Here is a 72,089-nt window from a genome sequence, read left to right as displayed (position 1 = left end):
CTACCTCATTATGTAGAGATAGAAAAAGAGATTGTTTATGTGAAGCAGTTTAAGCCCCGTCCCCTTCAGTGCTTTAACTGCTATGGTTTTGGCCATCCTTCCCGCAGATGTGCAAGGGACAAAGTGTGTTTGATATGTGCTCAGCCTGAACATGGGGATTGTTCCCGCCCAACAGTTTGTATAAATTGTAAAGAAGAGCATGATGCCAGAGATAAGAACTGTGTAATTTATAAGAAGGAACAGGAAATACTACTAAAAGCTCATGCAGAACATATAAGTGTAGGACATGCTAAAAGACTATTAAGTAATTCCAAAAGATACAGTGATGTTGTTAAAACAAATAGTAAAGTGGATCAGCCAACTGTAGAACCCAATAGAAATAGAAATGCCAATATGAATTCTTCTAGTAACACTGAACCCAAGCCTCAATGTAAAACTGTTACTATGAAACCTAATCGTCTTTCCTCTCAACTAGGAATTTCAAATACTTCTGAACCCTCCTCTGGGGAGGTTTCCCCACCCCTTGTTGAAGGGGTGTCCCCTGCCCCATCTGGAGGGGCACCTAAGGTTTCTATTGTAGAAACCTCACAGGCTTCTTCTAATGAAGCCTCCTCTCAGGCAATCTCTCTTCCAGACTTGGGGGACTCCCCAGTAGAGGGATTGCTGACTAGTGTGCCTCACTCGGTAGAGGTGCACAGAAGCAATGAGGATCAACCAAATGCTGAACCCAAGCCTCAACGTGAAAGAGTCACTACTAGACCTAATCGTTGTGCTCCACGACTAGGAAATTGTAGTACTCCTCAACCCTCCTCTGCGGAGGTTCTCCCATCCCCAGTTGAGGGAATGTCTCCTGCCCCATCTAGAGGGGCACCTAAAGTTCTCATTGCTGAAACCCCACAGGGTTACTCTAATAAAGCCTCCTCTCAATCAGTCAAACTTCCAAACTCGGGGGGCTCCCCAATAAAGGGATCACGGACTGATGTGCCTCACTCAATTGAGGCGCCCAGAAGCAAAGCTATGGAGTCTGAAGCTGTGCGCAGTAAAAGACTCCACAGTCCACCCTCATCTCCATCTTCTTCCCCAAATCGTGATAAGCAATCTAGGAAAGAAACTAATAACCCAGACTATACATCGTCTGTCGGACCATTGTCAGAGAGGATGCCACCCACGAAAACAAAGAAATTAGAAAAGAACCCATCTTGTAGACCCTCTCTCTCCCAGACTTCTCTTACCAGACCAGTAAGAAAACAGTATAATGTCCATAATTCAATGGAATATTCAAGGTTTTAATTCTCATCGAGAGCAGGTTGGGATTCTCTTTAAAGAACATGATGTGTCTGTTTTTTGTCTGCAAGAAACTATGCTTGGCAATTTATCCCCTAATGTTGGACTTAATTATAAATTTTACAGATCTATGATTGGGGGCCGTGCCCATGGAGGTACTGGTATCATTGTTAAGAAATCTGTAAACCACAGAAGTGTCCACCTACATTCGGTGTTGCAGGCTTGTGCAGTACAAATCTTTACCACTAAATGGATCACTTTATGTTCTTTGTATTTGGAACCTGAACTGGAAGATCGACTCGTAGACATATATAACCACCCCCGTCAGTTTGAGTTAAATGACCTACAATCTCTGGTTGACCAGCTCCCTGATTCTTTTATTCTAATGGGTGACTTTAACGCCAAGCATCCTCTATGGGGTGAATCAAGGTGTGACCCCTGGGGCAATATAATTGAAGAATTTATTGATATTAACGATGTCATTTTGATGAATGACTGTTCCAAAACTAGGTTTGATGTCTTTCACAACTCAAGTTCTGCTAGACCTAACTATTTGTTCATCAGCCTTATGATTAGACTACAGTTGGTCAATAGATGAAGATTTACATGGTAGCGACCACTGGCCTATCCATATCAAATATTTAAAGAACACTCCCTCATCTTGCTTACCTAAATGGAAGACAGGAGAGGCTAATTGGGAATTATTTAGGAGATCCACAGAGATTAATTATAAGACTAGTGATTTTGGTAGTAACTGTGATGCATATGACTACCTGATAGACATCATACTTTCTGGTGCTTTCTCTTCTATTCCTAGGACAGCTGGTAAACCTCAACGCCCAGTAGTCCCCTGGTGGAACGATGAATGTGCTTTAAGCAGAAAGATTACAAGAACTTGCTATAAGAGATATCAGAGATACCCTTGTTTAGTCAATAAGATAACGTACAGAAGAGCTCGAGCAAAGCAGAAGAAAATCTTCAAGAAAGCAAGGAGGGAATCCTTCATTAAATATATTAGTGAATTGAAATATGACTCTTCCCCTACCTTAGTATGGAATAGGATTCGAAAATTACAAGGAAAGTTTACTCCATCTCCTTTACCCATTCTGAAGATAAATGACTCTTTTATATCAGATACAAGAGAAGTAGCAGAGGCTTTTGGAAGACATTATGCTGAAATTTCAAGCCCACTACATTATTCAGATGATTTCAGAAGAATTAGAGCCAAGACCACGATTATTCCTCCTACCAATACGAACTCGGAGGCATATAATCTTCTCTTCACCTTGGATGAAATGGATCATGCTTTATCTTTATCCTCCCCAACCTCCCCTGGAGAGGATGACATTCTTTATTCCATGGTTGCTCACTTATCCATATTGTCGAAGAAATTCCTTTTAAATGTGCTGAACAAATTTTGGTCTTCTGGATCTCCTAAATCTCGGAAGACTTCAATCATCATAGGAATCTTAAAGGCAGGAAAAGACTCTCATGACCCACAAAGTTACAGACCTATTGCTCTCACTAGCTGCATTTGTAAGATTATGAAAGAATGGTTAATACGCGTTTAGTTTGGTTTTTGGAATCTAAAAATCTATCTAACAGACAGTTTGGATTTAGAAGAAATAACTGCACTCTAGACCCCTTACTTTTTATCACTCGTGAGATTCAGAATGCCTTCGCAATTGAGAACTCTATTATTGCTGTGTTTTTTGACTTGAAAAATGCCTACGATACTACCTGGCGGGGAGGCATTCTGAAGTAAGTTGCAGAGTGGGGTATCGGGGGTAATATGTTCAATTGTTTAAAGGACTTCTTGTCTGACCGTTATCTAAAAGTCGGAGTGGGCTCTTCTTTCTCTTGTGCATATCTTCAAGAGGAAGGGATTCCCCAAGGAAATGTTCTGAGTCCTACACTCTTCAGCATAGCCATTAACCCATTCAACTCCGATGACAAGATGTCTTGTCATTTGGTCAAATAAAACAAAAAATCATAAAACACCAAAATGTTTGATCAAACACCAGAAAAATATGACGTCAGTCCTCGCTTCGTGCGAGGACTGACGTCATATTTTTCTGGTGTTTGATCAAACATTTTGGTGTTTTATGATTTTTTGTTTTATTTGACCAAATGACAAGACATCTTGTCATCGGAGTTTAATGGGTTAATAGTTTGTTAGAACAAGTTCCCACAGGAGTTCATGGATTGGTTTATGCTGATGACTTCGCTATTGTGTGCAGCAAATTGATAACATTAGAAACGGGCCAAAATATTCAAAAGGTTATTAACTTAGCAACAGCATGGGCTAATTGCAGGGGCTTCAGATTCTCTGCTGAAAAAACCAAAACCATAAGGTTTTCCAGACTAAGACGCAAGGAAGAGATACCAACACTATTCTTAGAGGGTGTCATATTACCGTATGAAGATGAAGTAAAATACTTGGGTCTGGTTTTGGATAAAAGGTTGACATTCACAAATCACATAAACGAGGTTGTATACACTGTTAAACAGCGACTTAATATACTAAAGGTAGTGTCTCGTTTCAACTGGGGAGCAGATCGTGTAACTTTAATAAGGCTTTACCAAACATTGTGCCTTAGCAAAATGGATTACGGATGTCAAATTTATGGATCGGCATGTAAAAGTTCACTGAAGAAGCTTGATATAGTCCACAATATGGCTTTACGGATCTGTTCGGGAGCCTATAGAACATCTCCAGTGGATAGCTTGTATGTGGACGCAGGAATTCCTCCCCTGTATATTCGCAGGGAGGAATTAAGCCTTAGATATATATCTCGTGTCTTGACATCCAAACAGAATCCAAACTTCAAATTTGTAAAGCAGCCGGTAGACAGAGCTCCAAGGAAAAGTACTCTGCCGAAACCTTTAGAAGTGAGATGTGAAGTTGGGACAGAGAAGGTAGGACTTGTTCCTAATACAATTGCTGAGATCACGCCTCCCAAATTCCCTCCTTGGAACCGATGCCCCACTGAAATATGTCCTCTTAAAAAGAAGAAAAATAGAACTGCTGTAGAGCTAAAAAGTGAAATTTTAGAACATTTATCAGTACATGCTGATTCAATTTTTATTTATACAGATGGATCAAAATCCCAAGATGGTGTTGGTTGTGCTGTTGTATCTGATAGCACAATTTTAAAGAGAAAGTTGCCTCATTTTAGCTCTATTTTTACTGCTGAACTGCTGGCAGTCAGCAACGCCCTCAAATTTGTTTTTAATTCTGTTCCGTGTGGTAGGAACGTTGTTGTTTTTACGGATTCCATGAGCGTTCTATCCTCTGTAAATACATTGTTGCCTCGTCATTTTTTAGTCCAAGAAATACAGGAATGGTTGATTCTCATCAACAATAGAAAGAAGATAAAAGTAAACTTTTGCTGGGTGCCGTCCCATGTGGGTATCACTGGAAATGAACAGGCCGATGCTGCAGCCAAAACCGCCACTAGGCTCAGCCATATAACAGACCGAAAAGTCCCACATACGGACTTGAAACAAGTGATCCATTGTTATACAATGGAGAAGTGGCAAGAGCAATGGACAAGGCTGGACGGTAGTTATAGATTAAAAGAGATTCACCCCTTAGTGAACCCTTGGAAGTGTCCTCCTTTGGACAGAAGGTCAAGCATTGTCTTGACAAGACTGAGAATTGGCCATTCCTACATTACTCATAAATTTTTAATGGCAAGTGGAGCAGAAAGGCTGGCCCCCCAATGTCCCACTTGCCAAGTAGTTTTGACAATAAGACACATTTTAATTCAGTGCCCTGCATTCTCTAATAAGCGCAGGGTAAAGTTTTTAACAGATTTATCTTTTAAAGATATTTTAGGGGAGGAAGCTCGTGTGAAGAATGTTTTAAAGTTTTTAAAAGACATATAAATTTATTTTATGAAATTTAAAATTGTGTATATGAATGCTTGTGAGTGTATGTTGTTGATGTGTATTTGTGAATGTTTATTGTTTTAACTGTTTTACTTGAATTTTTATCCATAAAATAAATATGCGCTGAATGGCCTACCGTCTCCGGCGCTTGGCCTTCGAGCCAAAAATTCCATAAATCAATTAATCAATCTGAGTCTACGCTTTTTTTTTTTTTTTTTAGCGAAAACAGATTCATACGTTTTAGTCGATTTTCGTATGATTTATTTTTGATATTTGGAATCGGTTTTGTGGCTCGCCGTTGTACTTTTTCCAGTCTGTCAATGTCTTTAATGAGATTCGGTGACCATACGGAAACAGCATATTCCAAATGTGGACGAACTAACGATTTATATAGCTTGTTAATGAGTGATGGACTTTTGAAGTCAAAAGATCGCGCAATCAGTCCTAGAATCTTATTTGCTTTCTCAGAGGCTGAAATACACTGCTTAGATGATTTGAGATCGTTACTGATAACTACGCCGAGATCTTTTTCACTATTCACTTATGTTAACGAATTTCCAAATAACTTGTAATCGTACTTACTGTTATTTTTACCAATGTGCATTACCTTGTATTTACTTGTGTTAAATTTCATTAGCCACTTTTCAGACCATTGCTGTAATTTATCTAAATCTTCTTGAATATCTAATTGGTTAAAATGATCATTTGCCATTCCGCACAGTTTTGTATCATCAGCAAATTTGGAAACAGTAGATTTTAGTCCATGGTCTATATCATTTATATATACTATGAATAGAAGTGGTCCAAGAACGGAACCCTGAGGAACTCCACTTGTAAAAAATTTCCATCTAGAAGTTTTTCCATTTAAAACAACTCTCTGTTTTCGATCATTCAACCAATTACTAGTCCAATTTAATAGGCTGCCACTTTTGCAAAGTCTAGATATATTAAATCTATATTGTTTCTTTTGTCATAATTCGAGATAACTGTGTTGTAGACTTCGAGTAAGTTAGTCACGCAAGAACGTTTCCGTCTGAAACCATGCTGGCTATCATTTATCAAACGGTTACTTTCTAAATGATGTTCGATAGCATCTCTGATGATAGTGTTCATTATTTTTCCTACGATTGAAGTCAAACTTATAGGCCTTTAGTTATTTGGTTTCTTTTTGTCACCTTTTTTGAATATGGGAGTAACGTTAGCTAGCTTCCATTCTCTCGGGACATCTCCGGATATGATGGATTTCTTGAAAATAATTTCTAATGGAACAACAATCTCATTTTTCATTTCCTTTAAGATTCTTGGATGCCAATCGTCAGGCCCTGGTGTTTTATTAACTTTGAATTTCTCTATACACCTTTTAATTCTATCTTTTGTTATATTTACCGTAGTGAGTAAGTTTACCCCAGACTTTTCACAGGTTTCATTTTGGAGTTCACTTTGAGGTGTTTCGTTTACGAATACCGAGCTAAAATAGTTGTTTAAAATATTACACATTCCTTCATTTTAATATTCAAGTTGACCGTCAGCAGATAATAGTGGACCAATGTGATTCCTAACAACCTTTTTATCTCTAATGTAATTATAGAATTCTTTGGGATTCTCTTTGGATTTATCAGCTATATTCATTCCGCATTGTGGTTTTTTTTTATTGTCTTTTTTAAATCTCTCTGTATTGATACATAACTTTCATAGTCATTAGCACTTATATTTCTTCTAAGCCTGTCTCTTTTTAGCAATACTTTTTTCAGTTTCTTTGTCGAGCCGCTTTGGGCGAGCCTGACTAGGGGGACGTCTGTCCTTAAAAGGAATGTAAGTATGAATCATCTTAGTGAGCGTAGTTTGAAATATTTCCCACATCTGATCTACAGGTCTTTCGTTTAATTTTGCCTCCCAATCTGTAAGCTGAAGCTCCTGACGTAGTCCTATGAACTGAGCTTTACTGAAATCGGGTATTATAGAAACAGAAGTATCTATTCTAATTTTTTTTAGGAGTTTGAATTTAACTAAGTTGTGATAGCTATTTGCAACAGTTTCACCGACTTCTGCATCAGTTACCATGCTTTCGCGGCTAGTGATCAATAGATCGAGTAAGTTTCCATAGCTTGTGGGCTCTTTTACATGCTGAACTAAGTAATTGTCACCAAGAAAATCAATCAAGCGACTACCTATATGGCCATGTTCAAGGGTCATCCAATCAGTCAGTAAAATTGAAATCACCCATTATCAATAAATCCCGGTTGCAGAAACTAGACAGTTCTTGAAATAACATTCTGTCGTCCGCTAATGATAATGTCTTTGGCCTATATATTACACCTACATTCATTTTTTGTCTGGGTTAACTCAACCCACAAACTATCATATGTATCCTGTTTCACTTTCTCTAAAACACAAGCATGGACATTGTTTTTAACGTACAACAGAACACCCCCACCTTTCTTGTGGTTTCTATCCCGCAATATTAAATTCAGCTTCAAACTCTTTACCATTTAACCATGTCTCTGTTATTCCTATCATATCGAGATTTTCGCTTTTGACATACGCCTGTATTTCTTGAAATTTGTTCCTAATACTACGAGCATTAAAGTACATGGTTTTAAGAAACTCGTGATTATTTCTTTTTGACACGTTTTGAGTTTCAATATCATGTTTTACATTATGATTTTGATTTTTTATTAACACCTTGCTCTATATTATTATTTGGTCCTTCGTTGATATTCAATGCCTCATTAAGATTTCCCCATCACGGACATCTGGTCGCTCATAGTCATCCGACCTCTTTTGTACATTTTGTCCTCCTACGTCACCGCGATTCACACCGGCCTCCCGTCGTTCATTGACATTCTGTCCGGCATCCCTTCCTAAAATTATATTTTGTCCTCCAGTGACATTATATCCTACCGTGATATTTTTTCCTCCACTATAATTACATCCCATCGTGATCTTTTGTCTTCCACCGTCATTACATCCCATCATGATATTTTGGCCTTCATTGACATTCTGTTCGGCATCCCTTCTATGTATATAGATCCAGGTCATGTAGTGACTAGTGGCAAGATTAATGTACTCAGTATTGTAAGAACACTCAGTTTATTAAATGTGTACATATTCGAAGGGGCTCCAAAGCCTCGCCCTTAGGCCCAAGCTCCTCGCGTTTACCTCGCCGTCCATTATGGTCGACTCTCTCCATCTGGACTAAGTTAGGGCCAAATCGGTCACCTGCCGATTTTGACTAAAATCATGGGTACCTTTTGCAGATTTTGGGGGTTCATTTTGGTCACCTGTTCCAATTTACCCATCATCTCACTCACTGGTGGAGGGAGACCTGGGCTCCTGTTGGCTCCACTTGGACACCACCAAAATCAAGAGTACGGGTGCCAGAAGCCCAAAAGCGTTTACGCCGCCGTCCACTGTGGCCGACTTTTTTCATCTGGGCTAAGTTTGGTCCAAATCAGTCCACTTGGACACCTCTGAGGCCAGCAGTATGGGAGCCAGAGGCCCAAAAGCGAAAAACGGGAGAAAAGCCCCTCCCACCAAATTTGAAGGGGCTCCACCGCCACGCTTTTGGGACCAGGCTCCTCACGTCTACCTCACCGTCCACTGTGGCCGACTCTCTGTGGGCTAAGTTAGGGCCAAGTCGGTCACCTGTGGATTTTGACCAAAATGCATGGTTACCCCTTGCACATTTTGGGGGTTCCTTTGGGTCACCTGTTCCAATTTACCCAGCATCTCAACCACAGTTGGAGGGAAGCCAGGGCTCCTGTTGGGTACACTTTGACACCGCTTAGGCCAACAGTATGGGCACCAGAGTAAAAAAAAAAAAAAAAAAAAAAAAAAAAAAAAAAAAAAAAAAAATAAAAAAAAAAAAAAAAAAAAAAAGCGAAAAACGGGAAAAATCCCCCTCTCCCCCAAATTTGGAGGGTCACCACCGCTGTGAGGCAGCGGACGATTTCTTTCGCTCCAATATGAAGAGACAAGTCAACGCGACGCGAACAGGGTCAAAGATCATCTACAACGATCTTCACATCGAACCCCCACCCCTCTTTTTTGGCAACCCTCAAGAGTGCCACCTTTCTCCATGTTTTTCATTGGGCACTCCTTCGTGGGGAACGCCCCTTTTACCTTCTAAAACTTTAGTTGGGGAAGTCTGGCAATCCTCCGGAATTTCCCTCGGGGCTTGTCAGCAGTTGTTGTATCAGACTAGGCTCAGAAATTAAAGACAAAGCCAGACGACTTTCCTTCCAACCACTACGACAAAGTAGTGGCACTAAGTGGGATGGCGAAGCGAGACTAACTCTACAGCCGTGGGCATCGAAGCAGCAGTGCAACACTAATTCGGCATCAACCAGCTACACCACGCCAAAAAGCACCGACTCTCTAGCCCCATCACCAACAACCCACGCCACACCGAAGAAAACAGTCTACATCGTCGATCTTCGCTGAACTCCATCGCAACGACACTCATCAACCAGCTACACTGCCCACAACCACGGCACGAAGCCCTAGTTCTACGCCGATCCCTCTCAGCTGCTTCTCCATCACGTCAACATGCAGACGAAGGCCCCCTCCCCCCATATTTGAAGGGGCTCCACCGCCACTCCATCGCAACGACACTCATCAACCAGCTACACTGCCCACAACCACGGCACGAAGCCCTAGTTCTACGCCGATCCCTCTCAGCTACTTCTCCATCACGTCAACATACAGACGAAGGCCCCCTCCCCCCATATTTGAAGGGGCTCCACCGCCACCCAACATCTCACCCACAGGTGGAGGGGGGGGCAGGGTTCCTGTTGGGTACACTTTGACATCGCTAAGGCCAACAGTTAAAAGGAAATAAAGTCCCTTCCCCCCCAAATATGGAGGGGCACCACCGCCACGCCTTTGGGTCCAGGATCCTCGCGTTTACGTCGCCGTCCACTGTGGCCAACTTTCTTCTGGGCTAAGTTTGGTCCAAATCGGTCACCTATCAGTATTAGCCAAAATAACTTACATATATTTGTGTTTCATTTTGATAACCTGCTCCGATTTACCCACCATCTGACTTACAGGTGGAGGGAGGCCAGGGCTCTTGTGGGGTCCAACAGTACGGTCACCAGAGGCCCAAAAGGATAAAACAGGAGAAAAGACTTCAAATTTGGAGGGGCTCCCTTGAAGCTTTTTTGGGGGTAATTTTGTTCGCGTGATCCGATTTACCCTCCATCTCTCCCACAGGTGGAGGGGGGCCAGTAAAGAAGCCAGAGGCCCAAAAGCGAAAAATGGGAGAAAAGCCCCCCTACCTCACTCGAATTTGGTGGGACGCTACAGCCACATCTATGGGCCCTGTCTCCTCACGTCTACCTCACCGTCCAATATGGCCGACTATCTCCATCTGGGCTAAGTTAGGGCCAAATCGGTCACTTGCCGATTTTGTCCATAATCCATGGGTCCCCTTAGATATATTTTGGGGTCATATTTGTCCCCTGCTCCGATTTACCCACCATCTCACCCGAAGGTGGAGGGGGCTCAGGGCTCCTGTATGGTCTACTTGTACATCGCTCAGGCCAACAATATGGGCGCCAGAGGCCCAAAAGTGAAAAACGGGAGAAAAGCTCCTAATTTGGAGGGGCTCCACCGCTACACCTTTGGGCCCAGGCTCCTTTCGTCTACCACGGCGTCCACTGTGGCCGACTCTCTTCATCTGTGCTAAGCTTGGTCCAAATAGGTCACCTATAAATGTTGGCAGATTTTTGGGGGATGATTTTGGTCACCTGCTTCGATTTACCAACCCTCTGACCTACAGGTGGAAGGAAGCCAGGGCTCCCATGGACACCATTCAGGCCAACGGTACGGGAGCCAGAGGCTCAAAAGCGAAAAAAATGGAAAATAAGCCACCTTCTACCCCAAATTTGGAGGGGCTCCACTGGTACGCCTCACAGTCCAAGTTGCCAGAAGTAGCCACCTTCTGAATAAGGTACTTAACCGCCTTCACGGCCGACTCTGCGTGTCCGTTCGACTGAGGAATATGGGGCGTTGACATGTGGCGAACTCCCAACGCTCGAGGAAAGCGGCGAATTCGCTGCTGGCGAACTGCGGGCCGCCGTCCGTACGCAAGCGAACTGGGACACCGAGGTCGCGAAATAGCTGCCTGAAGTGACGAATGGTCGCTGAAGTGGTCGTGTTGGAGCCGCATGATACCACGACGGGCCAGCCAGACAATCGGTCAGCGAACACGAGGAAGGACTTCCCTGCGATGGAGAAGTCAGCTGACACTGACTCGAATGGCCTGGTAGGGTGGTCATCACAGCGGTAGGGCTCTTGTTGCTGGCTTGGTTGCAGAACTTGACACGGCTCGCAAGCACGGACCGTGTTCACGATGTCTGCGGCGATGCCGGGCCAGTACACCGCTTGACGGGCACGACGTTTCGTAGCCTCGGCTCCACGATGGCTATCATGCAAGCGGGCCAGGACTTGACGGCGAAGGGCGGCAGGGACGACTACTCTAGCTCCGTACAGAACGAGGTCCTCCTCGCAATACAGGTCCTCTCGCACCTTCCAGTACTGGCGCAGAGTGTTAGGCAGGGCGTAGCGGTCTCTTGGGAATCCCTGTCTGACGCACTGAAGAAGTTCGATGTATGCAGGGTCGTCCCTGGCTGTGCGCCTGAGTTCCTCCATCGCTGGGTCACAGTCCGTGGGTGTGGTGGCCAGGGACTCGACAGCTCGCAATGTGATGATGCTCCTGACAGAAAAGTTGGTCTCGGCGTCTAGAGCGTCATCGTCGAAAGTCGGCTGGTTCACTGGGAAACATGACAGGGCATCCGGGATGCACAACTCCTTCCCAGGGCGCCACGTTGCCGTGAAGGTGAAAGCTGCAATTTTCTCCTTCAGGCGCTGTAGACGGGGGTTATCGATGGCATCTAGCGTGTAGCTATTGAGGATCGGGACTAGTGGGCGATGATCCGTCACGAGGCTGAAATGCTGGAGACCAGTGAGGTAAAACTTGCATTTCTTCATTGCCCAGACTACTGCCGGTAACTCGAGCTCGATTGTGGCGTAGCGTGTCTCCGTATCCGTCAAGAAGCGTGAGCCACACTGGACGAGACGGTACTGTCCTCCCCCGTGGTCTTGGAGGAGGGCGTATCCTAGGCCATACAAGCGCGAAGCATCTGTTTGGAGTACGATCGAGAGGGCAGGATCGAAGGCCGCAAGCACCGGTGGGCTGGACAAGGCCCTCTTGACGCGTTCAAAAGCCTGGTCGTGGTCATGGGTCCACACGAACGATCTCTTGGGGCTCATCAGTGGGCGAAGCGGGGCAGCAGCTGAGGCTACGTCAGGCGAGAAGTCAGCTAACTGATTCACAAGACCCATGAAGGACCGCAGGTCTGTGATGTTAGCCGGCTTGACGAAGTCTATGATGGCACGAACCTTGCCTGGGTCTGCTGCTATGCCGTCATGAGAGAGCCGATAGCCGCAGAAGGAAACCGTGTCCGCTGCGAGTACGAACTTCTCGGCGTTCAAAGTGATGCCATGTTTCCTGCATCTAGCCAGGACGTCGTCGACACGGCGGAGGTGGGAAAGGTAGTCTTCGTCGTATAGAAGAAGGTCGTCCACTACCTTTACACAATGGATCACTCCCTGGAGCGCCAGGTCGCCTGTGGGTCGACGCTCCTGGTGGCTGCAAAAGGAGTCGGTGACGGGTGGGCGGGGCGGGAAACCTGGCTGTTAAGCTTGGAGAGGTTAGTGGTGATGCGTATACCTCCTGGCTTCTCGACGACAACCATGGGGTAGCACCAAGGAGACGGATCCTCGCCAGCTGGGGCGATAATACTTTGTGCCACCATGGATTCCAATTTGGCCCGCACCTGTTCCTGGTATGCTCGAGGGATCAATCGGGGTGTGTGGATCGCGAAGGGCTGCGCGTTCTCCCTAAGGTGAATGCGCATAGGTGGTCCGGACATAGGTTGCAGAGGTGCCTTGTGCAAATCGGCCTTCTTAACAAGAACGTCTGTATATTCCCGGAGGAAGTACTTCCTGGCCTCTGACGGCGAGGTGTCGGCACGCAACGGGAATGGCGGCGACGGTGCTGGAGGTGGGACAGCTGTGACAGCTGGTTGCACGTGGCACTGTGCAGTGGCCACAAGCGCAGCACTCGTCGACTCCCTAATCGCTCCGAGGGTGCTACCGTCGTATGAAATCTGCCGTGGGAAGTCCTTCGGGATAAGTCCTAGAGCCCTGCAATGCTTCCACGAGAGCAATGGAGTGGTCAGGGCACCTTGGACATCGATCCACCCCGAGCATGTCAAACTGCCATAGGTGAGCTCCGCCTGCAAAGAACCCAATGCTGCAGGCATCTTGGACCCGTCGGCGTTGTAGTACTCCAGAGAAGGGGGCGGCTGCAAGTCGTTCCTTGTGATGCCTAGTTGCTGAAGATGTTGAGGGCCCATCACCGTGGTATCGGCCCCTGTATCCGGAATCATGTCAATACAACCTGACCTTCCACCGTAAGTAACGACGACTGAGATGGTAGGCGAAGGCGAAGGCTTGTCACGGCTAGTGGACTGAATGCTGCGCACCACTTGCTGGCCGTGTAGAAGTGCTGGGGTCTGGTGGCGGTGAATGCGTCCTCACTACGTGGATGGTCGAACGACCGTCGTTCCTGGTCTTCGGGGGCTTGGACTTCGAATGACGCTGGGTCCTGGGTTTGGAAGACCTGCAGAGTTTGTCGAAGTGCCCGTACCGACTGCAAGCCTTGCACTGTGTAGACTTGGCTGGACAAGCACTCGTGTGTGACCAGTGCCTTTTATCACCGCATCCATGGCAAACTGCCTCCGAAGCAGGGCAGCCTTTATGGTCATGCTGCTGACGACCACAATTGCTGCAAGGAGATAGCAGTGGGGATGCAGTGGAACGTGCGCTTGCCTTGGCCTTATGGTCCGTCTTCTTGCCTTTCCTGTATTGAGAGACTGCACGGACTGTGGGAGGAGCACGTAGAGCGGAGGCTGTCGTCCTGGTAGCCTCGTATGATCGGCATAGGGTCACGACGTCAGTGAGTGTCGATGCAGCGTCGAGTGCGACGATCTTCTGTGCCACTTCCTCGTCCTGCACGCCAGTGAGAATTCCATGCTTCAGCCAAGCCTCTATGCAGGTTGTGTTGTTGGCTTTGCAGACGTCTACCTCTTCCGAGAGGTCTTTGAGCCGCACGAAGAAGTCTGCAAACGATTCGCCGGCAGCCTGTTTGCATGAAGTAAATGTCCGTCGTCGAAGCGCTTCGTTGCTTGATTCCTTGAAGTGCTTCTGAAGGGCGTCGAGCACGTCTGCCACAGACGAAGTGGAGTCTGGAGGTATTTGCAGTGTATGCTCCAATACTCGCTGAGTTTCCTGAGATAGGCACATGCGTAGCTGTATCAGCTGTTTAGGGAGGGATAGACTCGTTAAATCCACCATAGTCGCGTAATCATCCCACTTTCGCCTCCATTCCCTAAATGATCGGAATGTAACGTCCGAAAGGAGAGGGGGTGGCAGCTGTGCAGCTGCCTTCGGAGCAGGTGGGGTTGTGGGTGGACGTGAAGGGTCGTTCCCTGAAGGGGTTGGTTGGTTCCGCTGGTCCGGGTTATGGGGTACCAGCCTCGTAAGGAGGGCTTCGAAGCGAGTTGCATCTTTCTGTCTCTGAAGATCCCTTTCAGCTCGAGCTTCCGCTTCCCTAGCGGTGAACCATTCTAATAAGGTTCGCATGTCCATTGAAGATGTAGAGGGCGAGCGCTCTTCCTCGTCGGACGAAGCTGCAGAGGAGGGTTTCGGACTATCACCGTTGGGCATAATGAAATACGCCGTGCGCGAGCAAGCACTTACGAGTTACGAGTACGTCCGAGTATACTACGTGTAAGCAAACACGGGCGAGTGACGTTGCTGCGCGGATGTGCTGTGTGCGAGATAGGCTGCATGCAGCAGTGTCTCACGAGACTCCGAGGAAAGCGGGGAGTACCGCTGCGCGCTCACTGCGTGGGGATAAGCACGACACTACTTGCCACAAACGTAGAATAACACACGCACGTAACACTCCACTATGACACTAACACTGCACAACACTGTCATGTGATAAAGACGTATACACAGCACAACACCGGTATGACACAGCCGAATAGTTCACAACACATGTACCACGCATCCTAGGTGTCTGCACGTCACGGCACACTATGCTTGCGAGCCGGAAATGGCGAATTGCGAGGGAGGCCGGCCTCGGATGAAACACTCTATTGTCCACTGTAGATTCAGCGCCATAATCAGCGCCTACGTGACTGCGCCATGTGGGATGTCCACTTGGTTAAGGAGAGTCCATATGCAGTGATTCCTTGGTTTATTGAATATAAAGTAACTAAATGCTGGGGCGTGTAGAGAACGGGGACCTCCCTCTACCACGCACGTGTGGCCACTGAAGCATGCGCAGGTGCAGAGCAGAACAGACTCGCCATGGAGTATACACAGATACATGGAGTAATGCAAGTGAAAACACTGCGCACACATTTCTTACAGTAATGGAAATATACTATCCTACAGGGTACACTTTGACATCGCTAAGGCCAACAGTTAAACGAGAAAAAAAAAATCTCCCCCAGATATGGAGGGGCACCACGACCACGCCTTTGAGCCCAGGATCCCCGCGTTTACGTCACCGTCCAATGTGGGCGACTCTCTTCATCTGGGCTAAGTTTGGTCCAAATCGGTCACCTATCAATTTTGGCCAAAGTCCATGCAGATTTTTTGGGTTCATTTTGGTCACCTGCTCCGATTTACCCACCATCTGACCTACAGATGGAGGGGAGGCCAGGGCTCCTGTGGGGTCCACTTGGACACCGCTCAGGCCAACAGTACGGTCACCAGAGGCCCAAAAGCGAAAAACGGGAGAAAAACCTCCAAATTTGAAGGGGCTCCCTTGCAGATTTTTGCGGCTAATTTTGTTTACGTAATCCGATTTACTCTCCACCTCTACCACAGGTGGAGGGGGGGCCAGGGCTCCTGTGGGGTTCACTTGGATACCGCTCAGGCCAACAGTAAAGGAGTCAGAGGCCCAAAAGCGAAAAATGGGAGAGAAGCCCCCCCTACCCTACTCAAATTTGGCGGGACGCCACAGCCACATCCCTGGCTCCTCGTGTCTACCTCACCGTCCAATGTGGCCGACTATCTCAATCTGGGCTAAGTTAGGTCCAAATCGGTCACCTGGGAGTCATATTTGTCTCCTGCTCTGATTTACCCACCATCTCACCCACAAGTGGAGGGAGGCCAGGGCTCCTGTGGGGTTTACTTATACATCGCTGAGGCCAACATTATCGGCGCCAGAGGCCCAAAAGCGGAAAACGGGAGAAAAGCACCCCCCTCTCCCCCAAAATTGGCGGCACGGCCTCGCCCTTGGTTCCAGGATCCCCGCATTTACCTCGAAGTCCATTGTGACCGACTGTCTTCATATGAGCTATGTTTGGGCCAAATCGGTCACCTGTCGATTTTGGGCAAAATCCATGGTCATTTTGGTCACCTGCTCCGATTTACACACTATCTCACCCACAGTTGGAGGGAGGCCAGGGCTCCTGTGGGGTCTATTTGGACACCGCTCAGGCCAACAGTACGGGAACCAGAGGCCCAAAAGCGAAAAACGGGAGAAAAGCCCCCTTCTCCCCAAAATTTGGAGGGGCTCTACCAGGACGCCCGTGGACCAGGCTTCTCGCGTCTACCTTGCCGTCCAATGTGGCCAACTCTCCCTCTGTGGGCTAAGTTAAGCCAAGTCGGTCACCTGTCGATTTTGGGGGTTCATTTGGGTCACCAGTTCCAATTAACCTAGCATGTCACCCACAGGTGGAGGGTGGCCAGGGGACCTGTGGGGTACACTTTAAGATCGCTTAGGCCAACAGTATGGGGGCCTGAGGTCCAAAAGCGAAAAACGGGAGGGGTGCCACGTCTTTGGGCACAGGATCCCCATTCTTACGTCGAAGTATACTGTGGCCGACTCTCTTTATCTGGGCTAAGTTTGGTCCAAATCGGTCACCTCTCAATTTTGGCAAAAATCCCTCGCAGATTTTTGGGGTTGTTTTTGGTCACCTGCTTCAATTTACCCACCATTTGACCTACAGGTGGAGGGAGGCCAGGGGCCCTGTGAAGTCCACTTGGACACCACTCAGGCCAACAGGGGCTACCTTGTTGATTTTTGGGGAGTGATTTTGGTCACGTGATCGGATTTACCCTCCATCTGTCGCACAGGTGGAGGGGGGGTCAGGGCTCCTGTGTGGCACACTCGGGCACCGATCAGGACAACAGTAAAGGGGCCAGTGGCCCAAAAGCAAAAAATGGGAGAAAAGCCCCCCCTACCCAACTCGAATTTGGTTGGACGCCACAGCCACATCCATAGGCCCAGGCTCCTCGCGTCTACCTCACCGTTCAATATGGCCGACTATCTCCATCTGGGCTAAGTTAGGGCCAAATTGGTCACTTGCCGATTTTGTCCATAGTCCATAGGTCCCTTTAGATATTTTAGGGTCATATTTGTCTCCTGCTCCGATTTACCCATCATCTCACAGGTGGAAGTGGGCCAGGGCTCCTGTGGGGTCCACTTGGACATCGCTCAGGCCAACAGTACGGACGCCAGAGGCCCAAAAATGAAAAATGGAAGAAAAGCCCCTAATTTGGAGTGGTTCCACCGCCACACCTTTGGGCCCAGGCTCCTTTCGTCTACCACACCGTACAATGTAGTCGACTCTCTTCATCTGTGCTAAGTTTGGACCAAATAACCTATCAATTTTGGTAAAATTTTAGGGTTGATTTTGGTCACCTATTCCGATTTACCCACCATCTGAACTACAGGTGGAGGGAGCCCAGGGCTCCTGTGGGGTCCACTTGGAGACCGCTCAGGCCAACGGTACGGGAGCCAGAGGCTCAAAAGCTAAAAAAGGAGAAATGCACCCTCTCCCCCAAATTTGGAAGGGCGCGCGTTTGAGCCCAGGATCCCCGCTTTTTCGTCGACGTCTACTGTGGCCGACTAACTTCATCTGGGCTAAGTTTAGTCCAAATCGGTCACCTATCATTTTGGCCAAAATCCCTTGTGTAATTTTTGGGTTCATTTTGGGTCACTTGCTCCGATGTACCCACCATCTGATCTACAGGTGGAGGGAGGCCAGGACTCTTGTGGGGGCCACTTGGAAACCGCTCAGGCCAATAGTACGGTTGCCAAAGGTCCATAAGCGAAAACGAGAGAAATGCACCCCTCTCCCACCCGAATTTGAAGAGGTGCCATCACCAAGCCCTTGGGCCGAGGATCCTCACGCGTACCTCACCATCTAATATGGCCTACTCTTTCCATTTGGGCTTAGGGCCCAATTGGTCACCTGTCGATTTTGCGCAAAATGTGGACTTTTGGGGTTCATTTTGGTCACTTGCTCCGATTTACCCACCATCTCACCCACAGGTGGAGGGAGGGTAGGGCTTATATAGGGTCCACTTGAATACCGCTCAGGCCAACAGTATGGGAGTCCCAAAGGAGAAAAACGGGAGAAAAGCCCCCAATTTGGAGGGGCTCCACCGCCACGCCTTTGAGCTCAGGCTCCTTACGTCTACCTCGCCGTCCACTGTGGCCGACTCTCTCCTTTTGGGCTATGTTTGTGCCAAATCGGTCACCTGTTCTTTTTAGTCACCTATTCCAATTTACCAACCATCTCACCCACAGATTATGGGAGGCCAGAGCTCTTGTTGGATCCACTAGAACATCGCTCAGGCCAACAGTACGGGTGCCAGAGGCTCAAAAGAGGAAAATAAGAGAAAAGCACCCCTCTCCTCCAAAACTGGCGGGGCGCCACGGCCATGCTTTTGATCCCAGAATCCCCGCGTTTACCTCGCCGTCCATTGTGGCCGATTGTCTCCATGTGGGATATGTTTGGGCCAAATCGGTGGCCTGTCGATTTTGGCCAAATTGCTCCGATTTACCCACCAACCTCACCCACAGGTGGAGGGAGGCCAGGGATCCTGTAGGGTCCACTTGGACACCGCTCAGGCCTACAGTACGGGAGCCAGAGGCCCAAAAGCGAAAAACGGGAGAAAAGCCCTTGCATAGTTTTGGGATTCATTTTGGTCACCTGCGATTTACCCACCATCTCACCCACAGGTGGAGTGAGGGAAGGGCTCTTATAGGGTCCATATGGATACAGCTCAGGCCAAAAGTATGGGAGGCAGAGGCTCAAAAGCGAAAACAGGAGAAAAGCTGACTCCCTGTGGGCGAAGTCAGGACCAAATCGGTCACCTGTCGATTTTGGCAAAAATGCATATTTTTGGGGTTCATTTGGGTCACCTGTTCCAATTTACCCAGCATCACACCCACAGGTGGAGGGGGCCAGGGTTCCTGTTGGGACACTTTGAGATCGCTTAGGCTAACAGTATGGGCGCCAGAGGCCCAAAATCGAAAAACTGGAAAGACTCCCCTCTCCCCAAAATTTGGAGGGCACCGCCAAGCGTTTGGGCCCAAGAACCCTCGAATTTGGTCCAAATCGGTCACTCAATTTTGGGGTTCTTTTTGGTCACCTGCTCCGATTTACCCACCATCTGACCTACAGGTGGAGGGATGCCCGAGGTCCTGTGGGGTCCACTTGGACACCGCTCAGGCCAACAGCACGGGAGCCAGAGGCCCAGAAGCTAAAAACGGGAGAAAAGCCCCCTCTCGTCAGAATTTAAGGGGCTCAACGCCACGCTCGAAGGACCAGGCTCCTCGTGTCTACCTCACTGAGCACTGTGGCCGACTCTCTCCCTGTGGGCTAAGTTAGGGCCAAATCGGTCACTTTTCGGTTTTGACCTTGCAGATTTTTGGGTTTCTTTGTGGTCACCTGCTCCGATTTACCCACCATCTGACCTACAGGTGGAGGGAGGCCAAAGCTCCTGTGGGGTTCACTTGGACACCGCTCAGGCCAACAGTAAGGGAGCCAGAGGCCCAAAAGCGAAAAACGGGAGAAAAGACCCCTTCCCCCATATTTGAAGGGGCTCCACCGTCACGCTTTTCGGACCAGGCTCCTCGCGTCTACCTCACCGTCTATTGTGGCCGAGTCACTCCCTGTGGGCCAAGTGAGTGCCAAATCGACCTTTCGATTGTGGCCCTTTATAGTTGATTTGGGTTACGTGTTCAAATCTACCCAGCATCTCACCCACAGGTGGAGCCAGGACTCCTGTTGGGTACACTTAGACACCGCTAAGGCTAACAGTATGGGCGCCAGAGACCCAAAAGCGAAAAACGGAAAAAGCCCCCTCTCTTCAAAATTTGGAGGGGCGCCACCACCACGCCTTTGGACCTAGGATCCCCGCTCTTACGTCGACGTCTATTGTGGCCGACTCTTATTATCTGGACCAAGTTTGGTCCAAATCGGTCACCTTTCAATTTTGGCAAAAGTCCTTGAAGATTTTTTTCTTTTCTTTTTGGTCACCTGCTCCGATTTACCCACCATCTGACCTACAGGTGGAGGGAAGCCAGGGCTCCTGTTGGGTCCAATTGGACACCGCTCAGGCCAACACAACGGTCACCAGAGGCCCAAAAGCAAAAAACGGGAGGAAGGCACCCTCCCGCCAATTTTGAAGGGACTAAACCGCCACGCTCTTGGGACCAGGCTCCTCGCTTCAACCTCACCGTCCACTGTGGCAGACTTTCTCCCTGTGGGCTAAGTTAGGGCCAAATCGGTCACCTTTCGATTTTGGCCATTTGGGGTTCATTTGGGCCATATCTTCAAATTTACCTTGCATCTCACCCAGAGATGGAGGGGGGCGGGGCAGAGTTCCTAAGGGGTACACTTTGATACCGCTAAGGCCAATAGTATGGGCGTCAGAGGCACAAAAATGAAAAACGGGAAAAAGCCCCCTCTCCCCCAAATTTGGAGGGGCACCACCGACTCGTGTTTGGGCACAGGATCCCCGCGTTTACGTCGCCGTGTACTGTGGCCGACTCACTTCATTTAGGCTAAAATTGGTCCAAATCCAAATGAATTTTGGCTAAAATCCTTGCATATTTTTGGGGTTCATTCTGGGCAACTGCTCCGATTTACTCACCATCTTACCTACAGGTAGAGGGAGGCCTGGGCTCTTCTGGGGTCCACGTGCACACCGTTCAGTCCAACAGTACGGGAGCCAGAAGCCCAAAAGCGAAAAAGGGAGAAATGCACCTCTCTCCCACCCGAATTTGAAGGGGTGCCATCCCCAAGCCCTTGGGCCGAGTATCTTCACGTGTACTTCACCCTCTACTGTGGCCGACTCTTTCCGTTTGGGCTAAGTTAGGGCCTAATTGGTCACCTGTCGATTTTAGGCAAAATGCCCTTGCAGACTTTTAGGGTTCATTTTGGTCACTTACTCCGATTTACCCATCATCTCATCCACAGGTGTAGGGAGGGCAGGGCTCTTGTAGGGTCCACTTGGATATCGTTCAGGCCAACAGTATGGGAGCCAGAGGCATGAAAGCGAAAAACGGGAGAAAAGCCCCAAAATTTGGAGGGGCTCCACCGCCACGCCTTATGGCCCAGATTCTTTCCGTGTAGCTCGCCGTCCACTGTGGCCGACTCTCTCCCTCTGGGTTAAGTTTGTGCCAAATCGGTCACCTATTGATTTCGGCAAAAATGTCACCTGTTCCTATTTACCCAGGATCTCACCCACAGGTGAAGGGGTGTTCAGGGCTCCGGTGGGATGCACTTTGACACCGATAAGGCCAACATTATGGGCGCCAAAGTCCCTAAAGCGGAAAACGGGAAAAAAAACCCCTCTCCCCCAAATTTGGAGGGTCGCAACCGCCACGGTTTTGGGCCCAGGATCCCCGCTCTTACTTCCACGTTTACTGTGGCCGACTTTCCTTATCTGGGTTATGTTTGGTCCAAATCGGTCACCTCTCTATTTTGGCATATATCCATGGCCCTTGCAGATTTTTAGGGGTTGTTTTTGGTCACCTGCTCCGATTTACCCACCATCTGACCTACAGGTGGAGGGAGGCCAGGGCTCCTGTGGGGACCACTTGGACACTGCTCAGGCCAACAGTATGGGAGCCACAGGCCCAAAGGCGAAAAACTGGAGAAAAGCCCTTGCATATTTTTTGGGGTTCATTTTGGTCACCTGCTCCGATTTACCCACCATTTAACTTACAGATGGAGTGAAGCCAGGGCTGTGGGGTCCACTTGGATACCGCTCAGACCAACAGTACGGGAGCCAGAGGCCCAAAAGCAAAAAACGGGAGAAAAGCTCCCAAATTTGGAGGGGTTCACCGTCACGCTCTTGGGATCAGGCTCCTCGCGTTTACCTTACCGTCCACGATGGCCGACTCTCTTCCTGTGGGCTAAATCGGTCACCTGTCGATTTTGGCCAAAATGCATGGGATTCATTCGGGTCACCTGTTCCAATTTATCTAGCATCTCACCCACAGGTGGAGGGGGGCTAAGGCTCCTGTTGGGTGCACTTTGAGATTGCTTAGGCCAAAAATATGGGCGCCAGAGGCCCAAAAGTGGAAAGCGGGAAAAAAAACCCTCTCCCTCAAATTTGGAGTGGCTCCACCACCAGGCGTTTTGACCCAGGATCCCCGTTCTTACGTCCACGTCTACTGTGGCCGACTCTCTTTATCTGAGCTTAGTTTGGTTCAAATCGGTCACCTATCAATTTTGGCAAAAATCCATGGGTAGATTTTTGTGGTTGTTTTTGGTCACATATTCCGATTTTCCCACCACCTGACCTACAGGTGGAGGGAGGCAAGGGCTCTTGTGGGGTCCACTTGGACACTGCTCATGCCAACAGTATGGGAGCCAGAGGCCCAAAAGCAAAAAACGGGAGAAAAGCCCCCAAATTTGGAGGGGCTCCAGCGCCTCGCCTTAAGGCCCAGGTTCCTTCCGTCTACCTCGTCGTCCACTGTGGCCGACTCTCTCCCTGTGGGCCAAGTGAGGGCAAAATCGGTCTCCTGTCGATTTTGGGGTTCATTTGGGTCACCTGTTCCAACCTATTCAGTATCTCACCCATAGGTGGAGGGGGGCCAGGGATATCCTGTTGGGTACACTTTGACACCGCTTAGGCCAACAGTATGGGCGCCAGAGGCCCATAAGTGGAAAGCGGGAATAAAGCCTTCTCCCCCCTCCCCCCCCCAAATTTGGAGGGGTGTCACCGCAACGCGTTGGGGCCAGGATCCCCGCGTTTACGTTGTCGTCTACTGTGGCCGATTGTCTTCATCTGGGCCAAGTTTGGTCCAAATCGGTCGCCTCTCAACTTTGGCAAAAAATCCATGGGTACCTTGCAGATTTTTGAGGTTCTCTTTTGTCACCTCTGACTTACCTACCGTCTCACCCAGAGATGGAGGGAGGGCAGCGCTCTTATAGGGTTCACTTGGATACCGCTCAGGCCAACAGTATGGGACTCAGAGGCCCAAAAGCGAAAAACGGGAGAAAAGCCCCCAAATTTGGAGGGGCTCTACCGCCACGCCTTTGGGCCCAGGCTCCTTACGTCTACCTCGACGTCCACTGTGGCCTACTCTCTCCCTGTTGGGTAAGCTGGGGAGAAATCGGTCACCTGTCCAATCTACCCAGCATCTCACCCACAGGTGGAGGGGGCCAGGGGTTCTGTTGGGCACACTTTGACACCGCTGAGGCCAACAGTAAAACGGGGCACCACCACCACTCCTTTGGGCCAAGGATTTCCGCCAAAATCCATGGGTACCCCTTGGAGATTTTTTGGGTTGATTTTGGTCACTTGGTCCGATTTACCCACCATCTGACCTACAGGTGGAGGGAGGCCAGGGTTCCTGTGGGGTCCACTTGGACACCACTCAGTCTAACAGTACGGGCGCCAGAGGCCCAAAAGCGAAAAACGGGAGAAAAGCTCCCTCCCCCCCATATTTGAAGGGGCTCCACCGCCACGCTCTTGGGACCAGGTTCCTCGCATCTACCTCACCGTCTATTGTGGCCGACTCTCTCCCTGTGGGCTAAGTTAGGGCCAAATTGGTCACCTGTCGATTTTGGCCAAAACCACTTGCATATTTTTGGGGTTCATTTATGTCACCTGTTCCAATTTCACCAGCATCACACCCACAGGTGGAGGGGGGGCAGGGGTCCTGTGGGGTACACTTTGACACCGCAAAGGCCAACAGTATAGGCGCAAGCGGCACAAAAGCGAAAAACGGGAAAAAACCCTACCACCCAAATTTGGAGGGGCGCCACCGCCACGCGTATGGGCCCAGGATCTCCGCTCTTACGTCGACGTCTAGTGTGGCCGGACTCTCTTTAAGATTGGTCCAAATCCACCTCTCCATTTTGGCAAAAATCCATGGGCAGATTTTTGGGGTTCTTTTTTGGTAACCTGCTCCTATTTACCCTTCATCTGACCTACAGTTGGAGAGGAGCCAGGGCTCCTTTGGGGTCCACTTGGACATGGCTCAAGCCAACAGTACGGTCACCAGAGGCCCAAAAACGTAAAACGTGAGAAAAGCCACTGAATATTTTTGGGGTTCATTATGGTCACCTGCTCCGATTTACCCACCATCTAACCCACAGGTGGAGGGCTGGCCAGGGCTCCTGTGGGGTCCACTTGGACACCTCTCAGGCTCTTGGGGCCAGGCTCCTTGCATGTACCTCACCGTCCATTGTGGCCGACTCTCTCCCTGTGGGCCAAGTCAGGGCCAAATCGGTCACCTGTCGATTATGGCCAAAGTGAGGTTCATTTGGGTCACCGGTTCCAATCTACCCAGCATCTCACCCACAGGTGGAGGGGGGCCAGGGGTCCTGTGGGGTACATTTTGATACCGCTAAGGCCAACAGTATGGGCGCAAGAGGCACAAAAGCGAAAAACGGGAAAAAGCCCCTCTCCCTTAAATTTGGAGGGGCGCCACCGCCATGCGTATGGGCCCAGGATCACTGCTCTTACGTCTACTCCTACTGTGGCCGACTCTTTTTGTCTGGGCTTAGTTTGGTCCAAATCGGTCACCTCTCAATTTTGGCAAAAATCCATGGGTTTGTTTTTGGTCATCTGCTCCGATTTACCCACCATCTGACCTACAGGTGGAGGAAGGCCAGGGCTAATGTAGGGCCCACTTGGACACCGCTCATGCCGACAGTATGGGAGCCAGAGGCCCAAAAGCGAAAAACGGCCAAGAGTAAAACGGGCAAAAAGCCCTTTCTCCCCCAAAATTTGAGGGGCACCACCGCCACGCCTTTGGGCCAAGAATCCACGCTAAAATCCATGGGCCTTGGAGATTTTTTGGGTTGATTTTGGTCACCTGCTCCGATTTACCCACCATCTGACCTACAGATGGAGGGAGGCTAGGGTTCCTGTGGGGTCTACTTGGACACAGCCCAGGCCAACAGTACGGGCGCCAGAGGCCCAAAAGCGAAAAACGGGAGAAAAGCCCCCTCCCCCAATATTTGAAGGGGCTCCACCGCCACGCTCTTGGGACCAGGTTCCTCGCGTCTACCTCACCGTCGACTGTGGCCGACTCTCTCCCTGTAGGCTAAGATAGGGCCAAATCGGTCACATGTCGATTTTGGCCAAATCCATTGCATATTGATATTTTGGGGGTTCCAATTTACCCAGCATCTCACCCACAGGTAGAGGGGGTCAGGGCTCCTGTGGGGTATACTTTGACACCGCTAAGGCCAACAGTATGGGCGCAAGAGGTACAAAAGCGAAAAACGGGAAAAAGCCCCTCCCAAATTTGGAGGGGCGCCACCGCCACGCGTTTGGCCCAGGATCTCCGCTCCTACGTCGATGTATACTGTGGCCGGACTCTCTTTATCTGGGCTAAGATTGGTCCAAATCTGTCACCTCTCCAATTTACCCTTCTTCTGACCTACAGATGGAGAGGGGCCAGGGCTCTTTTGGGGTCCACTTGGACACCGCTCAGAGGCTCAAAAGCGAAAAACGGGAGAAAAACCCTTGTATAGTTTTGGGGGTTCATTTTGGTCACCTTCTCCGATCTACCCAGCATCTCACCCTCAGGTGGAGGGAGGGCAGGACTCTTGTAGGGTCCACTTGGATACCGCAGGCCAACAGTATGGGAGCCATAGGTCCAAAAGCGAAAAACGGGAGAAAAGCCCCCAAATTTGGAGGGGCTTCACCGCCACGCCCTTGGGCACAGGCTCCTCGCGTCTATCTCGACGTCCAGTGTGGCCGACTCTCCATGTGGGCTAAATTTGTGCCAAACCGGTCACCTGTCGATTTGGGCCAACATGGCCCTTGTAGATTTTTGGTTTTCATTTTGGTCACCTGTTCCAATTTACCCACCGTCTCACCCACAGCTGGAGGGGGGCCAAGGCTTAGGCCAACAGTATGGGCGCCAGAGGCCCAAAATCGAAAAACGGGCGAAAAGCACCCTTCTCCCTCCCGGATTTGAAGGGGCGCTATCCCCAAGTCCTTGGACCGAGGATCCTCGCATCTACCTCAGCATCTACTGTGGCCTAATCGGTGACCTGTCGATTTTTACCATTTTGGGTTCAGTTTTGTCACCTGCTCTAGTAGAGTTCAGGGAATTAAATAAGCTAAATCTACCAGATAGACACCCTATCCCTGTATTACAAGATGTCTTACACTCCGTTGGTGAAAACATAGTATTCACAACCTTGATCCTTATGTTGCAATATTTCCAGATTCCCCTTGCTCCAGAATCTAGACCCCTGACAGCCTTCAGTACCTCTACAGGACACTATCACTTCAAGAATAATTGCCTAGATTTCAGGATCTTTTTCTCCTAATATTGGAAATATCCTTTTTTTTTTTTAATACATAATTGAACATGTGTGAAGGATAGTGAAATTGTCTGCCAACCCTTGGAATAAATAAATCATTTATTAATTATTTGTATATTAGTCTCTGCATCTACACGAAGATGCTCTCTTATTTCTACACAATTGAAGGAATCTACTCGGAGGGGTTATATATATTAAAAGCGATATAAAAATAACATAAAGCATACACCTAATCATAAAAAAACAAGAATTAATTAAAATCCTATGAGATATTACTCCTTTGTTTTCCTATTCTTCAGTACCGTTTGAAGCGTTTTTGTGACCTAAAAAGTTGGAGAATACATAGTGAGAGCATATCAAGGAAGAGTATGTTTCATTAGGTCATTCTTTTTATTGCTGTTCCCTCTTGGTGATTTTCAAATAATGTAAACAGTGAGGCCAGGAAGGGATATCTGGTGCGGTTCATTAAAACAAAAATATATAAGAACAATAGCCTATATGTAATTCTTTTGTTTCCATTTTCATCATGTTGAGAAGATTCAATTATATTTTGGGATAATGAGAAATTTTGGCAATAAACATTCTTGTAGGCTTGTCAAACATGAGAAACCTACTTACAGTTATCATGTAATCATACTTACAGTTATCATATGTACATACATATTTATACATTTAAATAAATACATATGCAAATGTGTAACTAATGTACATACCTACATTATATATGCATCAATTCAAAGCACACGTGAACAAAATTACGCAATCGCACATTCATGCACACACATGCACACATACACACGCATGCATACACAGATACACACACAAACATGTATATACATATGTGTCTATATAAATATATATATATATTATATATATATATATATATATATATATATATATATATATATATATATATATATAATGCACATGCAAACACACACACACACATCCTAATCCCATTCATCACAGTGTCTGGCAAGATTCCTTAAACCTTCTCATACACTTCTCTGGAAAGAAACATTAGACTGTGTTGTGTTACTGTGAGGGATTATTTCTATGTCACATAGTGAAAGGAGAGGACCAGTTGTCAGTTGTCTGATCCCCTTATGTGAGAAAGGAAGAGATAGAGTCAAAATTGATTGACCAAATGTCATACAACTCTAAATGGAGGTGAAAGTGTTGGTGTGTACATGGGTGGAGAGGAGATGATTACCTCTTATGTCCATCTCAAAGGACCATTACTTGCAGGTACCTATCAGTGGTCCCGTATATATCTTTATATATCTGTTTATATATGTATATTCATGTACACATACATACAATATACACACATACTTATATTCATAAATACATATGACAGAAGCACCAGAAACTATTCCTTTTCTCTTGGATGGGCCTTGACGTGGCCAGTGAGACCAGATCAGATCAGTTGTTGGCATTTGTACATAGTTCTCATGGCAAGTTCCATTACCAGGCTATAAAATGACTGAGTTAATATCTTTACATAGACAACAGAAACTGAAGGTAATATTCTTAAAAAAATGTATAAGTGAATTTTTCATCCGCATCTTTCAGTGTCTGTATGGGCTTAAGTTATGAAAAATTGCAAGTAAACTTTAATCGTACATGGATGGTAAAAGATATCAAAGGACAGGTGTAACCAAACCTGCGTAGTCTATCACATTTAGAGTTTTTAAGATTATTTGAAAAAGTCTGCAAAAATTTCTATAAGTTTTATCTATTACAACTGGCATCGTCCAAGTACTATATGTAAACCACATGTTTACTTAGAACTAGACCTCTATGTAGCGGTACATTTTCCCCCAATGAAAAAAAATATATATTATATACACTCCACACATCTTCTTCCTCATATTGCCACCTTACGGCACATCTTAACATTAATATAATTCTTCTTATTAATATAATTATCAATATCAGTAATACTATAATTAATATTATCAATATAACATCAATTGTCAACATTAACGGCTTCCCTTACATAACAAGTATTCTTTGGCTTAGCTGTGGTGAGAAGGTGATGCTGCCTTGCAGCAGATTTCCTTCTCTAGCACCACATACAATGTCCATATTTCATGTGCTTAAAATTACTATTGTGCACAAAAAAAAAAAAAATGTCATCTTACAAGGTACAATCACGTGTAGAAATGACCTCATATACAATTGAGTAAAAAATATGTTACTGGACAGTTTGGATGATCCACATTCGATAAAAAATCTGTATACAGGTTAGTAATTAAGGCCATTACTTCCAGGCCGTGTTGTGAATATGAGATTTCAAATGTGTGTTGTCGCAAATATGCAAATTACAAAAAATGTGAGTCGCGAATGTTAGCAGCTTACCCGGCATGCTCAGTTACACCATATATATATATATATATATATATAGTATATAACATAATATATACATATATATATATTATATATATATATATATTATATATATATATATATAATATAACATAATATATATATATATAATATATATATATATATATATATATATATATATATATATATAATACATGGTATATGATATATAAAACAACTAATATAGGCCTAATATATTTACATATGCATTAATATCTCTCTGCATGAATGGCATGTGGCTATGCTTTTATTTACAAGTAAAAAGTATTATGTTCAGATGTCAGGATGTGCAAGTGTATAGTAGAGATACTAAGTCATGTCATTGTTAAGAAAAATCAATCAAGAATGGCAATTTTAGCATTACATGAACGAAATAATGATAAAACTGACAAGAATGCATCAGATTTTACTAACTGGAAACCCGAAGCCCAAAATAGCAAGAGATATCAAGGGCCCAGATGGAGATGTGTGTTGATAGGATATGGAGACAAGTGGCTGTGGGAGAATTCTCTCTGAGGTCCATCTCACAGGATGACCACAAGCAGGTACCTATTGTTGGTCTCCCTGTATACAAGAGTACATAGTATCAATATATATTCATACCAAATCAACACCACACTTGGGAGTGATATCTCACCAATTTTTTTTGTGGAAAATGCTGGACAATTAAAAAAAAATCACTTGAAGACCACCTCTCAAAACTGAAAGTGTATATATATGTATATTTGTACAATTATAACCCTACTTAACCTTTTGTTGTATTTTATTTATTTCAACTAACATCTGCCAATTTTATCATATAAGGGCGGATCTTGAAATGAGGTAAATATATATATATATATATATATATATATATATATATATATATATATATATATATATATATATATATATATATATATGTGTGTGAATAATTCGCTAGTGGACAGCGACATCAATCATACAATCTCCATGACCGTCGCGCAGAGGATTCGAACCACTGCCTATAGACCCAAGAGAGTCCACAGCACCCGCCTTTGACCACACGACCACAGACGATCTAAAAGTGTACGAACTCGTAATCTATCTGATTACCGAGATTGGGGAGGTTGCTAACTGCCACCCATATAAACCCCTTTTTACCATACACCTAATCGCACCAGTGGGGTAAGGACTAGATCGAATCCCCCTCACGCTTCTCGTCATCGTATTCACATAGTTACGATGACGAGAAGCGTAAGGGGGATTCGATCTAGTCCTTACCATTCCCACTGGTGCAATTAGGTGTATGGTAAAAAGGGGTTTATATGGGTGGCAGTTAGCAACCTCCCCAATCTCGGTAATCAGATAGATTACGAGTTCGTACACTTTAAGATCGTCTGTGGTCGTATGGTCAAAGGCGGGTGCTGTGGACTCTCTTGGGTCTATAGGCAGTGGTTCGAATCCTCTGTGCGACAGTCATGGAGATTGTATGATATATATATATATATATACTTGAAGTGAATCGCCAGTAATGGCGTATGTCATTAAAACTATTTTTCCGACTGTTGCCCCTGGATTTGAACTGAGGTCAAATGCTTGACTTTGGTTTAGATACGGGGGCAACAGTCGGAAAAATAATTTTATATACATCTACATTTGGATATACATGCACATATACATACATGATGCACATACATAAGTACATATGGAAATGGACTGAAAAGTGGGAAGCGAACTTCAATATTCAAGAAGTGTAGCATAATGTAGTTTGGAAAAAAGCAAAAACAGAATTTCAAAAAATTACAAAATTGGTGAAAAAGAAAAAAAAAAGTGCTCTTGGAAAGGTACCTTGGAGTGATAATCAGCAAAGACATGACACCGGATAGACATACTGTATAAACAAAATAGTTTGTGAAACCTACAACCTACTAAGGTCAATGAAAGTGGCATTTGAATACTTGGATGAAGAAATGATTAAAAAAATATTAGTCACATTGATTAGACCCAAACTGGAATATGCAGCCACACTATGGACACCCAGTACTACAAAGAATATAAGGAAGCTAGAAAGAATATAGAGAGCAACAACAAAGTTGGCACCAGCTCTTTCCAAATTAACATATGAACAAAGATTATCGAAATTAGAACTACCAACACTAGAGCAAAGAAGAGAAAGAGGTGATCTGCTGACTATATTTAGAATCATGAAAGGAATGGAAATCCTTGACAGAAAAGATTTACTAAAAAATGACAATGGAAAAACAAGAGGTCATGAAAAGAAACTCAAAAAGGACAACTACAGAAGAGATTGGAAAAAGAAAAGCTTCCCACACAGAGTGCTGGATATATAGAATAACTTAGATAAAGAAACAGTGTGCAAATATTATTCAAGATTTAAAAAAAAAACTTGATGCTGAAAGATACAAAGACTGGTCACCACGAACATAGCTCCCTTCCCGTATAATACAACTAGGTAAATAGAACTAGGTAAATCTGTAATATCAATTGTTGGCTCAAGTTTCACTGGCTGGAAATATACAGCCCTACAGCAGCTGACAATGGTCCTTGGGCCCCTCTCACAGATTTCTCTGGTAAGAGACATTGGACTATTTTTTGTGTTGTATTACTGTGAGATAATTTCTGTGTCACTCTAGAAGGAGGATAGTCATCGGTAGTTATCAGTTCTTCATGTGTGAGAAGGTGGAAAAAATGCAACATTGATAGAAAGAGATCCTGCGTCCAGTGTGAACACTTTGTGTCAACTGCTTAGGGCTATATCCTCCAGGTGAGGGTGTTGATGGGTTTTGAAAACAGGCAGTTATACACACACGCTAAAATGGGACAGAAGAAATACAAGAGGACATGAGAAGAAACTTAAGAAAGACAGTTATAGAAGAGATTTGAGAAAGAATAGCTTCCCACACAGAGTGATAGATATCTGGAACAAACTGAATGAGGTAAATACATGCACACCACACACACCACATCACATCTATCTCACTTTGGCTGAGGTTTTACAAAAATGCTGGATCTTGATGCAGTATGTAACAACCTGGATTTTGATGGAACTCGTACTTGAATAATCAGTGACACAATGCTTCCCTGCCTAAACTCACCTTCATGTAGGACAATTTTGCCTCCTCTCTAAACACCTTAACTCTTGCCTCTCCCCATTTTGTACATGTTTGTCACAGCCTATATATTTATTTTCTCCCATTCCATATGTTATCCATTATGTTCCATATTGTTTCTCTGTCCACTCTATCACACACTTTCTCCAGATGCATAAATGCAATACTTAGTTCCTTCCCCAAATTCATGCATACATACATACATATGTGCATACATGCATGTATACATACAGTACTTATATTAAAAGGACCTTTCCCTCTTATAAGGGGTATGGCCTAGTCAAAACATACATGCAACCAGTGGCGGCACCAGAGGGGGGGCTTGGGGGGGCTTTAGCCCCCCCTAAAAAGTGGCCAGCCCCCCCATTAGCCCCCCCAACTGAAATGAGCAAATCGAAAATTTAAAACACTCATTGAAATAATTTTAAGTGGAATTTTTAATTGCCAGGGCTAATGATTTGATCAGTGCTAGCCCTACCATTAACCCCCTCCCCTTCTGAAATCAGGATGATATATGTGTATTATTATATTACTATTAGCCCCCCCCAAAATTTGCTCAGCTCCCCCTTAGCCTCCCCAACTAAAAATTCCTGGTGCCACTGCTGCATGCAACTTTCTCTTATCTCACACCCATTTGTTGTCCCATCTAATCAACACACACACAAAACTTGGATGAAGAAGTAGTGTGTGCAAACACAATACAACAATTTAAGAAGAAACTTGATCTTGGAAGATACAAAAACGGGTCACCACGAGCATAGGTCCCCTTTCCGTATCATACAACTAGGTAAATACACACACACACACACAGTAATAAACTACTAGAATGAATGAAATACTTCTTGAAAGAAATATAGCATATGACAGTAGTAAAGACTAAGATATCAAGCTGGAGAGGAGTAACAAGCAGAGTTCCACAAGGTTCAGTGCTTGCACCAATAATGTTTTTTTGTCTATGTCAATGACATGATGGAAGGAACAATAAGCTATCCTAACATATTCATAGATAATGCAAAAACCATGAGAAGAGTGAAAAATGAGGATGGTAGACTATTTCAAAAAGCTGTAGACACTATTTTTACATGGAGCTAAGAATGGGACATGAAGCTCAATATGAAAAAAATATAAAGTACTGGAAAGGGGCAATCGCAGCAAAAGGCCATCCTTAAATTATTCCTTGTGAAGTGAACCCATTACAAATGCCAAAGAGGATAAAGAGATGGAAGAGAAAGAGATGATATGATTACAGTGTTCAGGTCAGTAATGGGGATAAATTCCATTGACAGAAGAGATCTCCTGATTAAAGATGGGAGGGATTTAAGAGGTCATGGGTGTAAACTAAGAAGGACCACTTGTCTGAAGGATGTGAAGAAATACAGTTTTCCATATAGATGCATAAATATGTGGAAATCAAAGATATAGATTAAGTTGGAACTGTACATAAATTTGAATCTAGGTATGTTAGAAAATTAGAGAATAGGAGACGGTACCCAGTGAAAGTTGCTCCTTTCCTGTATACTACAACGGGGTAAATAAACACACACACACACACATTCACTAACTCACATGCACACATTTGTGTGTGTGTGTATATATATATATATATATATATATATTATATATATATATATATATATTTAATTATGCCAAGTTTGCTATTGCAGGGCTTCTTGTATGCTTTCTCTCTTTGTCTGAGAAGCATTTTTCCTTCCAAAGGAAGTGGATTTAAAATTATTCCATAATACATGACAGCTAAGACACCTTAGCATAGCACATAAAGTAAAGCTTTATCTAGAATGCGTTTTGGCACCTTTTGGTGCTTCTTCAGTGGCATGTGAATGAATGGACTATGGACTACCTAGAAAAGACCACCCACTCATGCAGGTGAATGAAACTTTTGGTCATGTCTGGGAACTTAAATACTCCATAAGTAAGGTAGGGATGACTTTGGAGGTTTCTGATTGGCTGACACTTTCCTAGACTATGCTGCGCTCTCTTTGGTTGGGTGTTTTGTTACATCGTCAGTCTCTCCTATCCCACCAAGTGGCAAGGACCCTCTAATACTAGACAGAGCTTCCAAGTCTTCTGCCTGGATATTTATTTTGGGAGATTTTTTTTTTTCACGAAGAAAACTTTTAGAATAGGTAATGTTTTTTGGTCTTTAGTTGTTGCTCTTTTGTATTTTCAACTGGAATTTTTTTCCTTAAGTTTGCTTTGTAGATTTTTCTGTGGTGGTTTTCAGGGACTTCTGCAAATAAAAGGTAAGATAATTGACATGATAATTTCATTATAGTCATGTTCACATAGGCTGAAGGGTGAGTTGCACATTCCCAAATTTGGATGTCAACACCAAAGAGAACTACTAATTTTAAAAGTTCTCTGCATACAGGAACTACCTCCTAAGCTAAATAACCAGGTAGAAGACTTGAAAGCTCTTCCTAGCGTTGGAAGGTCCTCGCTGCTTGGTGAAATAAAGACTGATGACTTCATAGCAACACCAGCCAATGGGAGTACACCACAGTGTGGGAAACTATACTAGTCAATCAGAAACTTCCAAAGTCATCCTCACCTTAACAACTAGAGTATGCAAGTTCTCAGACCTGACCAAAAGGTTCACTCACTTGTCACTGAAAAGGCATCAAGAGTTGTGAAAACATGTGCGCTATGTCAAAGTATCTTTGTCATGATGAAATATAGAAAAAAAGACTCCCTTTGGAACAAAGAATACTCTCAGGCAAATAGAAAAATCAGACAAGATCTGCTTGAGAGAAAATTCCCTGTCCACATATACAATGAAAGTATATATACTCACACCACACACACACACACACACGAAGAGATTTGAAAAAGAACAGCTTTCCTCACAGAACAATAGACAGTTGGAACAAGTTAGATGTGAAAGTGGTGTGTGCAAAAACAATACATGAATTTAAAAATAGTTTAGATAAAATGAGATATGAAGACGGGACCTCACGAGCATAGCTCCCCTTCCCGTAAAATACAACTAGGTAAATACAACTAGGTAAATACACAGTATATACAAGTATATCCAAATATATTTGTATGTATATATGTATATTTCAATTGTGAATGTTTGTGTTGATAAGAATGATTAATGATATCAGCAAAGAAATTACATGATAATGGACTGAACACCCTTTGTGGGAAATTTGCATATTTTTTCATAATTTCATATTCACTGTTATTTATTACAAGTCTGTATTTTGATAAACAACAATACCACATTGTCTGTTTTCATGGCCATGTGAATATTCAATAATATATATTTTAGCAAACTTCCTGTGATTTTTCACTTGCATGACCAGAGCACACTGGTAATTTGTGGTAGAATGAGAATTCCAAGGCGGAAGCACGGTACTTATATGCCCAGCAGATAACTTCCACGCATAGGCACTCAACATTCACTCTGCACCAAATTTACAGCCATATATGTCCTTTTGCATGAGTAATAGTTAACAAGAAAAGAAAGAAAATGTTAATCACGCATTACATGTTTGTTATTCATACATTCAGCTTCTTGATTCAAGACCTGCTTATGTATACATTAGATTACATATATGACAACTATCAGACCAATAGTTCTGCACCATTGGTAAAAAAAAACTCACATTACATCACTGACACCATTTGTTTTTACCACAACACCACATAACTGGTGCTCATTTTTTTTATCCAACACTTTTTATATCAAGCCAATGACCTCATTCTGGAATCTACATACTTCATTCCACAGAGAACCCATGGAAAAAGCACCTGTAAAACATGCGAGTCTCTCTGTATGCAAATTTCTTGCACTAAATGCAACATTTGCCCCAAGGATGTTACAGTTGTTCCACCAACATGCTGGTCTCTGGTTTGTGAGCCATACTCTACCAAGAGGACACTGTGCACCTTTGGAAGTACATTATTAGATTCATACAGTATATACAGTTCAATTTTTAGTGCTGAATTCTGTTCTTGTACGAAGAAGTTGCTCCATCTGAAGCTCTGCTGTCAAGACTTTTACACAATTCTTGGCACATGGATGGCTACCACTACGACCACTGATTTGCAACACAGAATGTATGCGTGTCATAGTTTGCTGAAGAGGTAGTGTAATTGAGTGACCTTCAGAAAGAGAGTGTAAGTTTTGAGTACTCAGGCCTTCATTTCCTACGAGTCTGGTGACTCAATGCAGAACACCAGCTGGGATACAATGAACAACATACACTCAATTGTTCGATGATGAGTATATACCTTATCTCATAATTCTGGTCCCTGTAAAACGAAGACGCTGTCGAACTTGCTTGTTTCCCAGCGTGAGAGGTGCTTTATATCAGAGGGTGTACTTCTTCTGCTACATCGACCTCGAGGGGAAAATGTGTCTCGAGTGGGGCAGGAGCTTCGTCAAGGAACACTTCGTCGTCGTCGTCGCCAGTTATGAGAGTGACGACTTCTTTTCTCATTGAGGGTTCGCCCATATGGCGGAAGACTTCGATATCTCTCGGGGTTCTGGAGTTGGCGTCAGTGTCTATCATCAGAACAGCCTCACCCCTTCTGGGGATATTGGAAGTGAGGTGGTTGTCGGATGGGAAACGAAGGGCGACGATTGGAGACTGAGTCTGTGGTAGGAGAGTCAGACTCGTGCACTTGAGGTTCCTCGGTAAGTCCGATGCAGAAATGGATGAGGGACAGGCTTGTAGAGAAGAGGACTCTGGGTCCTTGGTTATTCTTACATCTGTTGACGATCCTCGAGCTGACTTTGACTCCTCTCTCTCGGGGTCTTTGGAGACGCTGACCGAATGGGAAGATATTGTACTGAGTTTCCGGGGTACAAATCCGACACTCAGACCCATGAGCTGGTAATTGGGCGCCAAGTAAGCCCGGTTGGGTTCGTGGCGCATCTGATCATCATCTTCACAGCTCTCCTGCTCGTAAACGCAAGTGAGTCTGTCGTTACGGTGATGCAAGGGACAGGTCAGGTCGTCTGGAGAGGTGGCGCCTCCGTTCTTGTTGGGTAGGTACGTTTCACGTTCAATAGCTTCCTGGCGCTGGAGCTTTGGTTTCGTACGATTCAAACTCTCAGACCGCGGATTATGGGGAATTGTAATCTGTTTCCCCGTGAGCTGACCCTGGCTCATTTGGCGCGTGGGGCCCTGGGGTCGCATCTCCGTCCCTCGGCCGCGTGCAGGCCCAAGACGTAACGACGTCTGTGAGTCAGCTTTGACCACGGGACGCGACCCCGGGTTAGAGATGTCGGAGGAGACGGATGACCGGGACATTCGCCAGGTCGACGTGGACGCTGTGGTGATGGAGGAGTCGTTTCGCGACGATGAGAGGTTGCTCTCCTGTGAGGGTTTTCGCGTCAAGTGCCATGACGGGCGTCTCTTCCGCTCCAGTAACCGGAGAGACAAGGTAGCATGGCCCCTCTGCCAGGAGTCTGACCTTGACGAACTAAAATTATCGCTTGAGACAGAGGCGTGTCGCTTATCTTTGGGATTGTTCTTGCTCGTCTGATAGCTGTAGTCACTGGAGGAGTTCAGTTCCTCGTGGTCTTTATGACACAGGAGGTACTTGAGAGCAGATAGACGCCAACGTCTCATATTCTTGGACTGCTCTGACCTCTTTGTGCTGCAGCTACACGTCTGACTACATTCGCGAAAGGAGTGCTCGAGAGCACTGTTCGTATTGGCTGGAGTCTGGCGATTGCTGAAATTTGAAGAGTGGCGGCAGCGTCCAATACCTCGGGTTACACGAGATTCCTCGATTGCCTTACACAGCATTACGCAATCCTTCTTGAACTGTTTCGTGAGGATGGCGTAGAGGAACGGGTTACAGCAAGAATTCAGAGGGAGGATGAAGACTGTGAACACTTTTGCCTCTTCGAGGGAGATCAGGTGCATCCCGAAAGCAGCTGTTAAGGAGAAAAAGGCGATAGGAGCCCAGCAGATGAGGTCGGTGAAGACAAGCAGAGCCATGCGCTTGGCGATGCGCGAGTCATTGCTGTTCCATGCCTGTGATCCTCGGATGGCGCAGTACATCTTCAAGTAGCACCCCATCAGGATCAAGAAAGCCACGCCGTTAATAAACATAAGGAATACGACGTAGCCCAAACCGGCACCACTGGTTTCGAAGGGTAGGCAGACCGCAAACTTGCGGTAGTCAGAGACGCCTGTGAGGGGGAGGACGGCCATCGCAAGAGCGAAGATCCAACCCACCGTCATGATGTAGGCGGCGTGCTTGAGTGACAGGCGCTTATTGAGGTGCATGGCGTGCGTGATGGCGTAGTTCCTCTCCATTGTGATAACTGCCAAGGTGTAGACGGAGAGCTCGGAAGACAGCACGCCAACGAAGCCAGCGATCTGGCATGCAGAGGACATCTGCCACGGGATAGCATACATACGGAATTTTCCCAGGGTCGAAGCGTCCGCCACTGCTAAGAAACCTATAAGAGACGAATTCAACTTTACATGGGCTTCACAATGATCACAATCGACTGTATATATATTATTGAGACAATTGAATGACTAAAGTATAACATTTTTGAGGACATGAACCATTTACATTCCTTGTTATATGTAATAAAGAAATAAATAAAGAAATAAAATAATCTCTCTTTTTAACCACTAAACTATAGGCAGAATCTATTTATATTACCAAACTCACTTAATATTTACTTACGGTAGACAAAAGTTATAAATAAAATTTGTTCAGTCAGCTGCGTTGAATGATATTAAACCTCTGTGTGACCATAATAAATTACAGTAATAATAAATAAGCAAAGACTAGTATAAACTTACCTAAATATATGCCCATGAAAAAGTCTGCCATGGCTAGGTTGCACACTAGGAACCTAGGTACATCCATTTTCGTCCTGGCAAAGATAAGGACGAAGACGACAGTGCCATTGCCGAGTAGTGCCAGGAGGAAGACAATCCAAACACCGCATCGGAGGGTCCACCAGTCAAAGAGATCTTTGCACGGCATGAAGGGACCTACGGATGGGGAAATAATGCACATATAAAGTGAACAAATTTTTATTTTTATTTCTTTTCATGATGACATTAACCAAGTGCCTTTGAAGACCGCTTTAAATTACTTTATTTGACTGGGTTGCCAACTCAAGACACAATGGAGTCTAAATGGATCGACAACCCCAATTAGTCCCGAATCTTTATTAGCCAAAACAGAACTGGCTAGAACTAAACTGAACAAAATCTCCTTTGGGTCTCATTTTGTCAAAGAGGTTTTCATAGCGTTAACCAATTCAAAAAGGATATTCTATTCATATTCTTTTCTGTCTGTTACTAAACGCTTTGATCTAATTACGAATTAAAGCTTGTCTTAATTAACCTGTCCAAGCCACGAAGTAAAGGAAAACCTTATGCTTTTATGGATTAACAATGTAAAAGAGTCGAAAATTTGTTCGCGAAGTCTAGCAACAACCCAGAAAAAACAGAAAAATGTACCATGTGATATAATTCCTTCACGCAGTGAGGGTTTCTGATTGGGTTCTTTGAATGCCACGCGAAGTGAGCGCGGACGGGCTTTGTGACGTGAGCGCTATGTGGGTTGAAATTTGGTGTTTTACTTTTCTTCGTTCTTGAAAAAACAACAACAACCTCGGAACATTAATGGTCAAACACGAACTATTTCCGAAATAGCATCGTAAGAGAATCACGAACCGGCGTGAAGCGCTGAACGCAGTGAGGGTTTCTGATTGGGTTCTATGGATTTCGCGCGAAGCACGCGCACATAAACATTGTGAAGTTAGCGTTTTGAGGTTTGGTATCTTACTTTTCTTCTGCTTCGCTCTTTGTTGGACCAAAAATCGGAGAGCATTTGGAGCCCGAACGAAACATTAACGGTCATTTTTTTTATCACTTTCATAACTGGAAACTACACGCTGGTATCCCTGTGCCAACGGCCGTGAGGGTCCTGCATTTGATGTATTTCTATTTCTAACCTTAAAAAGAGGAGACAGTTTTTGATGCATACACCCCTTTATTACTTTATTCGGATTGTGCCTTATTATTTCACCAATCATATGAATCAGCTCATCCCAAACATTCCATATTCATAGTGTTAAAATTATTTTGATTAACACTTTGGAGGACTACAAATAAATTTGTTTTATTATATCCTACCTACTGTCAAGAGGAACTTCCAGCGGCTGGGATGCAAATTAAATGTGATCTTGTTTCTAATGCTATGCCTTTGAGGAAAACTGTTAAAATGACCTTATTAAAATGGTGGGTTACTTGTTCATGGCAAATACTGGGTGACTTTATTTGTCTGAGAGATAAAACCCTGGCCAAAAACAGGTCCTGATCAATTAAGGCTCACCAAGCCCCCAGATAAATAATAAAACAGTTTGTTATTTGTCACTGTACCGTGCAATGTGCTACTGTACTGAAGGGTGATCAACCAGATCAAGATAACAAAGTTTCATGGATTAAATCAGGGTGCTTAGATACTAGTGCAACTGGCCGTCATCATTTGCCAGTTGAATTAAAATAAAAAATTTAAACTCACAAGGCAGTGCCAAAAACAGAATATGCCAAAGTGGCACATAAGAAAAAGAAAAAAAAAAAAAAAACCCGAGGATACCGTATAAAAGGGGAACGTGTAAGATTTACATACCTGGTTTAGGGATGCACTGGACAATCCTGCGGGACTGCCGAGCATGCCGGGAAAACTCCCACGCGTTGGATGAGAAAACAGAGCCTTGGTCCGTCGGGAGGATCTCCAGGGGAGAAGGCGAAGAAGAGTAGTGGGAGTTGAGATTTGCTGGTTCGGCCACTGGTGGAGGGAAGTCAGCACCCAGGTTAGCCCATACGGCTTCAAAGCTTAACCCTTCTACGAAACAAAATCAGACAAAGACACCAATTACGATGGTGGACACTAATACGCTACTTACCAAGACAAGGATACTGTATCATCGTGTGGCTCCCTTGGGGCCTTGAGTCTTGCTGGCCAACAAAACGTCTCGTCAAAATAATACTACAAAGCCAATGCTGCTACAGATTTCCTAGATATATATTTATGTATATGTATACACAATTGGCTGTGAAAGCGCGTCAGAAAATGGCACCTGGTTGTCCTTGCCACTTGGTTCCACCAGGCACTGTACTTGGGTGTGCACCAGCATGCAGCTGCGGGCACTCTTTACAGGCCTGATTTAATGATATGAGCATATCTATTTAGCTACATTCATACACATATAATCCGAAACACACACACACACACACACACACACACACACACACACACACACACACACACACACACACACGCACACACACACAGACAAACACGCACGCACGGTCACGTCCTTAACGTGAGTAGAATCCTGTGGTTGAGCTGTTTCACGCCCTTGTGTGAATAAAGTCTCCCGTTTGTAATTCTAAGGGACGTCTTGCATGAATATATGTTATAGTTTTGTATTACGCTTCCCTAATGGATTGATATATATATATATATATATATATATATGTATATATATATATATATATATATATGTATATATATATATATATATATATATATATATATATATATATATATTTATGAAATGTTTAAGCATTGCACAATACCAGTCTATTGGAGGGCACCCCTTTACATATGATCACAGATAACGCCAAGCAAGAAACGTTCCTGAATTGGCGGGAAAAGCTCGCTCTGCTTTCCCATTGGTTGAGGATCTTCAAACTACCTACTTTGGATACGTTTTCCCATGACTGGAACGTGTGCTCCCATTCACGAAGTATAAAAAGATGATGCAGAGAACGACCGAGACAGAGAGTCAATAGAGAAAAGAAGCAGACTACTAAGAGACAGCTCCAGAACATAGCAAAAAGAGAAGTCAAGAAAAGAAGCTGAAGCCCAGGGCCCATCTGAATCTACGTAGAATTTCTCTACAATCGTCGATTACGACAACTACATTAAACAAGTCCTCTGGACCACAACTACAGCCACTCTCCACAATGAAGTGTAAATTCTTAATTTTCCAAACTAAATCAGACACTCTCCAGAATCCAGATTGTTGGTTGACTACGAACGACCCGACTCTGTTATTTTCTCTATTTAAGAAACATCATCAACCATCTATTTGTTCCTGACTACCAGAAGCTTCTCCTATCAGAAGAGACTACCAGAAGTTTTCCCTACCAGAAGTTATTGTTCACCTCAAACCACCACTACCAGAAGTTATTGTTTACCTCAAACCATCCATACCAACAGAACCAGTGCAGAAGCACCACCTCAAAGGAACAAATCAGAGCTGAGGTGGCTGAACGATGATATAATCCAGATACTTCTTTATGTCTGTCATTTTCATTTTACTTATATTTTGTGCTCCTACAAACCCAATGTTAGGTTATGGCATATATTAATTCACTGTTTCCTTTTTGTTAGTGCTTCTGTCAAACTGACAGCTAATACAACTGTATTGTCCCTTTCAATCTTTCTGGAGGCTGAGTTGTGGAAATCTTGGCCTAACTGGCAACTTCTGGTCTACTTTGTAAGGCCTAATTGGTATGAAACGTGGATCAGTTGATAAAGGCAACAAATCTATCAACATGTAGTGAGCACTGAAATAATTGGTTATTGTAGGAGATGATTAGAGAACTTTATGCATAAGGCTAACTGGTGGTAAGGGACATGGAACTGCTTAGTGTAGGCCTTATGGTCTCTTGCAGTCTCCTCCATTTTCATGTACTCATGTTCTTATTTCTCCAACCAACCCCACAACATGAAAACTACATACCTATATCTCTGCTACCACGCTCATATAAAGTAACAATACAGATGATCCAAAGTAAAATGAGATCAAGAGAAATCATATTGAAAATAATTCTTTTAGGAATGGGAAAGTGACACAAACTACACATATACATTTACATAGGAAGGAAAGGTGTGGGGGAAGAAACATGTATTGTGCATTTTTAGATTTTAAACAAGCTTTTGATTAGGCATGGAGGGCAGGGATGATTACAACCTTACAATATTTGATATTTGGGTTTTGAGAAGAAAATAACCAAGCTTATTTATAGTTATGAAATGGTAGTATAACTGTATGACTGTATGAGTAAGAAATAAAAGGTCATGGGAGCTGTAGAACAATACATGATGTACTACAAGCTCGTCAACTTTCACTTCTGTTTAATTTGCATTTAGAGACAACAATGTATAAAGTAATGGGTCATATATTGACTATGATGCATACAGATTATACTGATTATGAGTGAGCCTACAAATGATGTCGAACCAGAAACATGCATGAATTGTGACCTATAGTGATCAACAGTCATTTATCATTTATCATGATGGTCATGATACAGTCATGTATCATTTAATGATACTTGTTAGAAGATTTTATAATTCAATTTAATTAACTTTTCCTCATAGCAATGTTCCCTCTAATTTTTTGCTGTGAGTGTGTGCAGAAATCTGCTTGTGTGCAAACTTTGCCTTCTCTGAAAAATATGTTTGCACACATTCGAGTCACCATCTGATCATTTAAGCAAATATGCACAATTTGTGAGTTTGTTACCTCCACCAAGCAGTAGGGTACCAAGGGGGTTGGTCCGCCCAGGGCTGCAAAATTTTGGGGTGGCATTTTATGGTGACCCAACAAATTAATGTTCAGACATTAGTAACTTTGAGTAAAATAAATGGTTCCATTTTTGGCATTTTGATGTATGATTAAAACTTTTATGGGGCAGCCAAATAAGTTAGAAGAAGAAGAAAGAAAAAACAAAGCAATTATTGGTTTGATGATTGGCAAGTTACCATATTTTTAGAGAGCTTATAAGTGTGGTAATTGTTATTGGGAATCTTAGTGTTTACCTTAGTTTGGGAAACTTTTCCTCAAAGTGTTATTTTCTTCAATTCAGGAGCCTTATCTGAAACTTTGAACTACGCCTATCATAACTTTGAATAAGACACGATTAAACTCCCCTCCTCTTTATTTTGTTTATTAAATCTCTGTAACAATTTTGATTTAATAAATCGGGAATTAACTTTGAGAAATTACTTAAAGTAAATATTAACCCGTGGCCTTCTGAGCTCTTTTCGAACTCGTAATGCCACATCCACACGGTCAAGCAGTGTCCGCCAGGCACGAGGGCTTTGCTTGACAATGGGCGATTTCAGCAGGCAAACCATCAAACTGTCCGTTCCCGGCGCCATTTGTGGGCAGTGGATGGAGGGCTGATATCGCTGCGAGCAAAGTTAGCAAACCCTACCACCATGTCTGCACCTAGTACTCCATGATTTCTTGTTTTTCTTTTCAATACAGGCAGCAATTATAATGCTGTAAAGTGCTACCTTCTTTCCAAGTATGGCGGGAACCATGGTTATTGTACCGCACTGAACCATTCACTCCCAACCTCTGCTTGCAGCCAACTAACCTCCAACCACCGTCGTCTGCTGTGTGGACACCTTCGGAGGCAGAGTCTGCAGACTTTGCCCGGTAAGGGTCTGCTAGGCACAGCTCGACCGTGTGGATGCGGCATAAGAGTCCCTTGGAATACTGTGTGCACTAACATCAGAACAGTGATCAGATTACCCTGAGCTCAGGATGAAGAAGTACTTCTTTTTTGGAAACCTCTAACCAAGGGATCACGTCTTTGGTTCAGAAGGCCTTCAAGATTCGAATTTCTAAAGTATCTACATTTAGAGAATCTACACTGGTTAAAACAAAGGTGACTGGTAAGTTCTCAAATGTAATTTCTGAAATGTTAAACCGTAGTTTTCATATAAGTTGATATTTGGGTGGAACTTCTTTACTGAATGGATTTTAATATCATTTGAAAACTTTGCATGTGTACATTTTTTCTTTATGTGCGCTAGTTGTAAAATAAGTGTGGGCACACACATGCGCACAGCTTAGAGGGAACATTGCTTTGTAGCCTTTCTTTACATGTACTTATGTACAGTATATAAAATGTGGAATTTGTTTCTTTGTCCCTTTCAAAAAGTGTTGGCTTCAATACAAGGAAATAGTTACATTCTTTTCTTCGTACACCTTTCCTTTGAGAGTTCTTACTTGACTTTCTCACTCACTTCCTCAAACCACTCTCCCATCCTATTCATTTCCCATGGCAGTTCATTCTGTTTACATATTCTTTTGAGAGAATAAACTTCTTGGTATCTTTCTCACATTTCTCTTTTTAAGTAATATCCTTTTATCCTTCCACTGATACTTTTATATAGCCTTTTATGCCTAAAAATTGCCTTCTTTCGACACACTGGGACAAATGACAGGTATCTGCATATGATAGTCCTACAAGAATCATCTTCCTACATCCTTCTTCATAAGCCATCAACACCCTCACCTCTATCAAGAATTGCAGCCTCAAGAGGCGCATGATATATCTATGCTTCAGTTTTATTTCCTCCACCTTATCACATAAGGAAAGCTAACAACAGTTGACTACTCCCTTCTTCCTACCACTATGAGCCAGTGACATAGAAATTTTCTCACTGATATACATACAAAACTCCAAACTTTCTTGCCAAAGAGCTCTATTAGAGCCCAAGGATGTTGCAACCACTGTGGGGCTGCAGGTTTCTAGTCAATGAAACTCAAGGCAATATTTATTAATCATCATTGTGAAACTTTCCTTAGACTGAACATAAATTGCAGAGGCCCTTTTATCTTTTTGTAACACCTTGGTACTATGGTATCAATATTTTTCAAATGCCCTGATCAATGTAAATGAAATTAAGTTTTATACTTGACCATTCTTCACTTAATTTTCTCTGTTGGTCATGCACTATTCATTCAAACTGAAGTCCTCACAATTAAAGTCTTCCACTAGGATTATATCATCACTTTGTTCAATAATTTTCCTTAAGAAAAGAAAAAAAAAAGTGTGTGGTGACATTTCTCAATATTCAACTTCATTCCAGGTCCTCATCTTAGGGGGAGGGATATGATATCATGAAGTCTCTTCTAACCTTAATTTTCAGACTTACATATAGAACCTTGACTTCATCCAGTATAACTTTATTAATTGTTATGACATTTATTACAACCATTATCGCCCTACCTCACATTTCACCTTTTTTGTCATCACTAGGTTTTGCCTAAATGCATCTACCTAATTGTAATATATAGGAAAAGATTTATATTTGTGGGGTCCTGTCTCTTTTTTCTGTATCATACCTAATTCTGAATTTACTTATGGTTTATGTTTGAAGCTATATCATCTTTCAAACTATTCCATTAGTTGATGCATCTATTGTATATGGGAAATTGTATTTTTTGACATCCTTTAGACATAAGATATTTTTTTCAATTTGTTCTCATGACCTCATGACTCTCCTGTCCTACACCAAGAGATACTTTCTATCAGTCTTATCTATTCTCTTTATTGACCTGAACACTACTATCATGATAAGCCTTCCTCTTTTTTTTCTTTCAGAGACCAAGGGGAAATCAACTTGGTCACTAATGTTTGTATTTTCTTAATCTTGTTTATATTTTCTATTTGTGCAGAGATCAAATCACTACTGTATTTTTTAATCTGGGGTACATCAGGAATTCTATGATTTTTTTTCCCAATGGGGACCAATCATCATTATCTACATATCGTGGTCCTGCAAAATGGGCAGAAACTGCATATTTTCAAAATCCATCAACCCATTCATTTCCATCAACTGTATTTCTTACACTTTTTCACACAGGGAAAGCTGACAGTTGGCAGCTGCTACTTTCCCTACCAATTTCAGCCATTGACATACTACACAAACAACACTCCAAAGTTTCATCCCAGAGAGATCTATGTGAAGGTCTGAGGGCTGTGGCCACATGCCATGGGGTAGCATGTTTTCTACTAAGTAAAAATTGAGGCAACAATTAGTTAATTATTTAATCAATTGTCTCTTCATCCATATAGTAAAAAGTTACTTTCATTTTTGTGAAGAGTGTACTTTTCGCCCAAAATTTTACTGATGTGTCTGTCAGGTGACAAGGCATCTGTGACCAACATTCCCAGATTTTTTCCAGTGTGCGTGATCATGAGCAAGTGTGTTGTCACTACTACTGTCTGAGAGAGACAGAAAGACAGAAGGATAAAACTTTTGTCCACTTTACTCAAACCTGGTGATATATATGGCTTCTTTTGTTTTCCTTTCAGTATAATCTAAAATCAACTTTAAAGAAATTTTACTTATAATACAATAACTGTTACCTTGAGTTTTATTGACTGGACACCTGCAGCCCCACAGTAGGTGGCAATGATCCTTTTGGAAGAAATTTTGGAATGATGTCTGTTGCACTAGTGTGTAGCTATATTTGTGTCTCCTACTTGTGATCAATGGGGAACAGTGGCTTGTTGTCAGCTCTCCTTATGGGGAAAAGTGGAGTAAATACATTTGAAGCTGATAGAGAGATTTTTGGTTCCAGTTTGGAAAATGAGTGTTAATTCCTCAAGGATACATCTCCAGCCAGAGGTGAGGATGTAACAGGAAGAGGAAACTCTTTGACATCTATCTCACAGGGCCATCAACTGCGGGTACCTCTAACTGATCCCAGAAGTTTTGCCTAAATAGAACTTTTTTTTTTTTTTTTATGTAGCTTTTTTCCCCTTTCAAGTGATGTTCCCAGTGATGTGGCATTAACTTACAATACTTGGAGTTACATGAAGATTTATAGAAACATTGAACAACTCTTATGGTGCAATTCTGTGAGCGCCTTCTACTGTGATGCACATTCATTTGTTCTGTAGCTCAGAAGAATACTCAGCAGAGAAACAAATAATTTGGACAAGTTACACTTAACTAACAAGAAACACCTTTTTGTATGCAAAATTTCATGAGGACACTCCTGACTGGAAATTATGAATATGAATATCATATTTACGACTATTATTTTTTCTTGACTAGTTTTTGTCACAGAAGCAATATTCATCAAAAAACAATTGGGGATTAAGTTATGAGTGGAGATGGAGGGAGGAGGAGGTGGAAGGGATGAAAAGTAAGAATTTAGGGGTATATTGTATGGAGGAAGGGGATAGAAACTGGTCATAGCACACGAAACAACAATAAACACACTAAGGAGCAAAATCAATAAAAACAGTCATTTAAGCAGGCAACAAAGACTGGGAAAATGTTAAGAGAAAGACACATGTGGAACAAAATCTTGTATTATAAGTTTGGCAATATCAAACTTATATTTCAAGAGAAATGTCAGTCTCATCTTTGACGACAATGTCAAATGTCTTTTTGTTCCTTATGTGTCTTTTTTATTTTTGACAAATGCAGCCATACTATAAACACAAGAAAGGGAATTGCAGTCTTGATTTTTCTATGCTACTCAAAGACTTAAACAACAGGGCATCTCATGACTAAACATTGGTACTTTTTTCAATGCTGTATTTACTTGAAACCACATCATTTAGCATGCTAAAATAGTTGCAAGGCAATCGTGCATCACTCCAAAAGAGTAAGCATAACCTTATGTTAAGTGGGCAAAGGATTTTTTATGATTAATGTTGTACTTTTTATGGAAAACAATGCTCGTGACTATTTTAGTTGAAAAAAAAAAGATAAAAAGTAATTCTGTTTCATGAAATGAATAAAGGTTTCATGTAGCTTAAAACTGGGTCTTGACTTTAGTAAATACTATAGCAATTTGTAGAGAACATTTAGAAATGGGAAGACTGTTTAATCTGCAGTTGCCTCCACTAATAAATATTACAGTAACTAATGCCTTCTAGAAAACTTTGAGAGGCCTATTCTTTGGGTCATGGATTTATGATGTGAATAAGTCTTTTATGACCTATCATATCACAAATATCTGATATAAAGAAATATGCTTGCTATAGGTTTGCAGAAGACACAACAGTACTTTTAAGTGAAGCCAACTGTATATTTATATTTCCTTTTTCCTACTCCCCCTCATTCCCAACCCAATCCGATTTATCAGGACAGGAAGATGTTCAGTTGCTGGCATTCATAACTTGTCAGTGTGGTATACTAGATATGACACCTGAATGCATATTTACACAGCTTCACAGTATGAGAGACTTTTTCAATATAACTCAAATAGCCCATTCATACTGTATAAGTGTATAAAAAACACACGCTTGCCACATGTAATATTATTAGTTCACTACTGTACTAGTTTTGAATGTCTACAACTGTGTGACATAACAACATAAGCCTGCTTGGTATTATGGTCCCATGATATTGTAATCCTATTGATGACACATTTCTTTAACAGGTTACTATTACCCTTAGAAACCTGAGATCAGAACATATGCCCAGTATGATGTCAATTCTCAAGCAAGACACGTAGAAGGGAAGCAACATCTTGTTTGTGTTTCAAAAGGAGAGAAGTTATGTCAATGTTTAAGATATCCATTTGCAAAAATTTTCGGTAAAGTGTTCATAAAGCTGATCCAAATTCTGGGTTAGTTTCCTACAGGAAGAGGATGACACTGATTCTGAGACACCCGGTGATGTCCTTCCCACCTGGCGGTGCCCCATCCAAGCAACACTGAGGCACAGCACCAAAGGGGTGGAACATCCAACTCAGTAAGATCACATACCCTGGGCAGTCCAATTGGTCGAAATGTTCCAGTTCAAAGTACCTAATCCTTTGATTCCATCCTCACTGTCAATCACAGTCTCACCATATACTGGTTGTTCTTCAACTTCCTCTTCTTCTAGACTGCAAAAGAATGACTTGTAAGTTTAACAATTCAGTGATATGACATACAGATAACACTTGATCTTTTATCTAATGTCTGGTTCCAAGTTCCTTTTGAAAATAAAAACATCTAAATATGGTAAGCTGTCACATCCTTTAACTGCCACACTTGCAGTATATGGTCACCATAGCAACAAGAGTCACATAAACCTCCATAAGTTTCAGCAACATTAATTTTCTTAAATTTTAAAATAGGTGAATGGATGTGGTGTATGCCTTTTCCTTCATCAAACTCATTTGTTGGTTTTTTACACTTACAATGATGGCTGTATTATCTCATTTTGTAATATTTTTCATACTTTTAATGTCATCTTTTACCCGAGTTTCATCTACCACTTCTTGAGCAGTTACAGCTGCAGATAATGGTGATGTGAAAGCTGCTGATGATAGTATTTATTACTGTTATAAGATTTCCTAATTCCCTAATTTTAGCTAATAAAGATACTATTTTTGATGAAGCTATTATTGGTGCTGGTTTGCCCAGTGACTGAAGTTGTATTTGGCAGATGTACTGGTATTTCATCCTGCATTTTCTTATCACCCTCTCCATCTGGGCTGGATTTACCTACTTGTGAGCCCTAGGCCAAACTCATTAGTGAGTCCTCAAATTTATAGAAATATGGCATGTTTCTGTAATATATATGTATGTATATATGTATGTGTATATGTATATATATATATATATATATATATATATATATATATATATATATATATATATATGTATGTATATAGGCATATACCCCCCCCCCCCATTTCATCACCACCCATTCCACTTCCATCCACCACTCTTTCCTCCCTCTCATCTTAGCTCCTCATGGATGACAAGTCATCCACGCATTCCACCCACCACAGTACATCCACAGCAAGGCCGCTTCATTTAAGCGGCGACCCCCTCTGTCCCCTCATGGAGAAAAATAGCAGATGGAGATAAATTCCTTTGTGCTGCATCAAAATATCCTTCACACAAAACTATTCCTTAACCCTCCATTCCCCATCCACTCCCTTCCTTGGATCACAGAATCATCTATATACATCCATTTTCCACTCACCTCTATCTTCCATCCTCTCCCTTTCCTGCTTAACAGACATCCCACTCCTGCTCAACCCTCCTTTCACCCCATCCATCCATCTCGTCCTCGGTCGCCCCCTCATATTCACCCTCTACCTCTGCCTTCCACACCTGTTTTACTAATGTTTCTTCACTCATTCTTTTCATGTGTTCAAACCATCGCAATGCTCTTTTAACAACCTTATCTGCCATCTACTTTTCCACCCAAGCTCTCCTCCTCACCTCACCTCACTTCTCACTCCATCCAACCTTGTAACCCCTACTATAATTCTCAGACATTTCATTTCAAACACATTTAAACTTTTCATCTCTACCTCTCTTAAAATCCATGGCTCTGCCCCATACAGTGCTGTTGGCACATTCACCCCTTCATATAATCTCCTCTTTGCATCCATTCCCAGATGCCTATTTCTCATTACACTTTTCAATCCCCCAAGGCACTTACTTGCTTCTCTCAACCTACAGTTTACCTCTACCTCCACTCCTCTGAATTTGCAGTTCTGAGCCACGTATTGTCTGATCAGGGAGTCCAACCTGAACCCCGCCTGCCGTCCGCCCATCCGGGACGTCCCGTCCCCAGCCACTGTCAAGGAACTCCGGAGTTCCTAGGCAAGGCGGGGTATTATAGGCATTTCATGCCAAAATATTCCTCGATAGCCAGCCCCTCACCAATTTGCTCCACAAGGGTGCCAGTGGAATTGGAACCAGCAGTACCTAGATGCCTTCAACAGGTTGAAGAAGTTACTGGCCAAACCTGTCACCGATACCCCGATTTTTGCTCTTCTGCCTCTTGTGCCTTGGGGCTGGGAGCCATCCTGGCCCAGGTCCAGGACGGACGAGAACGCTTGATATGTTATGCCAGTTGTACCATCAACTCAGCAGAGAAGAACTACGGGCCTACCAAGCAGAAATGCCTCGCGATAGTCTGGGCCATCCGGAAATTCAGGCACTACCTGATGGGGATGGATTTCGAGGTGTACACGGACCACTACGCCCTGCAGTGGCTACGAACGATGAATACTGTCGACTGTGCTCTCCTCCACCAATGGGGAACGAAACTGGAGGAGTTCTTCGTAGTGAAGCACCACCCTGGCAAGTTGCAAGGCCATGTCGATGAAGTCCGCACCGAACTGGGAGAGATTAACCAAGCCTTCCAACGAAGAGCGCCAGTCTGACCCGGACTCGTCAGCCTAAGCGGTTACATCCTCGACCCGCAGGGAAGGGTTGTGGTGGGGCCCATCACCGCCAGGCACCTTCTGGAGGTGTTGCACCAGTCGACCGCCAACCACCTAGGTGGCGAAGAAACTTCTGAACAAGTTCCGAAAATGATACGTGGTCGACGGAGACCCCCGGATGGCCGAAGACACCGTCCGAGCCTGTGAGGGCTGCCAGCGAGGGACTAACTACAGGGCCTGTGGGCCTCCAGCCCGCCACTTGACAGCCAAGTGCCCCAGGCATATTGCCAGCATCGATGTTAAGGGGGCCCCTCCCGGCGGCCAGAGGGCACCGGTTCGTCATTTCCGTTATCGATGTGTACCCTAGGTTCACGAACTTGTTCTCGGCGGCCAACCATTCCCCCCTACAGTGGCCAAGGCTTGTTCGACCGCGTCATCACCTACTTCGAGGTCCCCGCGTCCATTTTGAGCGACTGAGGAGCGAAATTCACCGGATAAGTTTGGGCTCAGTTACAACAGCTGTTGGGATGCAAGATGGTGTATTCTTTACCGTACTATCCACAAGGAAATTCTGTCGTCGAGCGATCCCACCGGACCATTAACAGTGTCTTGAGGGTCAACCTGCTGGAGGACTCCTTCCCGCAGTCCAGCTGACTTCGAATATCCCCACGCATCAGGCCCACGGCTTGACTCCCGACCAGTTGATCTTTGGCACCGGCCTTCGACTGGCCGTGGATTGTCACCTACCGTCAGCCGTGCCGCTCCCCACCCTTCGGCAGTAGAGGACCACCTGGTGCGACTACGGGCCGCTCTGGCCGCCTGCCATCAAGTTGCTAGCCACTACATGGATTTTCCGCAGGAAGACCAGATCAATCCGTGCCACGTCGGCGACCTGGTATTAGTGTCAGCCACGCCCCGCGAGATGCCCCACAAACTGGCCGCCAAGTGGACGGAGCCCTTCACGGTCATTCAAGTACCTAATCCGTCGCAGGTGGCATACGACTCGTATTACAAGAGCACCACGGGCGGACGTATACCGCTAGTATCAAGCATGTGAAGCGCTCTTTGACCCCGCCCCAACTCCTGACGAAGGCGACGAAGGGGTGCTTCGCCTTCCCGCGGCTGTTCCAGCATCCAGAGGGCAGCCCACCAATACCGTGCTTACCAGCAACGGCGCCGCTGCCGGCCTAGGAATATGGATCCCCGTCGGGACCAAGCAGCTCCGGGGGTTCAGGCGACACCCCTGTAGACCCCAACCCATATGACGATGATACCAGAGAGGTCGCTGCAGAAGGGGATCACGGAGCCGAGGGTTTGGAATTGCTCGACGGCCCCACCACCGGCCCAGAACCGACTCAGGACACCCTGACTTAGCCTCCCCTCACCTGCTATAAGTCCTGATACTGCTGCTGGGCCAGACCCAAAGTCTCCAACGTCTATAAATTCTGATGCTGCTGCCGGGCTAGACACTAAGTCCCCTGCCTCTGTAAGACCTGTGCTGCCGCCGGGCCAGAACCTAAGTCCTGTGTTACTTCCGGGCAAAACTCCTTCCACTCTATCTGGTGCACAAAGTCCTGTAGCTGCCGCCGCGCCGCTTCCTTTTCACAGTGTTATAAGACCTTGCGCTGCTACGGGCCATCACGCGCTTTCCCTCTCATGCACATGAAGTCCTGTTGCTGCTGCCGGGCCGTGCTCTAAATTTTTTCTATCTTCAAGACATCGACTAGTGCTGACCGTAGATCCCCTGGAGTTCTTGGCAAGGATTTGCACTACGACGCCCCAGGAGGAGATGCCATGGCAACTGACACCCATCAACCGTAAGCCCACCCGGCCAGTACTACTGCCGCAGGTTGTCCCCCGCACCCACTGGCTAGAGGACTTGCCTAAGGATCCCCGGCTCACTGCCACTCCAGTGCCAACAGATTCGCCATTTACGGTAGGGACTCCGTGGGAACCCACGCCGACAACGCTCATGGATTGGCTGCGAGTGCCTCCGCCCATCTCGCCTTGGTCGCCGGTAGCCGTAGTTCTAATGGGACGGTCCTCACCTTAGCTGCTCGCGCTTAGAAAAATGCTATTTTGCGGGACAAGATAGTTGCTTGTCACCAACTCATGTTAATGTACAACTTAGTTGTTCATCTTGCCCAGACTGGGAATATTTCCACTGGCAAATTTTGTCCATTAAACATCCCAGCTGTACATGTTTGTAACTTATGTAGATGGCACTTCCTATTGTAATAGATATACTTAATATTTGCTGTGTGTTTGGTTTTCTTTCCCTCAACTCCATGCCAAACACCGATAATGAACATCTTTACAGTAGAATGCTTGATTATGTTTACCGAGTTTTAGAGAATGAAGTTTGTAACATAATATTATGTCTCATAGGAGTTCTTAATTCTATTACAACATTCTTCCAATCATGCTGTTTGGTTTAAAAGTCCTAGGGGACATTCTGCCACTGTAGCAGCTATTCTTTTAATTATTTCACCAGAATAAAAACTATAGACACCATTAATTTTTAGTGATAATTTTTTTTAAAGGTAATATAATTATTATACTAATAAAGGCTGGCAATAAACAATGACAGCAATAAAAAAGTATGAGGTTAATGTAAGATATACAAGATGCTACTGGAAAGGCTTAGCTGAAGAAACTTCATCTGGGGATACTGATTGCATAGATATAATGTAGTGAATACTATAGGGTTAAACCCCTATGGGCCAGAGCCATATAACATTCTTTTTAGGATTGAAGTTTAGTCTGTCAGGAATGTTGATCCACTTTTGATGTCTACTGTCCTTTCTGCTACATTCCTTCAATCTCTCCTTTACCATTCCTATGGCTCATCTTAGATTTTTCTTAGAAGGCAGAGATATGGGTGATAGTTGTTCAAGGGAAGGAGATATCCATATGTCAAAAAAAAAAAAAATAAATAAGTAGGATGGAGACCTCATTAGAGGAAGAGAGAAGAAAGAAGCCTACCTGAGGAAGGGGCAGCAGTGATAGGCATAAGACAGGTAGAGGAACTGCACCATTGGGAAACTCTCAGGTCCAGGAAAGTTCCTCAGGTACCTGTTATTATGGACCTTAAAGACCTCTACACCCTGGAGGCCCGCTGAAGGGATGTTTGGAAAGATGTTGTTGGCCAGGTTCCTGTTATGGGAAAAGTTTTTTTTAATTGATAGGTTCTTCTATATTTCATGATTTTTTGTTGGTTAAGTCTCAGCATAACACATACTTCAAGAATATCAAAGAGTTAGTGAGCTTACAGTGGAGAGTGCTGTTTATGAGATAGCCAATGTAAAATCAATTCTTGGTATCTCTCGTACCTTTAGAATTAAGACAGCTAAGATATTACCATCTTTGGGCTGAGAACATTCGTTTATGGATGTAAAATGAACAAATATATGCAAATGTGTATGAACGTGCTCAAAAGGAAACTTATGTTTCTTTGTGTATCTGGGCTGAGAACATTCATTTATGAATGTAAAATGAACAAATAGATACAAATGTGTATGAATTTGCTCAAATGGAAACTTATGTTTCTTTGTGTATCTGAATATCTATTAGTTTGTACAGTTGTATAAATCATTTTGAACAAACTAGGAAGACAACTTACAATTCCTTTAGACGTTTAAGGGGCTTGAAGGCATCAGGATCTATATGAGAAATCTGGTTATTCTCCAGGTTCCTGTGGAAGATGCAATGTTTATGTATCCATATTTCTAAATGTTTGCCACAAATTATCTGAATGAACTACACATTCATGCTGATATGCATGATCATCACTTACAAGATGGGGACTAGATTTATCAATACCTACAACAGTCAGAAATGAGAACCGTTTTATTTATGAACTTACAAGAACTGCAGTTGCCCAAGCCCAACGAGAGCTTTTTGTGTGATGATAGGAATGTGGTTGTTGTGAAGAAGAAGATCCTGTAGGTTGGAGAGACCCCAGAACAGCTCACTTCCAATGCTTGCAATATTGTTCATCTCCAGATCTCTGCAGGGAGGTCATACATTAGAAAAAATTGTACTTCTGTAGTTTACTAGTATGGTAATTTCAATTCCTAAATGTCAATGATGGGGAGAGTTTCCTAAGCTGAATAAAACTGCCTGACACTGAAAAAATACATAAGTTTGTCACTGTTTGGGTTACGAGAAATTCATAGATATTCAAGTTCTGAACCTGTATATAAGATAGTTCAGGGCAATATAAAGCCTATATTACAACAAACCAGTGTATACCCACTGGCCACTGATAATTAATCATTCAAAGGGAAATCCTCCTAAATGGTTATCAACAGATAAGTGAAGAATGTTCCTGTCTACAGTTCTATATATCCAAAGATCATATACATTGAACCTTTCACAAAGCTTTACAATTTTATCTTAAGTTTAATCCAACTGCATCTTGGTGATTCTATTCAGCTGAGGGGAATCCCCTTTGTAGCAAAAGGGGGAGGAAATTGTGCATAAATGTGATGTTAAGAAATTCCAATGCCACAATCAAGTTAAAGCACCTTAAATCCTTTATACAGTGTAATCTATAACATGCCCATTCCAATCTTTATTTTCTCTGACCCAGTGAAATAAATACAGGTATTACTTGATGAAGGACAGCTAATATTCTGATAGGATAACTATTGATGATATATTATTTTCACTTGATAACAATAAAAAAACCCACTTGACATTATGATAGCTAATACCGTAAATATATATCATCATTAAGAACAACCAAGCTGAATACCAGAATTTTTACAGTCTTTAAAACATTTTTGAATACAATTGGCAGTATAGGTGGATTGCATAGGTTATGCTACTAATATATAACACATATATATATATATATATATATATATATATATATATATATATATATATATATATATATATATATATTAATGGTGCATTTTCATCTTTGAAAAAAATTCTAATGTAATACAACATGAAACTATCATTTGGTAAGTAATGCAACCTATATCTGAATACCAGTACTTAAATTTGGGAAAGGTGACATGACTTCCATCTTTGACTTCAGTCAATACTCACATGAGGCGAAGATCTCTGCAGTTGTTCAGGTCTGGTATCTCCGAAATTTTGTTTCTGTGTAGAATTCTGGAAAGAACAATTCATGGTAAGATCTGCAGTTAGTTTGATTGGTATTATTATCACTTTTCTTTGAATGTCATCAGAGATACATTTCATGAGGGTGCAGGGAAAAAAGTTCAACTACACTACCATGTATCACAGCATCATCCATACACAACAATTCTCCACTTACCCCTATCTTTAGCATTCTTCCTTCATTCCTCAACAGACATTCCCCTCTTTCCTAATGCCCCTTTTACCCTATCCATCCATGTCATCCTTGGTCACCCCCTGATGTTCACTCCCCTCAGCTTTGCCTTCCACACCTCTTTTACTAATCTTTCTTCACTCATTCTTTCCATGTGTCCAAAACCATCCCAACACTCTTTCAACAACCCTATCTCCCAACTCCCTTTTCACCCCTGCTCTTCTCATCTAGTTTCTCATTCTATCCAGCCTACTAACCCCTACCATACTTCTCAGGCATTTCATCTCTAACATATTTAAATTTTTCCTCTCTTATGTTCCATGTTTCTGCCCCATATAGTACTGTTGGCCCAATCACCCCTTCATACAATCTCCCCTTAGCATCCATTCCCAAATGTCTATTTCTCATTACAATTTTTAATCCCCCAAGGCATTTACTTGCTTCTCTAAATCTACATTCTACCTCCACCTTCACTCCTCCCTTTCCTGACACATTTGCACCCAAGTATCTAAAGCTATCTACTTCCTCCAGTCTCTCTCCCTTAATACTCACTTCCAATTTGCTACCATCCTCTCCCCTTGTACATCTCATCACCTTACTTTTACTCACATTTATCTTCAACCTTCTTCTTTCGCACACCTTCCCAAGCTGTCACTAACATCCTTAATCCCTCCTCTGATCCTGCTACAAGTGCAGTGTCGTCAGCAAACAACAACTGGCTTATCTCCCACTTTTCTCAATTTTCTTTAATCATCTCCAATCCCTGGCCAATTACCCTTGCATTTACCTCTTGCACCACCCCATCCATGTATAAATTGAACAGCCAAGGCAACATGACACATCCCTGGCGAAGTCCCACCTTTATCTCAAACCACTTACTCTCTCCATTTCTAATTCTAGCACAGTCTCTACTACAAGTAGTAGGCGGAGCCTAGGTACCAGACTAATGTGATTGGGGTTTAGATGGTAAAGACAGAACTCACAGGAAACCAACTTATCAAATGAAATGCACATGAAACATGTGCATCAAACAACTACTTTGTTATAGATATTACTTACAAGCTTCTTAATTTGGGAGTAAAGTCGCAAAGCTGCTCAGGTATACTGGTAAGGGCCGACCTTTCAATCCGAATCAGGTCAAGGTTGGATGTTCCATTTAAGGATGGGAACTCTGTCAGGTTTCGGGCTTCTTTCAGAATCCTAAATGGGAATGATCAACATTAGGAGACATTGACTAGATAAACATCATATGAGGACGGAGCCTTTATTTGTACGACGTTTCGCTTATTACAGCTTTTTCAAGTACAAGTTGAGATGCAAATGCTTGAGATTAAATAAGGGGAAAGGAGGGAACGGGGAGAGAAAAATGGAGGGGGGGAAGGAAGAGGAGGAGGAGGGTGGGGGGATTGGACACTGGGAAAGGATGAGAATGCTGGCCCATTAGGAGACATGCCACACTGCCAAACAGGAGACTTGGGTGTGTGTGGAGGGGATAGGGAAAGATGACAGAATGCATGGGGAGGAAAGGGCTACGTATGGAAGAAACAAAAATTAAGATCACAAATTTATTTTTGTTTTGCTGAAGTCTTCATAATGAAAGAATTCGATTAACTTGATTCGCCCTCTTACAGATTTTTATTATCTTATTCTGGCTTCTACCAGGTGATTTTATTCTTTTAATCAGTGTATGGGATATCATGATAGCAAACGTATGTGGGATAATGTTTTGAAGAATGCAGAGGAGGAATGGTACCAAGACACAATGGGCAATGGAAAGATGAAATGAGTGGCGGAACAAAATATTCTTTTATAAAATGGTAAAGAATATTAATATATACAAGCAATTTAAATCATATTTTCATATATAAATATGAATAAAGAATCTCCTTACTCAGTCACATGGCTTCTTATAGTGAATTACTGTACAGAAACAAATCAGACATTTGGTTCCTTATGTCAGAGTAATTCCCTTACAAATTTCCCAACTTTTGCTTTCTGTATCTAATCATAATGTTCTATACATCAGCAAAAATAAGTTAATAAATAAATACACAACAGGAAATACAAATTTCATTATTTGCTGTCTGTTGCTGACATTCATGTTCCATTTCTCAAAACTATGGCGTAAATGAAGATTGTTAAGTAAACGATAAGAAATTAAAGAACTTACAACTTCATGAGGGCAGGTAGTCCCTCGAAGGCCTTCTTGTGTACTGTTAGTATTGGGTTTCCTTGGAGGTCCACTTGCTCTAATTTAACCAAACCCTTCAGGCTGCTCTCACCCATGTACTTAATCCGGTTTGATCTTATTAATCTGAAAAGTTCAAAACAAAGTTAACAGAGGGCTGGAATGGCTCGGTGACATTTTAGATTTAAACAAGAAATAGTCTTGTGGTAGAATCAAGGGTTTCTTTCTGGAAAATTCTGTGGCAAACAAATTAAGATATATTTTCTGACCACTCTGTATTCTCTTGAAACTCATCAAAGTAATAATGAACTATAAAAAAAAAAAAATTAAGGTAGCAAATGATATTATTCAGATGTGGGTCTAACCCAAACCTAAACAAGACTTGAACTGATCAAGACCTATTGCTACATACATACATACATACATACATACACCAAAGGCTTTTTCCCCCCTTACATGTAGGGTAGCCAAAAAGAAAAAGGCATAGAAATCACTCCCACCCATTTCATTTCCCATATATTCCACTCCCCTCCACCCTCCTCCCTCCCTCCTATCTTGGCACCTCCTGGATGACGGGTCATCCCTGCATCCTGTCCACTGCCCATGGTCAGAGGCAGTGTTGCAAGACACAGCACATCCACAGCAAGGCCGCTTCATAAATTTGGCGACCCCCCTCTCCGTCCCCTCATGCAGGAAAGGAGAAGACGAGGAGAAATCCCTTCGGGCTGTGTCAAATTTTTTCTCATACATACTTCCTCACCCCCCATCCCCCATCCCCCACCCACTCCCCCTCATGCATCACAGCCTCATCTATACACAACCCTTCTCCATTCACCCCTATCTTCTGTCCTCTCCCGTCCTTCCTCTACAGACATTCCCCTCTTTTGTAAAGCTCCTAATGCCACATGCTTGAACAAATATCATGTGATCCAAAACCACAAACCATTGCAAGCGATATCACAAATAACGACTAAATTTCCTCTGAGCGGTTCGTAATTGATGACACACGTGTCGCCTCGTGCTCCAAATTTTTGTTTAAGCATGTGATCCCAAATTCACTTCATAATTGAATAAAATCATCCAAGGGATGACACCACTGCATCTACAATTACAGTACACCACACAGCTGAGAAAATCTATTCTTGTTTCCTTTAGAAGTCATCTGTATTACTAGTGTCATTTTATGTTCCTCACTGCTCCATATAAGGCAATGACTGCGCAAGTTTATGGCATTAATAGATTAACTTCTTCAATACAAGTTAAATATTCGCGCGCGCACTAGCTGCCAGACGTACGATTATGCATTATAAAATATTATATTAAAATATTATACTATTATACTCGTTCTCTTTCACTAAGAAGGTTTGTAATCACTGAAAAAGTGACCAATCTTGTTCACAGAATAAGAGGGTCACTTAGCTACAACTACAAAATAAATATAATCAGGAAGTCGACGCTGGCATCCTCATAGACTCGCTCGCGCCTCATGACGCCGACGTTGTCGTCATAGTATGCAAGAGGTCAAGACCCTTCAGTGACATCCCTACAAACCTGAATCACACAAATTTCTTTTATTATTAAAAAACTAAGCTCCACTCAAAGAAGTATACTGATCCCTTTGCATTTTTACTATCCCTTCAATTATGCTTTCATCCTCAAATCTTTCCTTTACCTTCTCTATGACCCCACCTCTTCAGTGGAATATTATCTCCAAGGATAGAAGCACTGGTTAATGATGACAAAACAAATAACCCCTTTACAGATGTCTGAGAGGAGGTGCTTGTCTATTGCGGACAAAAATACCAATTTCCTTTAATCCCAGTAGAATGCGGACCTGCAAGCTGGTACTTAGTTCTCTGAATGGGACAGGGATCTCAAGAAATCTCCGGGTCTGGAAGGGTTTCAAGAGAATGTGGGATGGAAACAGGAAATTCTTTTGATTTGCAAAGTGGGTGAGGAAGATTGGTCGAAATATCTGCCTTGAATCACCCCCCCCCCACACACACACACAAAGGGGAGGGATGGGGAGGGAATGCTAAGGAGAAGACCACTAAAGAAAACTTGTCATTGTATGTCATTACCGACAACCAGCGCTAACTAGCGCTTCTATCGACAAGATTGCTCCGAGAGATTTGAGGAGGGGAGCAGGAAGGGTAGTCGAGGTTGAAATTGATTGACTCTCTCTCTTTCTCTCTCTCTCTCTCTCTCTCTCTTTCTCTCTCTCTCTCTCTTTCTCTCTCTCTTTCCCTGTCTCTCTCTCTCTCTCTCTCCCTCTCTCTTAGTGAAGATGAGTCTCCAGTCATAAAAGAATGATGAGTGACTCTGGTCCATATGGGTGGCAAAAAACTCGGGGGAGAAGTCAACCCAAAGCAATGCCAATTCACTGCACTTCAGTCAACTCATCACATCTCACCAATTCACTGCACTATCAACTTACTGCACATCAACATGTCAACTCACCTCACATTTTTATCATAACACAATTAAGATATATTAAAAAATAACAATGAGTTAGGTTAGGGTGTGGTTAGGTTAGGTTAGGTTAGGGTCAGGGTCTAGTTAGGTTAGGTTAGGTTAGATTAGGTTAGGTTAGGTTAGATTAGGTTAGGTTAGATTTGGGTTTGGTTAGATTAGGTTAGGTTAGATTTGGGTTTGGTTAGATTAGGTTAGGTTAGATTTGGGTTTGGTTAGATTAGGTTAGGTTAGGTTAGTGCAGTGAGTTGTCATCATAGTACAGTTAGTTGTCATTACAGTGCAGTGAGCTGATGCGCAGCAAATTGGCATTACAGTGAGTTGAAATGTCATCATAAAACTCATAATATCAATACCTCATAAGGGGGACGAATTTGAACAAAACAACAGCTGAGATAAATGAGAATGGTACCAAAGAAAGATGAGGCAGAGGTGGGTGGGAGTTAGAATGTGTGTGTGGGGGGGGGGAAGGGGGTAAAATGAGAGGAAGGAATTTGAATGGGAAAGGGACATTGGGGAGTAGAGAGGGAGAGAGATACATGAGGAGGAAAGGTAAGAGAGAACTGGAACAGAAGACCAGGAAAGAGAGGGGGGTGGATGGGATCAGATAATGGGAAGAAAGGGCAAGGAGAGGGAAGAATGAAAGAGGAATGGGGAAAGTTTTCTCGTAAAAGGATTGTGATGGGTTAAGAGAAAAAATAGAGAGAGAAAAAAGAGAGAAGAAAGAGAGAAATAAATAGATAGATAAAGAGAGAGAGGGAGAGGGAGAGGGAGAGGGAGAGAGAAAGATATAGAGAAAAATAGATAGAGCCAGACAGATACATAGATAGATAGATAGATAGAGAGAGAGAGATAGAGAAAAATAGATAGAGATAGAGAAAAATAGAGATAGAGATAGATAGAGAGAGGTACATCAATAACATACTAAACCGACCATAGAAAATAAAACGAGGGTTGCAAGTCTCTACGACAATTTCATTTGGCAAGACGCTATTCAAAAAATTAGGATCGTCAAATTACATTCAACGTGCCGAGAACGCTACAGAACGATTCACATGTCAGGAGAAAATTAAATTATTTGACACATGAAGAGTTTTGGTAAACATTTCAAGTCTCAGATGCTCGGAAACGTGGACAAATTGGCAGGAGAGAAATTAAATTTGCGTGAATCGTGAAAATATTGTCATTATATTTTTTTAAAATCATTAAATCACCAATTTCAGTTTTGGTAAAGAGTAAGTTTTCTTTATTATATGTAAGGTCAGGAAATATGGTTTCTTCAATTGGTGGACTGAAGGAGTTTAGTGTATTGCTCCACCACCTGTGTTTCAATACCCACGACCTTTGCCGTGTATTACGGTCATTTGTGTCCATAGCAAAAGTCTATAGTGATAACGGTCTTAAAAAAAAAACAAAAAACAAAAAAAAACACGTCTTCCACTAGGCTTTTCCCCCTTATAAGGGAGGTAGCCAAAAAAAAAAAAGAAAAAAAAAAGAAAAAGGCATTAAAACCACTTCCACCCATTCCTTCCCTATCATACTCCCCTCCCCTCCACCCTCTTCCCTCCCTCTTATCTTGGCACCTCCTGGATGACGGGTCGTCCCTGCATCTCGCCCACTATACTTGTTTTGTACCATTTTAATTTTTTTCTTATATTTACTTTTTTAGGGGGGGGGGAGCGCCTGGTAATTTTTATTGTAACACATGTCAGAATTTCACTCAGGCTATCGACTGACGATTTTTATCAGGTCTTGGGAAACCCTCTGGTAAACAAGATTTAGTATAATTTTTTTCATTATTTAGCAATCGAACTCTCACTCAAATTTACATACTTACATTTGCTTGAGGCCCCTACAATAAAGAACAGCTTCTGGGAAGGACGTGAGGCGGTTCTCAGTGAGATCTCTGTCACGAAAAGAAAGAAAAAGTGGTGAAAAGTCCGGACCCACGTAAACATGGGACACATTGAGCTCCGTTGATAAACTTAGTTTTAGTAAACAGAGTAAAGGAACCGTGGGATGAGAAGGGCTTTGTCAAGTGCCCTCTATGTCAAGGGATATCCTTTTGATATTAATGAAAGTGCTTAATACTAGCTGGGACATATATTACAATATCATGAATTATCTAATTTTGTGTACGTGGCTACTGCTACTTAGATATTACAGGATAGAATGGGGATGTGTGTGTGTGTGTGTGTGTGTGTGTGTGTGTGTGTGTGTGTGTGTGTGTGTGTGTGTGTGTATGAGTGTAAATGTGTGCGTATGTGTGTATGTGTGTGCGTGTGTGTGTAAATATGTGTGTGTATGTGTGCGTGTGTGTGTAAATATGTGTGTGTATGTGTGCATATGTGTGTATGTATGCATGTGTGTGTATGCGTGCGTAATTACAATATCTTTTATTACGTATAAAAACTATTACAAACACTAAAGCTAACAATAAACTAAGTAACAAAATAATAAGAAACGTAATGATAAAACAAAAGCATTAAAAAGAAACCATTGAAGATAGAAATTTCTCTTACCTATGCAGAGAAAAACAAAAAATGTCAAACGTTGCAATAAATATCTAACAATGGAAAAAACAAAGTTTGTTTGTTTACATTAGAGAAGCGTTATGTTTGTGAAAGACGCGGTTTAAGGAGAGACACTTAATGACAAAATCATTAATAAATCGACCGTAATTTAGCTCTTATGTACTTACAGAATCTCCAGTCTCTTCAGCTTTGCTAGAGACTTTGGCCCGATGGTCGAAATCTTATTTTGGTGAAGAGATCTGTAAACAAAGACATTTTTGTTAATCTATGTTGAGAATGTACTATTTATGGGATTAAGAGTACACACACATACATACACACACACACACACACACACACACACACACACACACACACACACACACACACACACACACACACACACACACACACACACACACACACACACACTATTCAAGAATTTAAGAAAAAAAAACTTGATGCTGAAAGATACAAAGACGGGTCACCACGAGCATTGCTCCCTTCTCGTATAATACAACTAGATAAATACAACTAGGTAAATACACACACATACACACACGTCATACACACGCACACACACACACACACACACACACACACACACACACACACACACTTCAGCGAATGGACGGCTTGGATGACGCTCTGAAGAAAACTGAAGTCTGTGGATCCCAACGCAAAGAGAAGTGCCTAGTGTTTTTGCAGGGTGGGGGGGAAATTGCTCGTGGAGTAGTGGGAACGTAGGGAAAGAGGAAAAGGGGAGGGATTACTGAGGGAAATGGAAGGAAATGAGGAGGGAGTAGACTTTGCCCAGACAGACAAGCGGAAGGTAAACAAAAGACTGAGTGAGGATCAAATGTCTAATAAAAATGTAAAGATTAGAAGTATAGAGAGGAGCAATACAGAAGAAAGTGACGAGAATATGTTCCAGGGATTTAAAGAGGGTGGGGGGGACACAACCCCCCCCCGACTGATAAGACTAGAGGAGAGAGTTGATAAGGTGATCGAGGACTTGGAACGTAAGTTAGGTAATGTAGACTCCATTTTCCAGAGAATTGAAAGGTTGGAACAACTAGAGAAGGCTAACAGAAACTTAACTGAAGAAATAGAGGACCTAAAAAGACAGTTAGGAAATGTAAAGGAGGAGAATGAGAAATTGAAGAAGAATAGTAATGAAAATAGAGAGAAAATAGCTACAGAAGTTAAAAATTGGAGAATAACTCAAGAAGGGAATAAGGTTTCATTCACTGACATAGTCAAACAGCAATTGAAAGAACATAATGAAGACTCAGTTATTAAAGTGATGAGACAGAAGGAGAATATAGTAAGAGAATTAGCTGACAAAAAGAAATGTATAATTATATTAGGAATGGAAGAGAAACATAACCCAGATAGAACCGCAAGAATCAAGGAGGAAAATGAAAGAGTAAGCAGTTTATTAAAATTAGTCCAGGAAGGTGAACCAGAAATTATAAAGGAAACTGAGGAAAAATTCAGACTCGGAAAATATAGTACAGATAAGACCAGACCAATTAAGATTAAATTCAGGTCACAAACAACGGCAGAGAAAATTCTATCCAAGACAGGGAAACTAGCAACAAATGATCAATATAAAAAGGTATGGATAAAAAGAGAAATGAATAAGGAGGAAAGAGAGGCAGAAAAGCAGAAAAGAATTGAAGCTAAGGCAAAAAACGAGGAAAGAACGGAGTCAGAGAAAGAGAGATTCTATTGGAGAGTAGTGAACATGAAAATAAAGCAGTTCGACATACTAAAGAAAAACATAAGGGAAACAGAGAACACAATGGAAGTGGCAGAAAACTAAGAGTGTCTTACACAAATATAGATGGATTGATAACAGGATTGAATGAACTGAATGATTATTTGAAAGAAAAAGAACCGGACATAATGGGAATTGTAGAAACAAAATTAAAAGGCCCACTACCACCCAACAGTGTAGGACATGATACATACAATTATTGGATTAGAAACAGAGAGAAAAAACAAGGGGGTGGAGTTATGTTCCTGACTAAGAAGGATATAAACGTGAAAGGTGTCATATATGGAAAGAATACAGTAGAGATGATTATGATAGAAGTGGAAGACCGAGATAAGAAGAGCAGAAAATTTGTGATCAATTATGTGCCTCCGAAAACAGCCTCATGGGAGGAGAGTGAACATAAAAGTATGTTAGAGGACACAAAGATAGCATTAACTAAAATAATGGAAGACGGAGGAAGAATAGTTATGATGGGCGACTTTAATTGCAAAGAAATCTGCTGGGAAGAAATGACAGTAAAGAGTGGTGATGACTCATGGGGAAATGCTCTACTTGAGATGATTACTGACCATTCAATGACACAATGGATACAAGAGAACACTAGGTATAGAAATGAAGAAGAACCATCGAGGCTAGACTTAATAATTACATCTGAACCTAGAATAGTGGACAAGATTGAATATAAAACACCAATAGGTAAAAGTGACCACATATTGATTGAACTGGAACTTAATGAAGAAAAATATATGAAAAGAAATGAACAATATAGAAAAGGAAGAATGATGTATGAAAAAACAAACTTTGATAAAATAAGAGAATTCTTCCAACAAGAAAACTGGGAAGAAATATACAAAGAAGAAACATCAGTGGAAGAGAAATGGAATATTTTGACAAAAATTTACAAAAAAGGAGTGGAAAAGTATGTCCCAAGACAAAAACAAGAAAAAGAATATGTAAAATGCTGGTACAACAAAAGTTGTAGGGAGTTAAAAGACAAAAGAGACAAAGCCTGGACCAGATGGAAAAAAGACAGAAGACCTGAAAAAATGGAAAATATATACCAGTTATAGAAATGAATATGTACAAAAGTGCAGAGAGGAAAAAAGAAAATATGAAAAAGATGTTATAGAAAAGTGTAAAGATCAACCAAAACTATTCTACAGATTTGTAAACAATAAACTGAAAAACAAACAAGACTTGGAGAAATTAAGACAAGGAGGAGTTGAATACACTGAGGAAATGGAAATGGCAGAAATTATGAACAAACATTTTAAATCAGTGTTTACAAGGGAAAATATACAACCTGAAGAGATTGAGTGGAAGGAAAAAGTCCCCCCTATGGAAGAAATAGAAGTAACAAAGAATGAAATATTGACACACTTGGGTAATTTTGATGTTAGAAAATCGCATGGGCCAGATGAAATAGCAAACTGGATTCTGAAAGAATGCAGGAATGAACTGGCAGACAAAATACATAGCATAATAAGCAGTTCCTTAAAAGAAGGAAAAGTTCCAGAAGATTGGAAAAAAGCAAATATAGTACCTATATATAAAGGAGGAAATAAAGAAGAACCTACCAACTATAGACCAGTCTCTCTAACAAGTACAATAGCAAAAATATGTGAAAGAATTATCAAAAGTAGATGGGTAAAATACTTGGAAAAAAACAACGTACTAAATCCAAGGCAATTTGGATTCAGACAAGGACGATCATGCGTCACCAATTTAATATGTTTCTATTCAAGGCTAATAGATATAATACAAGAAAGAGATGGATGGGCTGATTGTGCATTTCTAGACCTAAAAAAAGCTTTTGACAAAGTACCACATAAGAAGCTGCTTAAGAAATTAGAATATGAAGGAGGAATACAAGGTAAATTGCTAAATTGGATGGAAGACTTTTTGCAAGAAAGAAAAATGAGAGTAGTGATAAGAGATCAGCACTCAAAATGGAATGAAGTAATAAGCGGTGTCCCGCAGGGAACAGTTCTGGCCCCAATAATGTTTGCTATATATATTAATGATATGGATGAAGGAATTGAAAGCTATATGAGCTTCTTTGCAGATGATGCAAAATTACTGAAAAGAGTGAAAACTGAAGAAGATTGTGAATCACTACAGAGAGATCTAAATAAAGTACAAGAATGGAGTAGGAAGTGGGAGATGGAGTTCAATACAAAAAAGTGTAGTATAATGGAATTTGGAAAAAGCAAAAACAGAATAACAGGATCATATAATTTGGGAGAAGAAGGAATAAAAAGAGTAGAAAATGAGAAGGACCTGGGAGTCATTGTTATGAATAATATGTCACCTGAGAAACATATAAATAAGATTTTTGGAGAAACCTATAATTTAATAAGAACAATCAAAGTGGCATTTACATACCTGGATGAAGAAATGGTGAGGAAAATCCTAATCACCCTGATAAGACCAAGATTGGAATATGCAGCAACGATATGGTCACCAAGTACAAAAAAATGTATAAAAAAACTTGAAAGAATACAAAGAGCAATTACAAAATTGGCACCAACACACTCAAAACTATCATATGAAGAGAGACTACAAAAACTTAAACTACAGACACTAGAGCAAAGAAGAGAGAGAGGAGATTTGATAGCTATTTACAGAATCATGAAAGGCATAGAAATTACTGATAGAGAGAATCTGATAAAATGGGATGACAGAAATACAAGAGGACACGGAAAGAAAATAAAAAAAGACAGCTATAGAAGAGATTTGAAAAAGAACAGCTTTCCTCACAGAGTAATAGACAGTTGGAACAAGTTAGATGAGAAAGTGGTGTGTGCAAAAACAATACATGAATTTAAAAATAGTTTAGATAAAATGAGATATGAAGACGGGACCCCACGAGCATAGCTCCCCTTCCCGTAAAATACAACTAGGTAAATGCAACTAGGTAAATACACACACACACACACACACACACACACACACACACACACCATACATAGACCACACACACACACGCATATATAAATATATGAGATTAAGAATTTCTTCCCCTGTTGCTCCCAAACCTGTCCGTCTGCACCCTTTACTCTACTTCTTCCTCCTCCTTCTCTTCCTCTTCCTCCTCCTTCTCTTCCTCTTCCTCCTCCTTCTCTTCCTCTTCCTCCTTTTCCTCTTCCTGTTCCTCCTCACACCAGGTTTCATTTTATTAACTTCGTGTAAACCTTAGACTTGTAGTAGATTAATTAGTTCTTACCTAGATTAATCTTCGTACAAGCACAAAAGTTGACTATTGTATTTCATCATGGTACTCTTGTTTGTAGGCTTAATTCACCTTCCCCCTGCAGATCGTCTACTTCCATCAGTCTTCAGTCCACTGGCAGATCGACTGTCGATCAGGGAAGTCGATTCCTTGGAACGGTCGACCGGTCGACGCCGGCGAACGAAAATCGTCGGCAAAAATCGACGGCAAAAGGCGACGAGCAAAAATCGACGCTTGTAACAATTTCTTATTTATCTATCCTCCTTATTCATTCGTTTTTATTTTTCTTATTTGTCGACTTTTTACTTTCCCTAATTTTGCTGGGTTTTGGCTATTCAGTTATTTGTGTCATTATGACATTTGGAATTAAACTCTCCTGCTGGGATTCGAACCCTCGCCTGAGCGGCTTGCTTTTTATAAGACGATGGTACGGCCTTCGTCTTATAAAAAGCAATCCGCTCAGACGAGGGTTCGAATCCCAGTAGGAGAGCTTTAACCCTTCAGTTTAATAAGCAACTTTGCGTCTTCAGACTCGAGTCACCCCCCCCTCCCCCCGGGCTCCCTTAATTTCGAAGGGGGCTCTGGCCTTCTCTTCCAGAGCATCACAGAAACTACTTACAAGACGATGAGGTCACGGAGTCCATGGAACTCTCCCTCCTGTATGGCTGTCAGTTTGTTACGAGCGACGTTTCTGAAAAAGAAAAATAGAAAAAAAAAACTCACGTTAATTCTCAAAGTCACATCACAATTTTTGAGAATCCCTGACTAAAACCTTTCACTATTTTCTGAGTCTCTTTCAGGACGTCGATTTTAGGGGCGTGTATTACTCACAGAAGAAAACCACAAATCAAGTTAAAAAAAACTCACGTTAAGTCTCAAAATCATATCATAATTTTTGAGAACCCCTGCCTAAAACCTTTATAATTTTCTGAGTCTCTTTCAGGACGTCGAATTTTTGGGATATGCATTACTCACAGAGGAAAACCACAAATCAAGTTAATAATAATGCTAAAAAAAACTCTCACCATAACTCTCAAAGTCGTATCACAATTTTTGAGAACCCCTGACTAAAACCTTTCACCATTTTCTGAGCCTCTTTTAGGACGTCAATTTTTTGGGACATGCATTACTCACAGAACTTGGAGGCTCTTGAGGGATGTGAGGACGGAAGGAAGTGACGTAAAGTAGTTGTCCTCGATGGAGAGATCCTTGAGACTGGTGGGCAACGACTCTGAGGGTAAGGTCGTCAAGTGGTTGTTGTCCAGGAGCCTGGAGAGATGTGACGTCATCAGTAATTGGGATTGTTAAGCTAATTGGAGGGGAGATATCGGTATAGTGGTTACAAGGTAAAGGATAGTGTTGTTGGAAGCAAAATGGATAGAGAAATAAATGTACATATGAATAGATGAATAGGTAAACATGTGGAGAATATGTCTGAGGTGTCATGATATATGTATGTCTATATATATATATATATATATATATATATATATATCTAAGACATCTTCAAATGCTGGTACCTTTGAATATGTCTTAAATAAACGAAAACGTACCAAGTTCTCATTTTCCTAGTGGTTACTTGCATATTTTGCATTATAAGCTAAGTTGTTATGAGAAATTCACAAACTTCTTAATTGATGATCTGTCCATTTTCTTTTGATGCCCACATTATTACTTAACTTTCCAAAGCATTTGTCTAACCAGTAATGCATAACACGAAGAGATTCACAAAGAATCACGTATCTGATATTCGTCTTAGGATGCATAGACAATATTTTTGTGTGTTTGGATTCTGGATACTCACAGAATGGTTAGCGGGAGTCGGTAGAAAGCCTTTGGCGAAACGCTGTCGATCTTATTCCCCGATAATTTGCTGAAACAGAAAATGGAAATAATCTTAAAAGTAAAATAAAATGAAATGAAATATAATGAAAAAATAATAATGAAGGTGAAATAAAATAAAATACAATAAAGAAATAAAACAGAATATAATAAAAAAAAGTTCAAATAAAGTAAAATGATATATATATATACTGTATGTTTTTTTGTAGATTTTTATCTTAGTTTTTTAAAAATGTGAAATGTGGCGCATTGATCCTAGGACTTTTTCACATATGATTCAAGGTGGTCTTGTTCTCTAGGTTTTTACACATTCTTTCCTAAATAAATAATCAAATAAATAAAAAAACAAATAAATAAATAAGTAAATACGTAAATAAATAAAATAATTATAAAGAGATATGTTTAGGGAAACGTTCGGAATTTCTGATCCTTCCA

The 72,089-nt window shown here is 42.7% G+C and overlaps 1 protein-coding gene across 2 annotated transcripts; it reads right to left on the bottom strand.

Moving 5' to 3' along the window:
- Window positions 1–35,381: 35,381 nt before the first annotated feature.
- Window positions 35,382–65,047, bottom strand: LOC143019684 (uncharacterized). Of its 2 annotated transcripts, none has more exons than XM_076175631.1 (12): window positions 64,986–65,047; window positions 64,122–64,190; window positions 59,795–59,938; window positions 58,684–58,824; window positions 57,378–57,443; window positions 56,182–56,325; window positions 55,939–56,010; window positions 55,302–55,472; window positions 49,909–50,030; window positions 40,991–41,206; window positions 39,148–39,342; window positions 35,382–38,792 (listed from the first exon to the last, which is right to left on the bottom strand). In XM_076175631.1, exons 3-12 carry the CDS (start codon window positions 59,908–59,910, stop codon window positions 36,679–36,681), a joined length of 3,357 nt encoding a protein of 1,118 aa, XP_076031746.1. In that variant the 5' UTR covers window positions 59,911–59,938; window positions 64,122–64,190; window positions 64,986–65,047; the 3' UTR covers window positions 35,382–36,678. The 2 variants fall into 2 exon arrangements, with proteins under 2 accessions (XP_076031746.1, XP_076031747.1); XM_076175632.1 differs by having other exon boundaries at window positions 40,991–41,149.
- Between the last annotated feature and the right edge of the window lie 7,042 nt (window positions 65,048–72,089).

The sequence above is a fragment of the Oratosquilla oratoria genome, chromosome 37, assembly GCF_046742065.1.
Source record: "Oratosquilla oratoria isolate Oo_2021 chromosome 37, ASM4674206v1, whole genome shotgun sequence".
Lineage (NCBI taxonomy): Eukaryota > Metazoa > Arthropoda > Malacostraca > Stomatopoda > Squillidae > Oratosquilla > Oratosquilla oratoria.
This window is presented reverse-complemented; position numbering and strand designations above follow the sequence as displayed.

Bases quoted from the DNA above. Each gene is read 5' to 3' on its own strand.
- LOC143019684 (XM_076175631.1), bottom strand. From the start codon at position 59,910: ATGGGTGAGAGCAGCCTGAAGGGTTTGGTTAAATTAGAGCAAGTGGAC. The intron at 58,825-59,794 runs GTAAGTTCTTTA...ATTCCCATTTAG, and splicing joins CTACCTGCCCTCATGAAGTT to GATTCTGAAAGAAGCCCGAA. The intron at 39,343-40,990 runs GTATGTAAATCT...CCCCATCCGTAG, and splicing joins CCAGTGCATCCCTAAACCAG to GTCCCTTCATGCCGTGCAAA.